The sequence below is a fragment of the Astatotilapia calliptera genome, chromosome 17 (assembly GCF_964374335.1).
Source record: "Astatotilapia calliptera chromosome 17, fAstCal68.1, whole genome shotgun sequence".
Classification (NCBI taxonomy): Eukaryota; Metazoa; Chordata; class Actinopteri; order Cichliformes; family Cichlidae; genus Astatotilapia; species Astatotilapia calliptera.
Window position 1 is genome coordinate 3,817,266 of NC_137438.1, and position 68,679 is coordinate 3,885,944.

A 68,679-nucleotide genomic window follows, 5' to 3' on the forward strand; every position below is an offset into this window, starting at 1 on the left:
CAGCCGAGAGATATAATCTCTCCAGCGTGTCCTGGGTCTGCCCCGGGGCCTCCTCCCGGTGGGACATGCCTGGAACACCTCACCCAGGAGGCGCCCAGGGGGCATCCTTGTCAGATGCCCGAACCACCTCAGCTGGCTCCTTTCGATGTGGAGCAGCAGCTGCCCTACTCTGAGCCCCTCCCGGATGGCCGAACTTCTCACCCTATCTCTAAGGGAGAGGCCAGCCACCCTTCGGAGGAAGCTCATTTCTGCCGCTTGTATCCGCGATCTCATTCTTTCGGTCACTACCCACAGCTCGTGGCCATAGGTGAGGGTAGGGACGTAGATCGACCGGTAAATTGAGAGCTTCGCTTTTACAGTCAGCTCCCTCTTCACCACGACAGACCGGTGCAGCGTCTGCATTACTGCAGCTGCAGCTCCAATCCGTCTGTCGATCTCCGGCTCCCTTCTCCCATCACTCGCGAACAAGACCTCGAGATACTTGAACTCCTCCACTTGGGGCAGGAACTCATCCCCGACCCGGAGTGGGCACTCCACCCTTTTCCGGCTGAGAACCATGGCCTCAGATTTGGAGGTGCTGATCCTCATTCCCGCTGCTTCACACTCGGCTGCGAACCGTTCCAGTGCGAGCTGGAGGCTCTCACCCGATGAAGCCAACAGAACCACATCATCCACAAAAATCAGAGATGAGATTCTGAGGCCACCAAAGCGAAAGCCCTCCGCCTCTTGGCTGCGCCTAGAAATCCTGTCCATAAAAATTATGAACAGAACCGGAGACAAAGGGCAGCCCTGGCGGAGCCCATCACTCACCGGGAACGAGTCCGACTTATTGTCGGCAATGCGAACCAAGCTCTTGCAACGGTTGTATAGGGATCGAATGGCCCGTAGCAATGGGCCAGACACCCCATACTCCCGCAACACCTCCCACAGGACACCCCGAGGGACACGGTCGAATGCCTTCTCCAAGTCCACAAAACACATGTAGACTTGTTGGGCAAACTCCCATGCACCCTCAAGTATCCTCGAGAGGATAAAGAGCTGGTCCAGTGTTCCGCGACCAGGACGAAAACCGCATTGTTCCTCCTGTATCCGAGGTTCGACTAGCGGACGAACTCTCCTTTCCAGCACCCTGGCATAGACTTTCCCAGGGAGGCTGAGGAGTGTGATCCCCTGTAGTTGGAACACACCCTTCGGTCCCCCTTCTTAACTCATTCACTGCCATTGACGTCTATAGCCGTCAATGGCAGTGAATGAGTCAATGGGTTTAACTCATTCACTGCCAATGGCTGGCAGACCGGGACCACCACCCCGGTCTGCCAGTCCACAGGTACTGCCCCTGATCTCCACGCAACATTGCAGAGGCGTGTCAACCAGGACAGCCCTACAACGTCCAGAGCCTTCAGGAACTCGGGGCGGACCTCATCAACACCAGGGGCTCTGCCACCAAGGAGTTGTTTAACATCCTCAGTGACCTCGCCCCCGGAAATTGGCGGGTCATTCCCCTCATCCCCAGACTCTGCTTCCTCCTCGGAAGACATGTCAGTGGGATTAAGGAGGTCCTCGAAGTATTCCTTCCACCACCTGACAATTTTCTCAGTCGACGTAAGCAGCGCTCCGCCAGCACTATACACAGTGCAGGTAGAGCACCGCTTTCCCCTCCTGAGACGCCTGACGGTTTGCCAGAATCTCTTCGAGGCAGTCCAAAAGTCTTTTTCCATGGCCTCTCCGAACTCCTCCCACACCCGAGTTTTTGCTTCAGCCACTGCCCGAGCCGCATTCCGCTTGGCCTGTCGATACCTGTCGGCTGCCTCCGGAGTCCCACAGGCTAACCAAGCCCGATAGGACTCCTTCTTCAGCCTGGTGGCTCCCTTCACCTCCGGTGTCCACCATTTGGTTCGGGGATTACCACCACGGCAGGCACCAACCACCTTGCGGCCGCAGCTCAATGCAGCAGCTTCGGCAATGGAGACGCTGAACATGGTCCATTTGGACTCAATGTCCCCAGTCTCCCTCGGAATGCTGTTGAAGCTCTGCCAGAGGTGTGCGTTGAAGATCTCGCGGACTGGGGCCTCTACTAGACGTTCCCAGCACACCCTCACTACGCGTTTAGGTGCACCAGGTCTGTCCAGCGTCCTCCCCCGCCACCTGATCCAACTCACCACCAGGTGGTGATCAGTTGACAGCTCAGCCCCTCTCTTTAGGTTCCCCGACCCTAAGGCGCAGGGAACAAACCCTCTCGTCCACCGGGAAAAACCCCAACATACTGGCAGCAAGCCGAGGGGATATTAGAATACCCACCCCAGCCCGCCGGCTCTCACCAGGGGCAACTCCAGACTGAGACAGAGTCCAGCCCCTCTCCAGGAGACTGGTTCCAGAGCCCAAGCCATGCGTAGAGGTGAGCCCGACTATATCTAGCCGGTACCTCTCAACCTCACGCACTAACTCAGGCTCCTTCCCCACCAGAGAGGTGACATTCCATGTCCCTATTGCCAGTCTTGGCAGCCGGGGGTCAGTCCGCCAGGGCCTCCGCTCCTGGCCGCCACCCAACATACAATGCACCCGACCCCTATGGCGCCTCCTGCGGGTGGTGGGCCTGCGGGAGGATGGGCCCATGTCTCCTCTTCGGGCTGTGCCTTGCCGGGCCCCATGGACTAAGGCCCGGCCACCAGACGCTCGCCCTCGGGCACCCTCCCCGGGCCTGGCTCCAGGGCGGGGCCCCGGTAACCCTATCCCGGGCAGGGTAAACTGTTCCCTCGATATCCTTTTCATAAGGGTCTTCTGAATCGCTCTTTGTCTGGTCCCTCACCCAGGACCAATTTGCCATGGGAGACCCTACCAGGGGGCAAAAGCCCCCAGACAACATAGCCCCTGGGATCCCTGGGACACACAAACCCAGGGATGTGCAGTAGGTATTAAATACCAGTTTCAAGTCATTGTCGGGATATCATTGACGAGACATGACAAAGACATGTGCAAAATGCAAAATGTGCAGATATATAATATAATTTAGATGTGTTCAGAACTATGTGACTGAGTGTGCAAATAAGCATGCTGAGCCCAGGTCCAGTTTGTAGTGGATTTGTGGAAGTTTTTGTTGTTTTTGTGTCTTTTGATGAGTATTGTAATGTGTAGTGTATGTGTCCGAAAGTCTCCTTATATTTCAATCGCATCACTATAAGTGCAGTGTTAATTTCTGCCGATAAGTTCCACTTTGTTCTTACTGTTTGCTGCGGTGGTGACGTCACATGCTTTTACGACGCTCCTGCCGTATCACGAGTCCGAGGAGCACTAGCCATGTTTTTTCTCCATGAGTGTGGGGGAATAGCGATCTCCAGCCGTGTGCGTTCCTGTGCAAATGTGAGTCAAAATCCCTCCAGTTCTACGAGTCTATTTCCACTTATAGCACGGGTTGTACTTTGACATTGATTACAGGGGGTTTATGCTAGGAGATTTATCGAGAGTGGTAGAGGCATGTGACTTACCACCGTAGCATTTGTTGCGGGTTGGATCTGTGTACCGCGGTTGTGTTATTTAGCCACAAGAGGGCACTGAAGACCATGTAATTGCTGACCTTTCCTAATTTGGGGGCATTAGGTCTTTTCTGTTGTCTGAGATATATAGATATTCTTGTTTCCTGCCTGTTTAAATGGGATTGTGGGACTTTCTTATGTCAGAGCATTCAGCTGATTATTTGGGTTACAGATCATTATATTGGCATGATGTTGGGAAGTGACGAGTGTTATATTTATATGTGAAAATTGTTTCTCCTTGTTTCTTGTTATTCAGAACCACACGTCTGTCCACCCCTCCCACATTCGTTAAGTATGCCTACTGCTGTACTGTTGAGCTGCTATTAACTTCCATTAAAGTATATCCGGACATCACTCTCTGTGCCCCACTCTCTGACCGGAGTTTAAGTCCTGAGGGAGCTATCATCCCAGCATCCCAGAGATAACTCTCTAACAGTATGTTTATATCAGTCCTTTTGTGGTAGTGAGTTGAGGACTCTGACTGCTTGGGGGAAGAAGCTCTTCCAGTGTCTGGTCGTCACGGTTTTGATGGTGTGAAACCGTCTGCCAGATGGAAGGAGGGAGAACGGTGCATGTGAGGGGTGGAGAGTGTCCTTCACTATGCTGTTCGCACGTCGGATGATGTGTCTGTCATAGAGTTGGGAGGTGGATGTGAGAGGGCCTCCAATGATCCTCTCTGCTTTCCTCACTATCCGCTGCAGACACTTCTTTTCAGCGAGGGTGCAGTTCCCGTACCACACAGTGATGAAGCAGCAGAGGACGCTCTCTCTGTCAGGTTTCGTAGATCGGACTCACGCGCAGACTAGTGTCTTCATAAGGTGCATTTATTTACAGTGTTCCTCTACAGTGGAATTCATATATACACATAATGGTGTCAAGGGAAAAAGGGCCGGGATTCCAGGGTCCAGGGGTGAAAGAGACAGGAGTCCAGGAAGGGAAGGTTTCCATTCAGCCCTCGCACATCTCCTCTCCTTTCCTCTATCTCTCTTGCTTCCGTTCAGTCGCCATGCACAGGGAAAGAACAGGTTCAGAGGCAATCTATACACAGGCAGAAAAAAACCATTAGTTTCCTGGTTCAGACAGGCTCACAAACTGACTTTACAAAATACAGGACGACTGATGCTGATGGCTCAACGATCCAGCGACGAGTAGAGCAGACTCGCCCTCTTAAGAAGGGTTCCAATCTCTCATGATCAGCGACAGATGTGCTGATCACCTCCAGGTGCGTAGGCCAGGGACAGGAGCCCATACTGAGCTCCGCCCCGGCAGGAGAAAGAGAGAATGGAAGAGGGCGAGAGAGAAAGGGAAATAAAAACAAAGCACCTGACGGCTGTCAGCTGACGAGGAGCGGAGACCATGACAGTACCCCCCCCTCAACGGGAGCCTCCCGGCGACCCACCAGGCTTGTCCGGATGCAGGCGGTGAAACTCCCGGAGCATGGGCACGTCCAGAACGGCCGCCCGAGGGACCCAGGAGCGCTCCTCCACGCCATAGCCCTCCCAGTCAACCAGGTACTGACAGCCACGCCCCCGGCGCCGAGAGTCCATTATGTGAGTGACGGAGTAAGCCGGCAACCCATCCACGAGCCGGGCGGGAGGAGGGGGCCTGGAAGGAGGGCACAGAGGACTGGACCGGACAGGTTTGAGTTGTGAAACATGGAAAACATCATGGATCCTCATATTGCGAGGGAGTTTTAACTTCACAGAGACGGGGTTGACCAAGGCGGAGATTTCAAAAGGGCCAATGAAGGTGGGTGTAAGTTTCTTGGCTTCAGTCCTGACCGGAACAAAGCGGGTAGAGAGCCATACCTTCTATCCGACAGAGTATTCGGGTGCTGGAGTCCGGTGCCGGTCTGCGATGCGTTTGTTGTTCTCCTTCGTGCATAGTAGGGCCGCTTGAGTAGCCCGCCAAACTCTGCGGCACCTGCGCAGATGAGCCTGGACGGAGGGTACAGAGTGCTCACCTTCCACAGCAGGAAAAAGAGGAGGCTGAACACACAGTCTACCGCCGCGTGTCTTACCCGATGATAGGGGATCTCTGTTGGCATGGTAGCTGGGAGGAATATAGAAGCAGGACTTTCTGTTTTAGAGCCTGTTATGTCAGCCTACATGATTCTTGAAGTGAATGAGCTGGTCTTTGCCTCAGGACATCTGACACCTGTTTGCTTCTGGACTGTTAACTGTAAGATGTCAGGTGAACCCGTTCAGCCTCCCGTCTCCGCTGGAGGGTCCAAGGGGCCCGTTCAGCCTCCCGTCTCCGCTGGAGGGTCCGAGGGGCCCGTTCAGCCTCCCGTCTCCGCTGGAGGGTCCGAGGGGCCCGTTCAGCCACCCGTCTCCGCTGGAGGGTCCGAGGGGCCCGTTCAGCCACCAGCTGCTCCACCGGCAGCCTCGTCCACGTTTGCAGTGGCCGTGTCTTCATCCACGCTAGCTGCGGCCTCCGTGTCTCCGTCCACGTCGCCGTCTGGTCCAGCCTCCGCCTCTGCCACGCCTGGTCCAGCTCCAGCCTGTGCTTCGCCTGGTCCGGCCTCAGTCTCAGCTTCAGCCTCATCTTCGCCTGGCCCAGCCTCAGAGTCTTCGTCCTCGTCTGGCCCAGCCTCAGAGTCTTCGTCCTCGTCTGGCCCAGCCTCAGGGTCTTCGTCCTCGTCTGGCCCAGCCTCAGGGTTTTCGTCCTCGTCTGGCCCAGCCTCAGAGTCTTCGTCCTCGTCTGGCCCTGCCTCAGAGTCTTCGTCCTCATCTGGCCCTGCCTCGCCTGGCCCTGCCTCGCCTGGTACTGCCTCGCCTGGTCCTGCCTCGCCTGGTCCTGCCTCGCCTGGTCCTGCCTCGTCTGGTCCTGTGGCCACCGGGCCATGGCCAGCACGCCTAACACTGGAGAGCCGCCGCTGCCTTCCGCGCGGCCGGCCTCCTGAACTGCTCCGTCAACTCCTTCGCCGCCGCCGCCGCTGCCTTCCGCGCGGCCGGCCTCCTGAACTGCTCCGTCTCCTTCGCCGACGCCGCCGCTGCCTTCCGCGCGGCCGGCCTCCTGAACTGCTCCGTCTCCTTCGCCGACGCCGCCTTCCGCGCGGCCGGCCTCCTGAACTGCTCCGTCGTCTCCTTCGTCGCCGCCGTTGCCTTGAGCACGGCCGGCCCCCTGAACTGTTTCCACGTCGTCGCCGTTGCCTTGTGCACGGCCGGCCCCCTGAACTGAGCTGTGCTTTCCTTTTTGTTTTCTGTTCCGAGCCCTCCGTCCTGGGCCCCCGCCGCCCGCCCTTGGTCGTTTTCTGTTTGGGTTTTGTTTTCCTGTGTTTGGGCTGTCTGGAGCCAGCCCTTGAGGGGGGGGTGATGTCATGGTCCTGGGCCATGTGGGCCCAGTATTCTTAGTTTCTTATATTTTTGTATTTCGTTCCTTATTTAGGCCATGTTTCCTAAGTTGTCCTGTTGTGTTGTTCCTTATTTGACTTCCCCTTGTGACTTTTATCCCCTGTGTGCCCCTCTATGTATCTGTGAGCCCTCATCTCCCCTCCTTGTTTCATTCCATGTTTCCCCAGCCCACTATGCCCGCGCTCTCTCTCTCCTCCTGTTTGCACCTGTGTACTTCCTGTTTTACTTTGACAGTCTCCCGTCAGTGTTGTTTACTCCTGCCATGTCTTGTTATGTTTATCTGTGTCAGCTGTGTTCCCATGTGTGGCCACTTCCCCTGATCATCCCTCTTGTGTATTTAGTCTCTGTGTTTCATGTAGTCTGTGTCGCGTCGTCTGTGTTACCACCCCCTGTGTTCCGGATCTCCAGCCATAGCTTTTCCTTAGTTTATGTCCAGTTTAGGTTTCTGTTTGAACTATTACTCTTATGCTGCCCTCACTCTGTTTTGTTCCTTTCATCAGCCAGAATAAAAGGCTCGCTTTTGTTTAACTCCACTCCTGCATCCTCGCTTGTGTTCGCTCCTGGGTCCACCACACACATTTCCGCACGGTCTGCGGAGGCAGACCGTGACAGTATTCGTCTTCCTCCAAACACGACGAGTTGAGTTTATACCAAAAAGTTCTACTTTGGTTTCATCTGACCACATGACATTCTCCCAATCCTCTGCTGTATCATCCATGTGCTCTCTGGCAAACTTCAGACTTCAGACTTCAGCCTGGACATGCACTGGCTTCAGCAGCGGAACACGTCTGGCACTGCGGGATTTGATTCCCTGCCGTTGTAGTGTGTTACTGATGGTGACCTTTGTTACTTTGGTCCCAGCTCTCTGCAGGTCATTCACCAGGTCCCCCCGTGTGGTTCTGGGATCTTTGCTCACCGTTCTCATGATCATTTTGACCCCACGGGATGAGATCTTGTGTGGAGCCCCAGATCGAGGGAGATTATCAGTGGTCTTGTATGTCTTCCATTTTCTGATGATTGCTCCCACAGTTGATTTTTTCACACCAAGCTGCTTGCCTATTGTAGATTCACTCTTCCCAGTCTGGTGCAGGTCTACAATACTTTTCCTGGTGTCCTTCGAAAGCTCTTTGGTCTTGGCCATGGCGGAGTTTGGAGTCTGACTGTTTGAGGCTGTGGACAGGTGTCTTTTATACAGATGATGAGTTCAAACAGGTGCCATTCATACAGGTAACGAGTGGGGGACAGAAAAGCTTCTCACAGAAGACGTTACAGGTCTGTGAGAGCCAGAGATTTTCCATGTTTGAGGTGACCAAATACTTATTTTCCACCCTAATTTACGAATAAATTCTTTACAAATCCTACCATGTGGATTCATGGATTTTTTTTTCACATTCTGTCTCTCACAGTTGAAGTGTACCTCTGGTGCAAATTACTGACCTCTGTCATCATTTTAAGTGGGGGAACTTGCACAATCGGTGGCTGACTAAATACTTTTTTGCCCCACTGTACATACATCTACCATAAAAGAGAAATGTTTAGGTCTGGCAGTGCCAGCAGAGATGTGTAGATGGAAAAGGAGGAGGATGAGGAGGAGGTGAAGGACTGCGGTCTCTCTAGTAAGCCAGCAAGAGCCCAAATTAAAAATTAAAAAGCCAAAGCAAGTCCAGGACACCTGCACCGACTCACACACTTCTGTCAAACTCCAAAACAAAGTTCTGCCGTCCCCAGGGTTGGCATGTGGAGCTCAGTGACCGTGGACTCAATACTTCTGTATAAATGGAGGACAATATGACAAAACTTAGTGTTCACTTGATGAATTTGTTGTTTTGTTTTCTATGTAAATGTGTGCCTGCTTTTCCATGCTTTCTTTCTGTGTCTGTACTATGATGATAAATGTGTGCTGGCAGTACAGAGGCACTGTACTGTATTGCATTAAATAAATATACCACTTTTGTAAAGTGTGATTACTTTCAAGTTACTTTCCTTTCAATGCATTTTTTAAAATGGGCTTGTCTCAGTCCATTACTTCGACATTTAGCGTTGCTGTGAGGACATATGCTTTACAGATGGGGAAACTGCTCATTTACCACAAACATGACTCTATTTCTTTAATATTTTAAATCTTTTAACAAGCCTCCTCTCAGCCTAATGCCAAGATTGTCTTTTGCCTGCTGCATTTATGCTGCAATTATAGACCAATGCTGCTGATTTTCAACAATTTACCATTTTATTATATATGAGTCAAGTGAGTCAAAATCAAACATAATTTTAGAGTTTTCTCATATATGATGGCATAATTTGCTTGATATAAATCATATCATTATATGTATTGAGATGCACATTGGAAAAGATATTCCAAAATGAGATCACGACCAAGCATCAGATGACTGTGTCTGTAAAAATAATGTGTTTTTCTGTAGAGCTGGTTGTAGAACAGAGACAAGCTGGTATCACATAGTTCCTGCAGATTTTTCAGCTGCACATCCAGGATAAAATCCTTTCAAAAACAATATAATTCAACATTCAGTATTCATTTCCAAGGGATCAGCTTATAGATATATTACACAGATTACGGTGAGTGTACATGTTTTCAATATACAAACATTAAAAATGTTTCAGTCCTTTACAAAAATGCAGACAAACTACTCACTCGTCAGAACTTCATCTTTTAGGTCATGCACTCAGCAGGTCATTGCCATCACTGCTCAAATCTAAAGCCCTGGTTGATCTCTCATCCTGCTCTCTTTCCCCCATTCTTTCTTTGACCACCACTTTTTACTTTGGCTTCCTAAACATAATTTATATTGCCACTCCATCACTGCATTAATTTACAAGACACTTGCCAACAAACAAATTGTTGCACAGCTGAGGCTCAGACACTTTTTCCACAAGACGTAAAGTAAAAGTAATCTACTTCCTAGCAATCATAACTTTTTTCCAAATGCCCTTATTTTTAATCGATTGAGTGTCAACTGATTGAATGAATATTTGCAACTTAAATTCACTTTATACGGAAAATGTGTACTGTATAAATAAAGTTTGGCTTTGGATCAAAAGGTAGACCCAGTTAACCTGGAATCTGTCCAACTTTAACAACAGTAGTGTATGCATGCTTTATAACAGAGGGGCTAATTAAACTGTGATGTTAACTATTGTTATTCCTGCCCCAAGTGGAGGAGTTCAAGTATCTCGGGGTCTTGTTCGCGAGTGATGGGAGAAGGGAGCCGGAGATTGACAGACGGATTGGGGCTGCAGCTGCTGTAATGCGGACGCTGCACCGGTCCGTCGTGGTGAAGAGGGAGCTGAGTGTAAAAGCGAAGCTCTCAATTTACCGGTCGATCTACGTCCCTACCCTCACCTATGGCCACGAGCTGTGGGTAGTGACCGAAAGAACGAGATCGCGGATACAAGCGGCGGAAATGAGCTTCCTCCGAAGGGTGGCTGGCCTCTCCCTTAGAGATAGGGTGAGAAGTTCGGCCATCCGGGAGGGGCTCAGAGTAGAGCCGCTGCTGCTCCACATCGAAAGGAGTCAGCTGAGGTGGTTCGGGCATCCTGGGTGAGGTGTTCCAGGCATGTCCCACCGGGAGGAGGCCCCGGGGAAGACACAGGACACGCTGGAGAGATTCTATCTCTCGGCTGGCCTGGGAACGCCTTGGTATTCCCCTGGATAAGCTGGAGGAGGTGGCTGGGGAGAGGGAGGTCTGGGCCTCTTTGCTTAGGCTGCTGCCCCCGCGACCCGGCCTCGGATAAGCGGTTGAAGATGGATGGATGGATGGATGTTAACTATTGTTAGGAGATGGTTGATAAATGCATGAAGTTTAGTTTTCAGGTAGGCTGTTGCATTTAAATGATTCACAGCTCTTAGTAAGTGGCCCAACGTGTGCCAAGAAAATATTCCCTCCATCACTCTGCCACCAGCCTCAACTGTTGATACATGGCAGGATGGATGAGGAGGAACTCCTGAGGAGAATTTAAGCCACACCTCTACCCTCTTTTTCCCTCTAACCTTTTAGATGTGTTTTAATGTCAACTTCGCAATGAACAGACTCCCACACACTGTGAACCTTAATTACATTTCATTACTAAACATCCTTTGTGCAAAATAGGTATTTAAGTGAATAATTGCCTCATAATTGTCTAGTATCAAAACATATACAAAAGAGATTTGCTAAACAGATGCTGTGCTGTGAGTCTGTTTCCATTGCTGGGCCTGTTTATTCCTCTGCTATGCATCTGTTTTCTGTAATAGATGTAAAAGGCATCTCCAGCACCACATTTTGTCGTTCAAACTGGGAAGACTGTACTTGTGAACTGGGGCTATATAAATTGAAATGAAATGAACTGAAAGCACACAATTTCGGCATGTTGGGTCTAAATTAATACATGGATTAATAACTTGATTTTATTGTCCAGCAGCTTACAATAAAATGGTAAAGGGCCTGTATTTGTATAGCGCTTTACTTAGTCCCTAAGGACCCCAAAGCGCTTTACACTACATTCAGTCATTCACACACTTCCCCAGGGCGGCTGTGGCTATAATAACGCACTGACAGAGGCAAGGCTGCCAGACACTGGCGCTACCAGGCCCTCTGACCACCACCAGTAGGCAACGGGTGAAGTGTGAAGTGGCTTGCCCAAGGACACAACGACTGAGACTGCCGGAGCCGGGGCTCAAACCGGCAACCTTCTGATTACAAGACGCCCCATCGCCCCAGTGGACTTATACTATACTAAAATGGAGTTATGGATTAAGCTGTTTCAATAGGAATAAAAAAGAGCTCAGATTTTAAGGGAATTCTTACTGATTCAGAGGTTTTTGTGTCAGTCTCACATTGTAATCAGCTGTAAATGACTGGTGACATTTTTATATTGACATAAACAATGATGTTGGTGTTTCAAACCTGTCAGTGTTAGCAGACATATTACAAGACTTCATAAAATATGATACAAAAGCATGATTACAAATACAATAAATGCTTCTGGATGGCAAATGCTCTGTTCAGTACACACGTTTTACTTTGAACACATAGGTATGCAGCATGCACACAACATGCATTCATCCTTTTTGGTTGAGTCCATGGTGATGGCCTGTGTCTTTCCGAGTTCTCCTCAAACACTTTGGCTTCCCTCTACAATGTTAGGCCTCTTATTAACCTTTGTCATGTCATGCACACATTGCTCAAGAGCTGTTGCCATATTGGATGTGATAACCTGTAGCGATCACATCCAATAACTCATGTGTTGTTTACATACAAATGATCACTGCTTTTTTTTCACTGCTGTGCTGCTGGTTGCAGCAATCACCAGGGATAGAGAATCTTTTTTGTTGCCTTTCAGGTGATTTGGATAGAAGAGGAGCATCACATAAATGGTAGTATCAGTTCTAAATTATTTGAAATCCAAGTATCTGTTTCAAACAATATTTGACTGTGAGGCTTGGTTACCGGTTGTTGCTGGTTCTCACTGGTTGTCACTAGTTGTTACCGCTTGCTGCTGGTGCAGCAGCACTGACAGCTAACATGGCGGTTAAATCGACACATTTTGCTGCACCCATTTTTAGTTTTAATTGTTTTATGTCAGCTTTTCAGCTCCACCTTCTCCACTTCTTCCACACTAAACTTTTTCCACAAGCTGCGTGAGTGCACACCAAAGGTAGGGGAGGTGCTCAGGTTCACTGTCATTGATCATAATCGATCGATAGTGAAAAGTCCCCGCTCAATGCTCAGCTCAAATGCACAAATATATACAATTATGAGATATTCATGAAGTATTTTTATTTTATTTTGCCATTTATATATGTTGGCACTAACAGTGCTCAAGACAATACTTATATACTGTCAATATGTGACATATTGAAATCGCGTTTGAATTTGCGCTTGTTTTTTGCTTTCACTTTGCAATCGCACGAACTGTGTATAGAGAGCGACAGCACTGATTGGTGAGTGATGATAATTTGTGCACCAATTCCTCTGACATCGTCTTATCAATCGTTAGCTTACTATGCAAACATGACAAGTGAAATCTCCCGCAGCCTAAACATGTGAGAGGTTGATCGCGCAGAGAATCGCTGAGCGTTATGTGAGTGCGTGTGTAAAAGCAGCAGGATATATATTTTAGTTCTGCTGAGCCAAATAAGACAGGTCAGGGTGAAGAAGTGACAGCCAAAGAAAAGCTTACCACAAAACGGAGAAGTTATGACAAATCAGACTATAAGGCAAAAAGAAAGTGCAGCTTTATGGTTTCATGGACAAAAGAATTTCTGTGGCTGCGATATGATGAGCTAAATAACCAGGGCTGCACATAAGTGGTCCGCAGGTGCGCATTCGCTGTCAAAATAAAAAACACGCACAAGGGTTAGGGTTAAATTTAAAAACTGTACTTTTGAGTTAAAATATATATTTATAATTTTAATAAATGACAAATTAAAAAGGCATGAACATTTCTTTTGTATTGAAAAAATTTCGAACCGTGACACCAAAGTATCGAACCGAACCGTGAATTTTGTGTATTGTTGCACCCCTAATATATATATATATGTGTGTATTTTTAACAAGAACTTTATTGAACAATCAGTGAGTATACAACATACAAACAGATGAGGTATACAAGTGGAACATAAATATGAACAACCAGCGATTAAAGAAAAAAAGAAAAAAAAAACCACACCGATAGAGTTGGGAAGCAGGTACCATGCTTGTTACATCAGCTAACAATACTAACTTCCACAACACTCACCAAGACAGTCGGAGGTTAGGTAAAACAGAGCAAATAAATTATTGAGAAATTATAAGAAAATACATTAGGCAGGAAAGGAAAAAGAATAACTGTGGAAGTTCAAATTCACTGGGCTACACGTGCTTTCTTTCTATAGCCTTTGAACCTTGAAAAATATAACCTCATCACAGTAACGCATAATTTTATCATGCATTACATCCAATACTGCTCATACATTTAGTGAGTAACTAGTCATAATAATGCTCACAGATACGATTTATAGATCAGTCAACACATTCCAGCACCTTTAGGCAACTGTTTTTGTGATTTGGTGCTGTAAATAAAACTGAAATCCAGTGAATTTTGACTTAACCTGTGCTGTTAGCTTTTAGCCTGCAAAGCTATCCATTAGCCTTCACTACTGCCTTACAAGTAAATGCTGCCCAAAGAGAGTCCTTCTTGTTGGTATAATAGCTACAATATTATCTATAATATCCATTGCTTGTTCCTAACTAGTTTTATGGCCTTTGTTGTAGAAGCACAGTTCCCACCTTGAAGCAGCCCTCTATAAACATGCATTTATGCAGCTGCGCTACAGTTTTTGCAATATTGCACCCCTAAATAAATCTTTACAGAACTTTGCCTTCACCAGAAACTACTGCCTAGCCCAGGCTGATGTTCTGTAGCTATGGAAACCAAGAATTCCAAAATCTTGTGATGTCATCACCTCGTTGTTATAAGACATTGTTATAAGACACTAAAGATCATAGTTCTCACACACAGCTCATTGCATCTTTGCAGAGTGAAGAGTGAAATCCTGAAACTAAATTAACCTAAATGTATCACACAATGTCAAAGTCTTGGCCAACTTATACTGCACCACGTCCTGTGGATCTGAATAACCCTCTAGGTAAGTCAAATGGGATTCATATGGTAATTATGCATGCTTCTGGGTTTTTATTTGAGGCAACTGAATTTGATTTAAACAAAATCATCTTTTGTTGATTTCAGGACACCAAACAGAGCCTTGCATCTCCACACTGGTGAAGATGACTCCAGATGGAAGAATAGAGGGAAGAAAGAGAAGGGACTTACCTGAAAGACTGGACAAATCCCCCAAAAAAAGCAAAAGCAGTGGAGGTCCAAAACCGGGTCCCAGCCACTTTGTTTCTGGGGAATCCAGTTTGAAATGTAAGTGATAAGACCTGTTTTAGCTGTGACATTATCTTGGCTATGTAGTTTATTTTGTGACTTTAACTGTGTACTTAACGGTCTTTAACTTTGTAGTTGGTTCATTTAGCCTTCTTTGTGTTGATTTTCAGTGTGCAGTTATTGCTTTAATGCACGATTGCCAGACCTTAGAAAGTCAGTAGAAAGCAGTTGACACAGAGTTGGACTGAAAATGCTTAAAGTCAAACTACTTTTTCCATTTTAGTTGGCCTTCTCATAGTGCCTTCAAGCGACTCTAGTATAATTAAGAGGAGCAACAAACGGAAGAGCACTAGTGACGAATCTGAGGGACCATCCAGCAAAAAAAGCAGGACAACAAGCCCAGAGGAGAGTCCCACCCAGGAACCCTCTGAAACATGTGACTCACCGAGGATATCCGGCACTGACAGAAAAGGTAAGATAATGGCAATATTTCTGAGCTGGATCACAAGATCCTTTAGAATTTGTCCTGGGGTTTGAGATTGGGTTTGATTCCTGTGGGACCAATCGACAATAAGAGACACTCTGGGCAGTAATGACGTTACCTACCTACTAATCTGCTAAAATGTAGCTGCTATTTACCAATTAATAGAGATGTTATAGCAAAGCTCTATAGGACTGTGCCAGCTGTTTTCTGTGTAACAAGTCATAACCTGTATGTTTTTCCTGTGTGTCTGCAGAAGACTTCCTGGAAAAATATCAAGAGCTGGAGGTGCTGGGTCATGGAGGCTTTGCCACCGTGTTTTCTGGAATACGCATAAAAGACAGTTTTCCAGTATGGCTTCTTACATTTGCATTTCACAGATCTTCAGTTTATTCCTGTTTGTACTTCTCTAACCCAGAAAATGTCTTTAATGCAGGTGGCAATCAAACATGTTCAACAGCGCAGACTTGCGCGCACAACAATGGTAAGCGTCTTTTCTTATTCCAGCAGGTATTTATATTATTTCAGGCCTTCTCAGGCATCAAGCATAAGGCACGTATTTCCTCTGTGCATGAACCAGACTGGTCTCACAGTTGTGTGTGAAATCGTCAGGAAATATGGTCGAATTCTATGAACAGTGGGTCACCTTATTGTTTAAACTGACATGTTTCAGTGGAAAGAATGCTTTTTAAAGATCAGGTCATTTTGTGACTATTTCAAAACTGTCTGTACGCTGATAGCTACTTTTGTTGAAATTCTGAATACTGACCTGAAGTAACTTTCCTTCTGAAGGATTGGAATGGGAAAAGTACTGATGTTCCCCTGGAGGTGGCGCTACTGATACAAGTTGGGGCTGGACCACACGATACGGAAAGCAGTATAACCCCACTTCTACTTGACTGGTTTGATCTGGAAGATGAGCTTATTATGGTTTTTGAGAAACCAGAAAATTGCATGGACTTAGACAATTACCTCAAAACTACAGATAAACCTCTGTCAGAGACACATGTTAAGGTAAGTGACGAGCATTTGGAGCTTACAGCAGTTTTTCATAGAGAATGTCCTGTGCTCCAAATATGGCTTCCTTTCTTTTAGGTCATAATGAAGCAACTAGTTGACGCAGCCATTACGATGGATAACAAGGGGGTTTTCCACCGAGATATTAAACCACACAACATTCTAATTGAAACATCTTCGGAGGAACCCCGAGTGCGATACATCGATTTTGGCTGTGGAGTCACGTTTACTCCGGGACAAAGGTTCAGGAGGAACGCAGGTATGTTTTCAGCCACAGCGTTGTGCTGTCATGAACTGTCTCCACATCATGTTCCCTCCCCATTAATTCTTCTTATCTTTGTGTTTTAGGAACCAGGATCTACAATAGTCCAGAGTGGTTCATGTACGGCTTCTGCTCTGCAGAATATACTACAGCCTGGCAGCTGGGTGTTGTGATGTACCAGCTGTTACACAACAAGTTACCATTTGACTGCGACTACAAGATCATCAACCAAAACCCACCGATTTTAGCTGACATTTCAAACAGTAAGATTTCTGCCAAAAGGGCTGTTGATATAAGAAAGGTGAAATAACTTTGTGGATAACTTTAACAAGAGTATTTCATTTCTGTAAAGAATGCAGGGATTTTTTGACGGGGTGTCTGAGGAAGCACTACAAGGACCGCTTCACCCTGGAGGATCTTCGGAATCACATGTGGCTCAAATGATTTCTGCGCACCATGAACTAAAAGGTTATGGAGCAAAAGCTCCAACACATCACAAGTCATCAACAAGTCACTTTTCAAATTTAGTAGCAATGTTGCAGTTGCTGTCACGTGGCTCTTTTTTGGTGTTTTCTTTTCCAATCCAGCAGCAAGCAGTCTGAGACCTCCATCTGACCTTCATCTAAATATAGTGTCAAGCGGCAGCTGTGTGAAGGCAAGAGAGGACCCAAATGCACAGCTCTAGACACACGGGGATGAACTCAAAGGCAGGTCTTTATTAACAGGAACATAAGAAGCCATACAATAACTAACCTGGGAGCAACTAAAGCTGAGGCGCTGGGAAGACACGGTAAATGCACACAACCTAGAGGGACGACGCAACACAGAACAAAGGGACACTCTGACATAAATACACAGAAGGTAATGAGGGAAGTGGGAACACACGGGGAACACAGCTGAAGACAATTAGCGAGCAGGGAGGACACGAAACTGAAAATACTGACACCAAGATGTGGACCTTAAACACAACACAGTACACAGAGATGAGCACAGAGAGAGAGAGGCAGAGAAGAAGGATGAATATGGGGGGATGAGGAGAAACAGAACACAAAGGATGGGAACACGGTACCAGAACAAACACCACAATAAAAACATGGACACAGGGGGAATCCAAATACCAAACCAACCAATCCAATGGACATAAGGAACAAAATACAAAACTACAGGAAAACTAAGAACACTGGGTCAAAATGACCCAGGACCATGACATATAGGCTTTTGTAGGCTTGCTTTATGAAAAATGTCATTGATGAAAATGTAGTGTATATCTGTTATTAACCTCTGTCTCTCTTCCACAGCATGTCTTTATCCTGTCTTCCTTCTCTCACCCCAACCGGTCGCAGCAGATGGCCGCCCCTCCCTGAGCCTGGTTCTGCCGGAGGTTTCTTCCTGTTAAAAGGGAGTTTTTCCTTCCCACTGTCGCCAAAGTGCTTGCTCAAAGGGGGTCATATGATTGTTGGGTTTTTCTCTGTATCTATGAAGTGCCTTGAGGCGACTTTTGTTTTGATTTAGATTAGATTAGATTAGATAGAACTTTATTAATCCCTCGGGTGGGTTCCTCTGGGAAATTCGATTTCCAAAAAAGCACAGCACCGACAGAAGTTACAGAGTTACAGAATATTATATATATATATATATATATATATATATATATACACACACACACACACACATATATATAAATACAGAGACAATATAAATAAAATATACGAAGGGGATAAATAGAATAAATAGGAATAAAAAATAAAAATACAAGTGAATTGCACATTTCAAGTATTGAGGTCTGATTTGGCGCTATATAAATAAAATTGAATTGAATTGAATTGAATTGAATTGAATTGAGGCCATGATACATTTTATTGTAGCTCATCATCATCCGACCCTGCCCTGAAAATAGCTGAAGAAATGTTGGCATACCGAAAGGTTTGCTTTGGGGGTACTATTTGGTGCCATTTTAAGTTAACAACTATTAAAAAAAAAAAAGAGTCATATTTTGTGTGATTTTTTTATTACTGTTGTTGTCCCAAGAAGCAAGATGGCGCCTGTGTTTGGCTGTGCCGCTGCCTCCGTCCGTGTGTTTGTTTACTTTATATGTTATGCAAGTGTTCTTGCTACAGTTTTGTCCGATGTCATCTCCCTTCGGATTTATGATCGCCATGCGTTACTGGCGATCAAATCTGCTATGGATAACTTTCAGAGTCAACGATACGACGTTGTTTTCCCACCACCGCTTGAGCGCGACGCAGCACCCGGTTCACCTCCACTCTTGCCGGTTAGCTCAATTTTGCTTCAGAGGCCTCGTCGGAGGAAGCGGGGGAAGAGAGCCGGCTTTGTTGTCCTGCTCCGTCGTCTTCGGAAAGAGGCAGATCTTCGGGGGCTTTATTCCTGGGCTGCTAGTGGTAAGATCCGCCTGAGACTTGTCAGAGCTGGATTAATCCCCACAACCCACTGTGTTTACCACCCAAGTTTCCACCTAAAAGTATGGAAAGCAATGCCTCATCGCGGCAGGAACCCTGTTTTGCTGCACAGCTTACCGCATAGTACGAACTCTGTTCCTGGAAACTCTACCCCTGTCCCGGTGGGTCGCAGCGTTAAATGGATGTTAATTAATGCGCGCTCAATTGCCAACAAGTCTTATATCTTAAATGACTTGCTCTGTGCGGAGAAGCTTGATTTTATGTTTATCTCTGAGACGTGGCAGCGTGAGAATGAAGTTTCACATCTTTTAGAGCTGTGTCCCACTGACTGTTCATTTCTCTGTGTGCCTTGGATATCTGGACGAGGGGGTGGAACAGCGGTAATTTTCAAAAAGACATTCTTATGCCAGATGATCTCCTCAAGCTGTTACAACTCTTTTGAGATGATTATGATAAAAATTGGACGAGAACAGCCCATATACGGCATTTTAATTTATCGTTCACCTGGGTCTGCTGCAGCTTTTCTGTCAGACCTACAAGAATTTTTCATGTCTGTCCCGTCTGTAACATCTGAAAATAAAATATAATAAATAATAAAAACAAAGATCGACCAAATGGACCAATACGGCAATGCCACGATGACCCATTTGGCAAAGTAAATCCATTGGGTATCCTTGTTGGTCTTCAGACAACAATTCTGATGGCTAAAGAACCAAATGGGACAGGCAGAAAAAAAAAAAAAAAGACCTACAAGAATTTTTAACTTCCACGATTAAACTGGGCGAGGTCATCATTGTTGGTGACTTCAACATTCATGCAGAGGACTCATCAAATAGTACCACTAAGGAGTTCCTGAGCATTATGGACTCTTTTAATTTTGTTCAACATGTATCAGGTCCTACTCACACAGCTGGGCATACTCTGGACTTTGTCTACACCTGTGGTGTTTCCCTTGACCACATGAACTTAAATGATGTTTCTTTTAGCGATCATAAGTCAGTCTTTTTTAATGTATTGTTCAATTCAGAGTCTCTTCCCCAAAGTTTTATTAGGCGCAGGCGCTTTATTGATGACTCTGTCATTTTAAAGTTTTCTTCTCTTTTTAATTTTAAACCTTCTTCTGACGAGGTTGACATCCTTATTAATTCTTTTAATGAACACTGTCTTGCCATTCTTAATCAGGTTGCTCCTTTCAAAACTAGTCATTGCACTGTTAGTTCCTGCACACCATGGTTAAATAATCAAACAGGGTTCAGTTTTGGGTCCATTATTATTTTCTTTTTATATGCTTCCTTTAGCTGGCATTATTCAGTCTTTTAGTGACCTGTCTTATCATTTCTATGCCGATGACATTCAGCTGTATATGTCCTTTAAGCCTCATCAGCTGGATAGGCTGTCCACCCTAGTCCAGTGCTTAACTCAGGTTTCTGACTGGCTTTCTAAAATTACCTTGTTTTAAACATGAACAAGACAGAGACCATGATCATCGCTCCTCCTGATCTATATTCTAAAATCAGTCCGGTTCTTGCCCCTTTCTGTTCTTCTGCTAAGCCAAATATTTGAAATGTTGGAGTAATATTTGACTCTTCTCTGGGCCTTGACTCACACGTAAAATATCTTTCTCGTTCCTGTTTCTTTCATTTAAGGAATATTTCTAAATTGCGACATATGGTCTCCTTAGCTGAACTGGAAAAAATTGTCCATGCATTTGTGTCATCGCGTTTAGATTATTGTAATTCCCTGTTTACCAGCTTGGATAAATCATCTCTTTCTCGACTCCAAGCTATACAAAACGCAGCAGCCAGACTACTAACTCGCTCTAGCAAGCGAGCTCACATCACTCCTATTTTATGTTCTTTACATTGGCTCCCAATAGATTTTAGAATTTGTTTTAAAATTTTTGTTTTAACGTACAGAGCACTAAATGGCCAAGCCCCAGATTATTTATCCAAGCTTCTCACAAAATACACTACTGTTCGCCGTCTCCGCTCACAGACTCAGAGTTTGTTGGTTGCTCCCAGAACACGTCTGAAGACGAAAGGGGACAGAGCCTTTCAGTCTGTGGCACCAAGGCTGTGGAACAGTCTACCTCTACAACTACGTTTGGTTTGGCTTTTTACATTTTTATATTTTTAATCTACATTTAAACTCTTGTTAGATTATAATATTATTTTATGACATGTTATACCCCTAACTAAAGATTGTGAATTATTATGTAGTTTTAGTTTGCATTATTTTCCTGAATTAGAAGAAGCTGATAACTATTGCATTCGTTAAACTGATTTGCATTACATTAGACTGCTGATTTATTGTGGATGAATGATATTGTTTTATGATGTTATAAGAAATATTGTTTGCAGAAAGTCATCGCCTTATTTGTCTGATTAGAAGAGAACGGAACATGCTGGAGTTTTCTGCCCCAACTCAGCAGGAGCAGATAAACGGGGAGCCAAGGTCGTAGCTTAGGCGCCGTGTGAGAGAAAAGCATGTGAATGTTTAGGCTTTTATGATAAGGTGGGGGCACCAGAGGCTATAAGAGTTTGAGTAATCCTCCACCATTTTGAGATCTGAGGCTGTCTGCATACAGTGTCCATCTCCCACGTGTGTGATCATTAAAATCATCGTTTGACTCGACCCGACCGGACCAGTGTTGTTATTGTGGTTTTTCTCTTGTCTCCATCCCCAATATTTTGAACCATAACACTCTATGTTGTGTATATTGTGCATTTTGCTATTTATCGTACTGTTTATTTTAATCTGTATGCAGCGCTTTGTGACTACCTGTCTATCAAAAGCGCTTAATAAATAAACTTTACTTACTTACTTTACTTCATCTGAAAAAGGGTTGTTCAACTGAAATCCCCCTCAAACTGAATACTAAACACAAAACATGAGTCTTAAGTTCTCAAGTGTTCAATCAAACTGTCAGTTGCACAAATATATACCACTGTGGAATTTTATAGATGTCGGCACCCAGGCAATATTTATACGTTTTATCAAGATTTGTTTGACCGTCTTGAGGAATATATGGAACATTTAAACATATGCTACAGTCATTGTACGGTCATAGCTAGAGGTCACTTAAAATCCATCACTAAGATCCATTCATCCTTTATCACTTTCACACTTGTGAGTTTTGTGCTTCTCCCATTATTATTAACATTGTGATTCTTTTTACGTGGATATTCACTGCTCGTCCAAAGCACACAGCATGCAAGTGAGCTGTCTGAGCTATGACCCTCAGACTGATGTCTCAAATCCAATGAGTCATCGAAGACTTAATATTTGTGAAAGTAGCCTAATGAAGTGGTGTCTTCATTTGTATATAGATTTACATTTACAGATCACCCCGTCCTTTGATTTTTCAGTGCTCAAAATCAGACATGTTTTATGTGGGTTTAACACTGGGGCAACCATTTATTTCCCATAATGTTTTTTTTTCTGCTACGTATTTTGCCAGCAGAGAAAATTAAGTCTTCAACACATCACTGACTTTTACAGTAGATTAATTGCGACATTCTTGTAAATGATTCAGGAATGATTAAGACACTCATTCATCAGAAACACAGCAAGCAGCTACGTTGGTAAGAGAACGTGTAAATAAAAAATGTTAAAGGAGTAGTGAGAAATGGGTAAGCTTTTGGAGATTTCTCCACATACAGTAGTGAATAGATGTGTGGCATGCTGTAGCAAGAGCGATACATGGAAGATGGTCTTGCTCAGTTCACACAAACAGTTCTTGTCAGTTTGCAGATTTTACAAAACACCTTTTAACAGAGGGTAAAACTGAAAGTTAAAAAAACGCAGCAGTCTCTCTAAAAATGTATGAAGTTCTCTAATACTTCTGGTAAATGGACTGGTTCTTATATAGCGCTTTTCTACTCTGTCTGAGCACTCAAAGTGCTTTATACATCTAATTCATTCACCCAAGCTTAAGTGCTCTTTCTAACATTCATACTCCGATGGATGCATCGGAGAGCAACATGGGGTTAGTATCTTGCCCAAGGATATTTGGCCTGGGATCGAACCACCAACCTTCTGGTTCGTGGCTGCCCTGCTCTGCCACCCCCTTCTGCTCTCGCCTCCTAAAATGTGGACTTTGTTGCTCTATAAACGAGGATTCTTAACGGCCGGTGTCCAGTATTGCCGCAGCAAGGCTCCACCACCGGTGCATGGATGACTTGGCAAGAAGACAGCATCTTCCATGGAAACAATGGGTTGCCAGGCCAACTGGTCTCTAGGTCTGTGCAACTGAGGCCTTAACTGGGAAGCATTTTTTGTGTGAGCCTTCAACAGACCAATATCATTAGACAAAAGCTTTGGTTTTGAATCAAAGTTGTTGTTTTTTTTTTACCAGAATGAACTGAGCCCTTAGCCCTGTGTGCCTTTAAATGAGCACATTGCCCCAGAAACCTTTGTTTCTCCAAGTACTTGTGTATAAAAAAACTATATATTAATGTTTGACCACATTTGGGAATCAGAGCAGAGAGAAGATGACAACAGGTGGCGCCATAGAGCCAACTGACTAGTCTTCTTTTTCTGCTGATGTCGCCCAGCTTCTGTAGGCTGCCACTGCCACTGGAGTGGAAAACTGCTGCCTACCTCCACTGTCTGTGCCACTATCAAAGCCCTACCCACCATGGCCACCTACTTTTGACTTCCATTGTTATATAAATTTAGCTGTTTGCTTCTTTGCTCCTTTGTTCATTCGCTTCTCTGGGATATTTCCCCTCTTTTGAAGGAAACAGATCAAGCAGGCATAACTGATTGTGTTAGTGACAGGAAGTAAAGCTAAACTAAAGACATATAAGACAAAAGACAAACAAAGCCAACTATTGACACTATCAACAGACGAACGTCTTATCAAACTGGGATTCTGGATGGTAAATTGAAATCACAAACAAAGCTGTTCTGTGAGTCTACATGGGTCTCTCTCTGTTTCTTTGGGGAAAACCAGAAATCACTGGTAAAATATTTATTCAATAATAGCAATTGCATAATTGTTTCAAATATGGAATTGGAGATAGTAATTCACAGGGTTGGATAGTAGATTACATAAAAATCAGAAATTCAAATGATAGAAAATATCTTACTTTAGTAATGTATTTTGTATTTGTGTAAGCACATGTGCACCTTAATCCAGCTCAAAAAATATTTCAATTGATCATATTTTAGCTAGAAGCCAGGTCAGGTTTGCTCTCATCAAAACTTAAATGCAAGTGTTTTCTCTCCAGAAGAAATGCCGAGATTTTTTGGAAAGTTTGTGCCCAAAAATAAAAAGCAGTTCTGCCAAAATGTTCATACTAAATTTACTAAATAAGATATTACTTTATATTCTGACAGTCCTTTCTCTCTTTACTTTCCCTTAACTAGTCACAGCAGATGCCTGCCCTCGCTGAGCCTGGTGCTGCTGGAGGTTTCTTTCTGTTAAAAGGGAACTTGTTTTTTCGCCTCTGTCACCAAGGACGTATAAGAATGATTTTGTTTTTCTCTCTGTAATAATGAATGTGGAATCCCTTGTTAATACAGTTTGCTAAGCCTCTGAAACTGAAAAGACTTATTCACTAAATCCATTACTAAGTGACTCAAAATTTGGCAGTTAATTATCCCAATATTGTTCTTAGCAATAAACCTACCCTTCCTCTAAACTGAAAACAAGGCATTTGGAATTTTCTTTAACATATCCACTCTTTTTAAAATCTTTGAATGTAAAAAAGTCACTGTATGCTGCTCATAAGCAGTATGTCATTATCAATTTACCATAATATCAGAAACTTGGATCAATATGGAAAAAGGAACAGACTTTGAACTGGAGGGTTATGAATTCACATTTATAACTAGGCGAAACAAAGGAGGAGGAGGAGTGGCCTTGTATGTGGACAAATCCTTGAAATTTAATGTGGTGGAAAAGATGACGATGGTGATTGATAATGTACTAGAATGTATTACAGTTGAAATTTGTAAAGAAAAAAGTAAAAATGTAATCATTAGCTGTATATACAGAGCTCCAGGTAGTAGTATTGAGACATTTAAAGACTGGATAGAAGAAACATTTATTGAAATAGCTCGCAAAGAAGTTTTCATTTGTGGAGACTTCAATATTGATTTGCTAAACCCAAATAAACATAAAACCACTGAGGAATTTATAAACACAATGCACTGTATGAATCTATTCCCTAAAATTACTAGACCTACCAGGATTACATCACACTGTGCAACTCTCATAGACAACATTTTTGCAAATGACATTGAAAATAAGACTGTAAGTGGACTCCTGATTAACGACATAAGTGACCATCTTCCAATTTTTACAATCTATGATAGGAATTACAAGATCAATAAAATGGACAGTAAAAAAGAGTACAGACGAGTAAGAAAAGAAGAAAGAATGAATGCATTTAAAAAAGATTTATTGAAGGAAAACTGGGGTGAAGTATATCAGGAACAGGACGTTAATAGTGCTTATAATAAATTCCTTAGAATATTTACATTACTGTACAATACCAACTGTCCAATAAAGCAATATAGTAGGAAACAGAAATATATGGACTGTCCATGGATAACAAAAGGTCTGCAAAATGCATGTATAAAGAAAAATGCTCTATACAGAGAGTTCTTAAGAACGAGAACTAAAGATGCTGAAATCAGATACAAAAGATATAAAAATAGGTTAACTAATATACTTAGATTTAGTAAAAAGGAATACTATAAGAAGCAATTAGATATAAATAGAAATAATAATAAAAGATTATGGGAAATCCTGAACAGTGTTATAAAATGTGGGACTGGACAAAAGAACTATCCCAAGTATTTCATTTGTAATGACCATGAAGAATACAATATGGATGTTGTGGCAAATAGTCTCAATGAATTCTTTGTAACTGCTGGACCAAATTTAGCAAGAACAATCACTCATCCTGGGAAAGCACAGGAAAAACCCGATACACTGATTGACAGAAATCCATATTCTATGTTTCTCACAGCCGTTGATGAAAATGAAGTTCTTGAAATTGTCAAAAAATGTAAAAATCACAAATCTTTGGATTGTAATGATATTGATATGATAGTGGTTAAAAGAGTCATTGAGGCTATTATAAAACCATTTACATACATCTGTAATTTATCATTTCAAACTGGTCGATTTCCAGACAGAATGAAAATAGCAAAAGTTATACCTCTATACAAATCTGGAAACAAACACCATTTCACAAACTACAGGCCTGTCTCTTTACTACCTCAATTCTCAAAAGTTCTTGAAAAACTGTTTAAAAACAGACTGGAAAAATTTATAGATAAACATAAACTACTCACTGAGAGTCAGTACGGATTCAAATCAAGCAGATCAACATCATCGGCACTATTAGATTCAATAGAATACATCACAAATTCCATAGACAAAAAGCAATATGTGGCTGGGTTATTCATAGACTTGACAAAGGCATTTGACACTATAGATCATGATATATTAATAAGAAAACTGGAACGTTATGGTGTCAGAGGGGTAGTTTTAGATTGGGTCCGGAGTTATTTAAGTGACAGAAAGCAGTTTGTGAAAATAAATGGTGGTTGCTCCTTATGTATGGACATTGCTTGTGGTGTACCCCAAGGGTCAGTTTTGGGTCCAAAATTCTTCAACTTGTACATTAACGACATCTGTAAAGTGTCCAAAGTATTAAAAATGGTTCTCTTTGCTGACGATACAAACATTTTTTGCTCTGGTGATGATCTGCAGAATTTATTGGAGGATATGACTAATGAAATAAGTAAAGTGAAGTTCTGGCTTGATAAAAACAAATTATCATTAAATTTGAATAAATCTAAACTTATGTTATTTGGAAATAGTAGTTTAAATACAAATGCAAAGATTCAAATAAATGGTGTTGATATTGAAAGAGTCAGTGAAAATAAATTTCTGGGGGTAATAATAGATGAAAAACTTAACTGGAGAGCTCACGTAAGATATATTCATTCCAAAGTATCACGAAGCATTGCAGTACTAAACAAGGCAAAACAGGTATTCGACAGAACATCACTTCATATTCTCTACTGTTCACTGGTTTCACCATACTTAAGCTATTGTGCAGAGGTCTGGGGCAATAACTATAAAACCACATTACATTCACTTTTTACTCTTCAAAAGAAAGCAATTCGAATCATCCACAATGCAGGTTATAGGGAACATACAAACTCACTATTTTTGCAGTCTGAAATATTGAAAATTGACGATACAGTGAAATTCCAAACAGCACAAATTCTATTCAAAGCAAAAAATAAAGAACTGCCAGGTAATATTCAGAGTATGTTTTTTTTGAAAGAAGGAAGTTATAATTTAAGGGGTTTTTGTAACTTCAAAACAATGAAGGTACGTACTACAAGAAAAGGCTTTTGTGTTTCTGTTCAAGGAGTGAAACTATGGAACAAACTGAATATGGAATTAAAGCAATGTCCAAACATAAAACTGTTCAAAAAGAGTTATAAAAATATGATCTTCTCGATCTATAAAGAAAAGGAAAGTATTTAAATTAAGTGAATGTCTCTATTTAAAAACAAACAAACAAAAAATTCATGATGTGATATTATAGTATATAGTATATCAGAAATCTGTTCACTATTTTTATTACAAATTATATCAGTAAGGAAGCTGACTAAATATTCACTGATAATTTATGGGACAGGGGTGGGATTAAATAAGTGTATACTTCTTCCCACTCCCTTTCAACATGTAAATTAATCAGAATGTTTTTTTGTATGTAATTTGTATAGTATATTTTTTTCTCTCATTTCTTTTCTAAATGTACTTGTATATTGTTCACATGTTGAAATAAATTACCAATCAATCAATCAATCAGGTCAGTCTTTTTTGGTGGACTCTAAAGGAGGGTCGAGAACACAGCCTGCACTGCCTTAAAGGTTTATTGTGTAGAAAAACTGGTTAATGAAGAGGTATCTGCAGTGGGAAGAATCAGCTCACTGAGCAGGAATCTTCTTCTGCCAAAGAGGAGAAGCACATTTTGGTGGATGTCATTGTTGCAGTGAAGAAATGTGTGTTATGATCTTAACTCTGATTGAGTTTCTTTCTGTACCAGATTTCATGGGGCAGTGGGTGACAGGCGAGAGTTTTCCCAAGATGTATGAAAGGCAGGTGAATTTTCGATAAGTGAAAACACAATTCTGCTTTCCATGGGAACAGATCAGCTGGGGTTTGGTTGTGAGCTCAGTTGGAGAGTTGCTGAGAAGCTGAGAGAGATTGACTGGGGTTATCAATAAGCATCAGAGAACCTCAATAACACATGCATTACAAAAACGATCTGACAATGAGTGAGAGCTCGAGCTGGTGCTTGCATACAGGAGGGCAATAAACTGGTGATGAAGAGGCATGTTGTAGAGCGGGAACCTGTCAGTGGACGGAGTCAAAGGTATGAACTGCCCAACTCCACTTGAGAGCAGAAGAGATAGGAGAGAAAAAGCCTGACCAGTCCTGGACCGTGACACCAACATTATTACAGAAATCATAAATGTTTAAAAATGAAGAACTTCTTAAATAGTCTTTCAAACCACGGTTTGCTTATTTTTAGCTTCTATGGGAGACTATAAATTATAAGTTAATAATTCCTTAAAAGCCTTACATTCCACTCTGCTTCTACTGCTGTAACTTTAATCATTGCATAATTCACAACCTCCTGTAAACATATACCTGCAAATATTACTCGCCCAAGTCTTTCTGCTTCCCTCCCTCCATGCACTTTAATCTACAAATCCGCCACTGTTCAGCAGTTCCCTCCTCTAAGACTAATCTGGGAATTCAAGTCACCACACACAATAACATTTTGTGTTGCAGTATGCGTTCTGCTGCTATGTTTTAGTATCTCTCCCCCTGGGGTGTGTAATGTGTCTTTTTCCCTCAGTGTTTTTCAGTTGTCTCATCACCCTCCTGTTCCTGAGGAACACCTGGGACACTTGTACAATGAACCAAGTTCAGCAAATCCAGGTTATCTTTACAATACCTGGATTCATTCATCTTATCTCCCGCCTAATCCTAACCACATGAAGCTGGTTATCGGCTCCATTAGCCAACCCAGTGTTTCCCAGTCAAACCATGACCAAGTTCACGTACAAGGGAGAGCTAAATAGCACCAAGAGCAATCATAGACACAGAAAGGTCTGCAGCAGCAAAGCAGTGTTTTGAGTGTGTATTACAAGATAGAAACAAATATTTATTTATTTATTTATTTAAATATTTGTCTGTGGCTTACAATGTAAACAGCCAATGCCACTGTATGAAATCTTTCACAATGTGAATGTGTGACGAGTGGCGATCAAGAATTAGAGGGTATGAATGAAGGAGGCTCTGTGTGCTGTGGACACATCAGAAAGGAAGTGACCATTATCCAGTTCTGAGTAATGAAAGCTGCAAACAAGCAGTAAACAAAGTAGAGATAAATGTTTTAAATGAGTTGAAGGAACCCTTCATTTACAGCAGGTACAGCAGTACAAGAAATCCTAAACAGTGGTTAGGAAAACTATGCAGCACGTAAAAGGTCATACTGGAGAGAGTTCTGTGGGACAGACTGGGGGAATGTTAAAACCAATGGAAAGAGGACAAGACCAAATGTTTCCAGTAGTCTGGATAAGTGGCTGACTAACAAGGAAAATGCATTATTAAAAGGATACTGTGTTTCTACTGAAAGATATGGTGGCTTACGATGAAGTGGGTAGCTTGGTGCCTATCAAACGGACTCTGCAAGTGACAGACTGCCAGAACCAGGCCAACAAGGAGTTAGAGGTGAGATGGCTGAAACTTTACTCTGTAAATGTTTGACCAGAGCTGCTGGAAATGAAGTCATAGTGTTATGATAGAATAACTGCACGACTAACCTCCCCTTCTGTTTTTGCCTCCTTCTGCAGGAACCCAGCAACAAGCACGTCCGTTCTCTCGGCAGGGTGACGTCGCTAGCCAACCTCATTTCTCCGGTAAAGAATGGGGTCTTCCGGCGCTTCGCCCAAACCATCAAGGTAAGCGCTCACAGCATCCAATGGAAACACAGCGCATTGGGGGGACAGGGACATCCCTTTCAACATGTCTGACATGTGGTGTTCTTTCTTTCTGAAGGCCTCTTTCTGGGGCGATGGCAAGTTGCCAGGCATGCCCCAGAAGCCTTGCAGCAAGGCAGCGGCCCCCACACCACCTAAAAGGAGGAACAGCACCTTATGGTCCGAGACATTAGACATCCACCAGAAAGGAACTTTCTCCACCAAAGAGATCAAGCGGCAAGAGGTGAGTCCAGGAGTCCAGGCAGGGATGAATTCTACATGCTTGCTAGACTAGTTCACATGTCTTTGTGTCAAATGGTTTAAATTGGACTAGAAGCCATTCAGCCATCTTGGCTAAGCTCACTATGGTTTAGGCTACGATATAATGACAACCTGATTTACATGTTTACTAAAAAAACATCTGTCTGTGCCTTCTCCCATTCCTCAGGCCATATTTGAGCTGTTTCGTGGAGAACAGCATCTGATTGAGGACCTGCAGCTTGCATGCAAGGTTTGTCATTTTAAAAGCTCTGAGGCAGCGGGAGTACATATAAAGCAAACAGATTAAATCAGTCTGGCAGGCTTTGAATGCAGCGCAGCCAGGAGCTATAAAAAGACAGGGATTGTTCCTCTGTCTTTTTTTTTTTGTACCCCTAAAACTGTTGACCAAGATATTTTTAGTAGCCGCTCCCAAAGCTCTGCCCAGATATTACTGATCACTTTGCTCCATCCACAGGCGTACCACGACCCGATGCTGAAGCTGTCCATCATGTCGGAGGAGGAGCTTACTCACATTTTCGGCAACTTGGATGCCTACATCCCACTGCACGAGGACCTTCTGGCGCAGCTCTCCAAAGCCACGGGGCCAGACAGGACCGTGGGCCAGATTGGGCAAATTGTTATTAGCTGGGTAAGTGTCTTTGACTTTTTGAGCCATCAAAAGCTTTTACGCTAGTAAAACCGTATTTTGAATTAGCAGTTAGATAAAGAGTCCCTCCTTCCTTTGCAGCTGCCCAGGCTCAATGCCTACAAAGACTACTGCAGTAACCAGCTGGCAGCCAAGGCGCTGCTGGACCAGAAGAAGCAAGACCCACGTGTGCAGGACTTCCTGCAGCGGTGCCTCGAGTCACCTTTTAGTCGGAAACTGGACCTGTGGAGCTTCCTGGACATTCCCAGATCCCGCCTGGTCAAGTACCCCCTACTGCTCAAGGAAATCCTGAGACACACTCCAGCAGAACACCCCGATGCTGCCAGCCTGCAGGAAGCTGTAAGTCCAGGAGACAAACTGGTTCAACACACTGATCCATCATAGTGCCTCTCCCATGTAATAATTAGGCTGCTTGTGTGTTCAGATCACTGTCATCCAGGGAGTTTTGTCTGACATCAACAAGAAGAAAGGGGAGTCCGAGTGCCAGTACTACATCGACAAGCTGGAGTATCTGGACGACAGGCAGAGGGACGCTCGCATCGAACGGTGCAAGAGTCTTCTGTGTCACGGGGAGCTGCGCAACAAGAGCGGCACGGTGAGCACAGCGCACACTTCCAAGTCGTCCTTCGGTGCTTCTCTTTGCATGTTAACACGAGGCTGCCGTCCCACATGAGGCGGGCTATGTGCTCAGATGATGCTCTGGTTTGAAAGTTTCTGTTTTTCCTGGAAATTCTTTCAGAAGCTGCACGTGTTCCTGTTCACCGACCTGCTGATCCTGACCCGCCTCGTCACCAGGAACGAGCGCCAGTGCTTCCAGGTGTACCGGCAGCCAATCGCAGTGCAGGATCTGGTGCTGGAGGACCTGCAAGATGGCGATGTCAGAATGGGCGGCTCTTTCAGAGGAGCCTTCAGCAATGCAGACAAAGGTAAGGCTCGTCCCAGAAAGTGTCCGCTAGTAGCCTGAGCAGCACTTTGCCCCCATTCCTAATGACGCTCTCTGCTTTCTCTGCAGCCAAGAACATTTTCCGGGTACGTTCCCAAGACCCGAGCCAGGCACAGTCACACACTCTGCAGGTCAACGACGTCTTCCACAAGCAGCAGTGGCTCAACTGCCTCCGTAGTGCCATTGCCGTCCACCGGCCTCTGAGCGAGCCCTCCAGCCCCAGCCCGCCTACAGGCAGCGTCCGTTCCAAGCGCCGCCCTTCCTCCGTTTCTGCCATCATCCACATGGAGGAAGCAGACGAGAACTACCCGCAGCCAGGCTCTCAGTCGGCCCCCGCCTCACTGTGCAACAGCCCCACCACTGCGTCCCCTTCGCCTCGCTCCCCGCCATCGTCCACGACGTCCGTGTCATCGACGTCATCCTCACCCACGACACATAAAACCAAAAAGGACAAGAAGGCTCTGTGTTCTTTAGGGAAGAGAAAAGAGGCGATGGTGTGAGGTGGAGCGTTGGTAGAGAACGTGGATGGACCTCTTTGTTTTTCCTGTACATAAAACAGCACAGCACATTTATGAGTGTCTGCGTGTTATTACAGCAGTGTTCTGTTACTGTCCTCCTTGGCAGCTATTTACCTTACTCCTCCATCCAAGTGCATCCCATAGAGACACAGTATTCTGGAGGGGGGTGCACGTGGTTCAGCTCTAAAAGGGAAGCATGACAAGAAGTAAACCCACGGTTCACACTCGGTGTGGCCAGTTTGCTGAGTTCTTGAAGAAAGAGTTGGTGCATCAGATCCTGTTTACTATAAAGTTCATATTTAAACATTCTTTTAGACCTTTCTTTGGGGGATAATACACTTTATATTTTCAGATCTATCCTAGTATTGTTTTAGGTATTGTAAAGCAGCAGAGTTTTAGCTGTTAGGGCAGGTTTTTGAACATTTGCCGATGTCAAGGTGAAAGACAAAAAGCCGACCCCTAAAAAGGTGAGGTGTACCACACAAACAGATTTCTGTCATAGTTGGGTTTTTAGACTGAGCAGAAGATGTCTTATTTTTATACATTCCTTAAATAACAGATGCTAGAAGCCAGATATTATTTTATTTTATTTACTACAGAGGCATTAATTTCATTCCAGAACAGATGATATGTCAGCAAAAAACCGTGATGAACTCATATCGCAGACGAGATGATGAGTTTTGTTTAAGACAAAATTTTGAACTGAGCCACGTTGGTTTCTTAAAAAGCTGATTCCTGAGAATGAGGCGGATCACTTTTCAGTGTAGGATCTTGCATGGAGCTTTAGTTGTGGACGCCGCTTGCACCTGAAGAGGCGGCATGATGTATGCAACTGTCCCGAGGGATGGGACTGAGCGACGATGAAAGTTGTTGAAGGCAGAAGAGAACGAAGACGAGAACGTTTAGGAAGTGAAACGCTCAGTGTGACATGTGTAACTCCCATCAACAGTATTTCCTGCTTCCCATTTGAAACCTTCCTGGGTAAACTGAAAAAGATTGTGCGGAGGCCTCATAAACCTGTGGAACAAATTGTCAAGCGCGTCTATGAGACGCAAAGTATTCAGAAGAAAAGAGAGGATGTCTGTTCCCGCTCCTCTTAAACGGCTTCATAAGTCTGGACCAATAACAAGTGATCTTGGAACTTTTAAGCAGTACAGAAAATACACTGATGGACAGACATGTGTTTCTTGCTCCATGGGAGATAACTGTTTCAATGTAGGGGGAACAATTCTTATTGTGGCAAACATTTTACAGGATTGCCAAGTTGTCAAAGCACTGTGTCAGGTCTTTGAAAACTGTAATGCCTTTTTCAGCTATCCATTGGACTCAACATGCCTTGGAATTTACTTTGTTTCAAATCTGTCTAAACAAATGAATCTTGTATTACTTGATGAATTAAAACAGAAAATGGTGCTTTTGCCACTGAAGTCTGGATATGTGGCATTGCCACTGCTGTACTAGTTGGCTTCTTTTTGCTTTCTCACCAGCATGCTACCATTTGCAGTTGTTGATTTTCTGGATGGTGGAGGTGCATCCATAATTCCTTGCAAGTGGTTTACAGGACCAGCGGAAGATTCTTGTTTCTGGCCACCAGGGAGAGTCAATATCAATAAGGATGGAGTTACTCCAGATGCAAACTGGTCACAGTACAGAGTTCGCATCTTGGGGAAAGCTGGTAAGAAGCATTTTTGTTTATTGCTACCAAATATTCTGTCATTAAAGACAGAACAAAAAATTTCCCTGTAATTTCACTAACAACATTTTGTTGATGTATGTCAAAAATTTACAGAAAACTATGAAAATCCCAGGGTGAAACTGCAGAGGTCTGAAGCAACCTCTGATCTGCAGACTGAGTCAGATTCTGGAAGCAGATTGGGAAAAGGGAAGCGGAAAAGGAGGTAATTATGTGTCTTAAAAACGCCTTAAAAGCAACAATTTATTGTGGTGATTATAAGAAAAACAAAAACAAGCTGACAGTATCTTTAGCAGACCATTGCTGCTCACCAGATTTAGATATGATCTTAAAATAGCACTTTGTAACTTTTTGACTTTTAAAAATCAGTTTTAGACTCCTTTTGATGCCGGACTGTACATTAATGTTTTTAGTTTGTAGGACTAACCAGTAACTAAATTGTTTGTGGGGTTTTTTAATATTTGTTTTCATTTTAAGGCCAGTGATCCAGGGCAGCACGGTGGCACGGTGGTTAGCACTGTTGCCGCACAGCAAGAAGGTCCTGAGTTCAATTCCACCATCAGGCCGGGGTCTTTCTGTGTGGAGTTTGCATGTTCTCCCCGTGTCTGCGTGGGTTCCCTCCGGGTACTCTGGCTTCCTCCCACTGTCCAAAGACATGCAGCTTGTGGGGATAGGTTAATTGGATAATCCAAATTGCCACTAGGTGTGAGTGTGAATGGTTGTCTGTCCTTGTGTGTTAGCCCTGCGACAGACTGGCGACCTGTCCAGGGTGTACCCCGCCTCTCGCCCTATGACAGCTGGGATTGGCTCCAGCACCACCACCCTCAACTCCTTCACCTGTGGTTTCACAACCAGTTCCAAGACAACTTGTACAAGCCACCAATACCAGCATGTTTGTACGTGTTCTAACCCTCCTGGAAGACATTAAGGAGACTCAGAGGATCCACAGTCGAATGCTACAGTCTCTCCTCAGTGCAATGAAGTAGTGGAAGGTGAGCTCCACAAAAGTTGCTGTTTTTGAAAATAAAATAGATAAAATAAAAGAAGTGATGTCATTTTCGCGGAAATGTAGTTTTTGTTTTTTTTTACCATCAGGGCCTCATGAGCTTATACTGGTGTTTTTAAAAGTTATCTTTGACTTTATGACTTTCGGTGTCGTTTCTGGGATGCTTAGGACTCATACTGCACTGCTGGAAATAGTTTATTTTGATGCATATGCTGCTTTTTTGCAAACTTTCAGTATAGTATTTATTTTCGTTTTTCCTGCAGTATATAAAAATTGGTGTATTTCAAAAATAAAACTATGAAGACACTCAAAATAAATTTCCTGTGGTGGGAAACTATTTTGTGCAACTTTTTTGTATTTACAGTTTTGAGGGATAAGCCTCTTAAATTTCTCTAACTAGAAATATATGTTAAAAAAGCAAAAACGATTTTCAAATTTTTGGGAGTTTATTGCACTTTTTTGCAATTTATGTAATTATTATTCACTTAATGCAGACATATTATTAAAATCTGGGCTATAATGGTTGTTTTGATGTATAGCAACTTGAAATGCTCCCAAAAATGGCTCCACAGCATGTAAAAATAGAATATAAGCTCTGGCAGACTTGGTTCTATGGTAAGTCTTAAAGGGTTAATGTTTCCATTAGCACTGAGAACTGTGTTGGTTGTCATGGTTTCTGTCAGTTAGGAGCAATGGTTGATATTTAAAATAACATGGATACCAATGTTTTATCTTTTTACTGTCATTCTCTCTCTGTGCAGTAGAATCATAAATCTTTATCATAGTAAGTTACTGTTTTAGTCTTTCAGCCCTTCACCAAACTGTCTTCACATGATAAGAGCCTCTGTCCTGTAGACGACTGAAGGTAAGGAGCTCAAGACTGATGGGACAAGATGAAAAAATCAACCTGTTTCCTGCCTCTGGCCCTTATCCTGATGAATTTGGTAAAAAGAAACAATGCCTCAGAGTATCCATCAGTTATTCAGCTAATGTATGTGCAGAACAGTGTAATTAATGAGCCCTGCTGCACAGATCGTGTCTCTCTTGGACATATTTTCTACTATTCAGTTAACTTTGGATTTAAAAGTAAAATCAGAAATCTGAACTAAATGTAGACGAATGTAACAAATGGTTTGTCAGTGTGAGGCAGAGTGATGAGGGAGCCCCATGCCAGAAAAAGCCAAACAGGGGGAAGGTGTATCTGTTCCGTCTTTTTACGTGCTTATAACTCTTGATTTTCTGCCACCTTTTTTCTCTCTGGTGTGGATTACTTGAAGCCAACTCGTGAGGATTAAAAGGATACTGTGTTTCTACTGAAAGATATGGTGGCTTACGATGAAGTGGGTAGCTTGGTGCCTATCAAACGGACTCTGCAAGTGACAGACTGCCAGAACCAGGCCAACAAGGAGTTAGAGGTGAGATGGCTGAAACTTTACTCTGTAAATGTTTGACCAGAGCTGCTGGAAATGAAGTCATAGTGTTATGATAGAATAACTGCACGACTAACCTCCCCTTCTGTTTTTGCCTCCTTCTGCAGGAACCCAGCAACAAGCACGTCCGTTCTCTCGGCAGGGTGACGTCGCTAGCCAACCTCATTTCTCCGGTAAAGAATGGGGTCTTCCGGCGCTTCGCCCAAACCATCAAGGTAAGCGCTCACGGCATCCAATGGAAACACAGCGCATTGGGGGGACAGGGACATCCCTTTCAACATGTCTGACATGTGGTGTTCTTTCTTTCTGAAGGCCTCTTTCTGGGGCGATGGCAAGTTGCCAGGCATGCCCCAGAAGCCTTGCAGCAAGGCAGCGGCCCCCACACCACCTAAAAGGAGGAACAGCACCTTATGGTCCGAGACATTAGACATCCACCAGAAAGGAACTTTCTCCACCAAAGAGATCAAGCGGCAAGAGGTGAGTCCAGGAGTCCAGGCAGGGATGAATTCTACATGCTTGCTAGACTAGTTCACATGTCTTTGTGTCAAATGGTTTAAATTGGACTAGAAGCCATTCAGCCATCTTGGCTAAGCTCACTATGGTTTAGGCTACGATGTAATGACAACCTGATTTACATGTTTACTAAAAAAACATCTGTCTGTGCCTTCTCCCATTCCTCAGGCCATATTTGAGCTGTTTCGTGGAGAACAGCATCTGATTGAGGACCTGCAGCTTGCATGCAAGGTTTGTCATTTTAAAAGCTCTGAGGCAGCGGGAGTACATATAAAGCAAACAGATTAAATCAGTCTGGCAGGCTTTGAATGCAGCACAGCCAGGAGCTATAAAAAGACAGGGATTGTTCCTCTGTCTTTTTTTTTTTTGTACCCCTAAAACTGTTGACCAAGATATTTTTAGTAGCCGCTCCCAAAGCTCTGCCCAGATATTACTGATCACTTTGCTCCATCCACAGGCGTACCACGACCCGATGCTGAAGCTGTCCATCATGTCAGAGGAGGAGCTTACTCACATTTTCGGCAACTTGGATGCCTACATCCCACTGCACGAGGACCTTCTGGCGCAGCTCTCCAAAGCCGCGGGGCCAGACAGGACCGTGGGCCAGATTGGGCAAATTGTTATTAGCTGGGTAAGTGTCTTTGACTTTTTGAGCCATCAAAAGCTTTTACGCTAGTAAAACCGTATTTTGAATTAGCAGTTAGATAAAGAGTCCCTCCTTCCTTTGCAGCTGCCCAGGCTCAATGCCTACAAAGACTACTGCAGTAACCAGCTGGCAGCCAAGGCGCTGCTGGACCAGAAGAAGCAAGACCCACGTGTGCAGGACTTCCTGCAGCGGTGCCTCGAGTCACCTTTTAGTCGGAAACTGGACCTGTGGAGCTTCCTGGACATTCCCAGATCCCGCCTGGTCAAGTACCCCCTACTGCTCAAGGAAATCCTGAGACACACTCCAGCAGAACACCCCGATGCTGCCAGCCTGCAGGAAGCTGTAAGTCCAGGAGACAAACTGGTTCAACACACTGATCCATCATAGTGCCTCTCCCATGTAATAATTAGGCTGCTTGTGTGTTCAGATCACTGTCATCCAGGGAGTTTTGTCTGACATCAACAAGAAGAAAGGGGAGTCCGAGTGCCAGTACTACATCGACAAGCTGGAGTATCTGGACGACAGGCAGAGGGACGCTCGCATCAAACGGTGCAAGAGTCTTCTGTGTCACGGGGAGCTGCGCAACAAGAGCGGCACGGTGAGCACAGCGCACACTTCCAAGTCGTCCTTCGGTGCTTCTCTTTGCATGTTAACACGAGGCTGCCGTCCCACATGAGGCGGGCTATGTGCTCAGATGATGCTCTGGTTTGAAAGTTTCTGTTTTTCCTGGAAATTCTTTCAGAAGCTGCACGTGTTCCTGTTCACCGACCTGCTGATCCTGACCCGCCCCGTCACCAGGAACGAGCGCCAGTGCTTCCAGGTGTACCGGCAGCCAATCGCAGTGCAGGATCTGGTGCTGGAGGACCTGCAAGATGGCGATGTCAGAATGGGCGGCTTTTTCAGAGGAGCCTTCAGCAATGCAGACAAAGGTAAGGCTCGTCCCAGAAAGTGTCCGCTAGTAGCCTGAGCAGCACTTTGCCCCCGTTCCTAATGACGCTCTCTGCTTTCTCTGCAGCCAAGAACATTTTCCGGGTACGTTCCCAAGACCCGAGCCAGGCACAGTCACACACTCTGCAGGTCAACGACGTCTTCCACAAGCAGCAGTGGCTCAACTGCCTCCGTAGTGCCATTGCCGTCCACCGGCCTCTGAGCGAGCCCTCCAGCCCCAGCCCGCCTACAGGCAGCGTCCGTTCCAAGCGCCGCCCTTCCTCCGTTTCTGCCATCATCCACATGGAGGAAGCAGACGAGAACTACCCGCAGCCAGGCTCTCAGTCGGCCCCCGCCTCACTGTGCAACAGCCCCACCACTGCGTCCCCTTCGCCTCGCTCCCCGCCATCGTCCACGACGTCCGTGTCATCGACGTCATCCTCACCCACGACACATAAAACCAAAAAGGACAAGAAGGCTCTGTGTTCTTTAGGGAAGAGAAAAGAGGCGATGGTGTGAGGTGGAGCGTTGGTAGAGAACGTGGATGGACCTCTTTGTTTTTCCTGTACATAAAACAGCACAGCACATTTATGAGTGTCTGCGTGTTATTACAGCAGTGTTCTGTTACTGTCCTCCTTGGCAGCTATTTACCTTACTCCTCCATCCAAGTGCATCCCATAGAGACACAGTATTCTGGAGGGGGGTGCACGTGGTTCAGCTCTAAAAGGGAAGCATGACAAGAAGTAAACCCACGGTTCACACTCGGTGTGGCCAGTTTGCTGAGTTCTTGAAGAAAGAGTTGGTGCATCAGATCCTGTTTACTATAAAGTTCATATTTAAACATTCTTTTAGACCTTTCTTTGGGGGATAATACACTTTATATTTTCAGATCTATCCTAGTATTGTTTTAGGTATTGTAAAGCAGCAGAGTTTTAGCTGTTAGGGCAGGTTTTTGAACATTTGCCGATGTCAAGGTGAAAGACAAAAAGCCGACCCCTAAAAAGGTGAGGTGTACCACACAAACAGATTTCTGTCATAGTTGGGTTTTTAGACTGAGCAGAAGATGTCTTATTTTTATACATTCCTTAAATAACAGATGCTAGAAGCCAGACATTATTTTATTTTATTTACTACAGAGGCATTAATTTCATTCCAGAACAGATGATATGTCAGCAAAAAACCGTGATGAACTCATATCGCAGACGAGATGATGAGTTTTGTTTAAGACAAAATTTTGAACTGAGCCACGTTGGTTTCTTAAAAAGCTGATTCCTGAGAATGAGGCGGATCACTTTTCAGTGTAGGATCTTGCATGGAGCTTTAGTTGTGGACGCCGCTTGCACCTGAAGAGGCGGCATGATGTATGCAACTGTCCCGAGGGATGGGACTGAGCGACGATGAAAGTTGTTGAAGGCAGAAGAGAACGAAGACGAGAACGTTTAGGAAGTGAAACGCTCAGTGTGACATGTGTAACTCCCATCAACAGTATTTCCTGTTTCCCATTTGAAACCTTCCTGGGTAAACTGAAAAAGATTGTGCGGAGGCCTCATAAACCTGTGGAACAAATTGTCAAGCGCGTCTATGAGACGCAAAGTATTCAGAAGAAAAGAGAGGATGTCTGTTCCCGCTCCTCTTAAACGGCTTCATAAGTCTGGACCAATAACAAGTGATCTTGGAACTTTTAAGCAGTACAGAAAATACACTGATGGACAGACATGTGTTTCTTGCTCCATGGGAGATAACTGTTTCAATGTAGGGGGAACAATTCTTATTGTGGCAAACATTTTACAGGATTGCCAAGTTGTCAAAGCACTGTGTCAGGTCTTTGAAAACTGTAATGCCTTTTTCAGCTATCCATTGGACTCAACATGCCTTGGAATTTACTTTGTTTCAAATCTGTCTAAACAAATGAATCTTGTATTACTTGATGAATTAAAACAGAAAATGGTGCTTTTGCCACTGAAGTCTGGATATGTGGCATTGCCACTGCTGTACTAGTTGGCTTCTTTTTGCTTTCTCACCAGCATGCTACCATTTGCAGTTGTTGATTTTCTGGATGGTGGAGGTGCATCCATAATTCCTTGCAAGTGGTTTACAGGACCAGCGGAAGATTCTTGTTTCTGGCCACCAGGGAGAGTCAATATCAATAAGGATGGAGTTACTCCAGATGCAAACTGGTCACAGTACAGAGTTCGCATCTTGGGGAAAGCTGGTAAGAAGCATTTTTGTTTATTGCTACCAAATATTCTGTCATTAAAGACAGAACAAAAAATTTCCCTGTAATTTCACTAACAACATTTTGTTGATGTATGTCAAAAATTTACAGAAAACTATGAAAATCCCAGGGTGAAACTGCGGAGGTCTGAAGCAACCTCTGATCTGCAGACTGAGTCAGATTCTGGAAGCAGATTGGGAAAAGGGAAGCGGAAAAGGAGGTAATTATGTGTCTTAAAAACGCCTTAAAAGCAACAATTTATTGTGGTGATTATAAGAAAAACAAAAACAAGCTGACAGTATCTTTAGCAGACCATTGCTGCTCACCAGATTTAGATATGATCTTAAAATAGCACTTTGTAACTTTTTGACTTTTAAAAATCAGTTTTAGACTCCTTTTGATGCCGGACTGTACATTAATGTTTTTAGTTTGTAGGACTAACCAGTAACTAAATTGTTTGTGGGGTTTTTTAATATTTTTTTTCATTTTAAGGCCAGTGATCCAGGGCAGCACGGTGGCACGGTGGTTAGCACTGTTGCCGCACAGCAAGAAGGTCCTGAGTTCAATTCCACCATCAGGCCGGGGTCTTTCTGTGTGGAGTTTGCATGTTCTCCCCGTGTCTGCGTGGGTTCCCTCCGGGTACTCTGGCTTCCTCCCACTGTCCAAAGACATGCAGCTTGTGGGGATAGGTTAATTGGATAATCCAAATTGCCACTAGGTGTGAATGTGAGTGTGAATGGTTGTCTGTCCTTGTGTGTTAGCCCTGCGACAGACTGGCGACCTGTCCAGGGTGTACCCCGCCTCTCGCCCTATGACAGCTGGGATTGGCTCCAGCACCACCACCCTCAACTCCTTCACCTGTGGTTTCACAACCAGTTCCAAGACAACTTGTACAAGCCACCAATACCAGCATGTTTGTACGTGTTCTAACCCTCCTGGAAGACATTAAGGAGACTCAGAGGATCCACAGTCGAATGCTACAGTCTCTCCTCAGTGCAATGAAGTAGTGGAAGGTGAGCTCCACAAAAGTTGCTGTTTTTGAAAATAAAATAGATAAAATAAAAGAAGTGATGTCATTTTCGCGGAAATGTAGTTTTTGTTTTTTTTTACCATCAGGGCCTCATGAGCTTATACTGGTGTTTTTAAAAGTTATCTTTGACTTTATGACTTTCGGTGTCGTTTCTGGGATGCTTAGGACTCATACTGCACTGCTGGAAATAGTTTATTTTGATGCATATGCTGCTTTTTTGCAAACTTTCAGTATAGTATTTATTTTCGTTTTTCCTGCAGTATATAAAAATTGGTGTATTTCAAAAATAAAACTATGAAGACACTCAAAATAAATTTCCTGTGGTGGGAAACTATTTTGTGCAACTTTTTTGTATTTACAGTTTTGAGGGATAAGCCTCTTAAATTTCTCTAACTAGAAATATATGTTAAAAAAGCAAAAACGATTTTCAAATTTTTGGGAGTTTATTGCACTTTTTTGCAATTTATGTAATTATTATTCACTTAATGCAGACATATTATTAAAATCTGGGCTATAATGGTTGTTTTGATGTATAGCAACTTGAAATGCTCCCAAAAATGGCTCCACAGCATGTAAAAATAGAATATAAGCTCTGGCAGACTTGGTTCTATGGTAAGTCTTAAAGGGTTAATGTTTCCATTAGCACTGAGAACTGTGTTGGTTGTCATGGTTTCTGTCAGTTAGGAGCAATGGTTGATATTTAAAATAACATGGATACCAATGTTTTATCTTTTTACTGTCATTCTCTCTCTGTGCAGTAGAATCATAAATCTTTATCATAGTAAGTTACTGTTTTAGTCTTTCAGCCCTTCACCAAACTGTCTTCACATGATAAGAGCCTCTGTCCTGTAGACGACTGAAGGTAAGGAGCTCAAGACTGATGGGACAAGATGAAAAAATCAACCTGTTTCCTGCCTCTGGCCCTTATCCTGATGAATTTGGTAAAAAGAAACAATGCCTCAGAGTATCCATCAGTTATTCAGCTAATGTATGTGCAGAACAGTGTAATTAATGAGCCCTGCTGCACAGATCGTGTCTCTCTTGGACATATTTTCTACTATTCAGTTAACTTTGGATTTAAAAGTAAAATCAGAAATCTGAACTAAATGTAGAAGAATGTAACAAATGGTTTGTCAGTGTGAGGCAGAGTGATGAGGGAGCCCCATGCCAGAAAAAGCCAAACAGGGGGAAGGTGTATCTGTTCCGTCTTTTTACGTGCTTATAACTCTTGATTTTCTGCCACCTTTTTTCTCTCTGGTGTGGATTACTTGAAGCCAACTCGTGAGGATTAAAAGGATACTGTGTTTCTACTGAAAGATATGGTGGCTTACGATGAAGTGGGTAGCTTGGTGCCTATCAAACGGACTCTGCAAGTGACAGACTGCCAGAACCAGGCCAACAAGGAGTTAGAGGTGAGATGGCTGAAACTTTACTCTGTAAATGTTTGACCAGAGCTGCTGGAAATGAAGTCATAGTGTTATGATAGAATAACTGCACGACTAACCTCCCCTTCTGTTTTTGCCTCCTTCTGCAGGAACCCAGCAACAAGCACGTCCGTTCTCTCGGCAGGGTGACGTCGCTAGCCAACCTCATTTCTCCGGTAAAGAATGGGGTCTTCCGGCGCTTCGCCCAAACCATCAAGGTAAGCGCTCACGGCATCCAATGGAAACACAGCGCATTGGGGGGACAGGGACATCCCTTTCAACATGTCTGACATGTGGTGTTCTTTCTTTCTGAAGGCCTCTTTCTGGGGCGATGGCAAGTTGCCAGGCATGCCCCAGAAGCCTTGCAGCAAGGCAGCGGCCCCCACACCACCTAAAAGGAGGAACAGCACCTTATGGTCCGAGACATTAGACATCCACCAGAAAGGAACTTTCTCCACCAAAGAGATCAAGCGGCAAGAGGTGAGTCCAGGAGTCCAGACAGGGATGAATTCTACATGCTTGCTAGACTAGTTCACATGTCTTTGTGTCAAATGGTTTAAATTGGACTAGAAGCCATTCAGCCGTCTTGGCTAAGCTCACTATGGTTTAGGCTACGATGTAATGACAACCTGATTTACATGTTTACTAAAAAAACATCTGTCTGTGCCTTCTCCCATTCCTCAGGCCATATTTGAGCTGTTTCGTGGAGAACAGCATCTGATTGAGGACCTGCAGCTTGCATGCAAGGTTTGTCATTTTAAAAGCTCTGAGGCAGCGGGAGTATATATAAAGCAAACAGATTAAATCAGTCTGGCAGGCTTTGAATGCAGCGCAGCCAGGAGCTATAAAAAGACAGGGATTGTTCCTCTGTCTTTTTTTTTTTGTACCCCTAAAACTGTTGACCAAGATATTTTTAGTAGCCGCTCCCAAAGCTCTGCCCAGATATTACTGATCACTTTGCTCCATCCACAGGCGTACCACGACCCGATGCTGAAGCTGTCCATCATGTCAGAGGAGGAGCTTACTCACATTTTCGGCAACTTGGATGCCTACATCCCACTGCACGAGGACCTTCTGGCGCAGCTCTCCAAAGCCACGGGGCCAGACAGGACCGTGGGCCAGATTGGGCAAATTGTTATTAGCTGGGTAAGTGTCTTTGACTTTTTGAGCCATCAAAAGCTTTTACGCTAGTAAAACCGTATTTTGAATTAGCAGTTAGATAAAGAGTCCCTCCTTCCTTTGCAGCTGCCCAGGCTCAATGCCTACAAAGACTACTGCAGTAACCAGCTGGCAGCCAAGGCGCTGCTGGACCAGAAGAAGCAAGACCCACGTGTGCAGGACTTCCTGCAGCGGTGCCTCGAGTCACCTTTTAGTCGGAAACTGGACCTGTGGAGCTTCCTGGACATTCCCAGATCCCGCCTGGTCAAGTACCCCCTACTGCTCAAGGAAATCCTGAGACACACTCCAGCAGAACACCCCGATGCTGCCAGCCTGCAGGAAGCTGTAAGTCCAGGAGACAAACTGGTTCAACACACTGATCCATCATAGTGCCTCTCCCATGTAATAATTAGGCTGCTTGTGTGTTCAGATCACTGTCATCCAGGGAGTTTTGTCTGACATCAACAAGAAGAAAGGGGAGTCCGAGTGCCAGTACTACATCGACAAGCTGGAGTATCTGGACGACAGGCAGAGGGACGCTCGCATCGAACGGTGCAAGAGTCTTCTGTGTCACGGGGAGCTGCGCAACAAGAGCGGCACGGTGAGCACAGCGCACACTTCCAAGTCGTCCTTCGGTGCTTCTCTTTGCATGTTAACACGAGGCTGCCGTCCCACATGAGGCGGGCTATGTGCTCAGATGATGCTCTGGTTTGAAAGTTTCTGTTTTTCCTGGAAATTCTTTCAGAAGCTGCACGTGTTCCTGTTCACCGACCTGCTGATCCTGACCCGCCCCGTCACCAGGAACGAGCGCCAGTGCTTCCAGGTGTACCGGCAGCCAATCGCAGTGCAGGATCTGGTGCTGGAGGACCTGCAAGATGGCGATGTCGGAATGGGCGGCTTTTTCAGAGGAGCCTTCAGCAATGCAGACAAAGGTAAGGCTCGTCCCAGAAAGTGTCCGCTAGTAGCCTGAGCAGCACTTTGCCCCCGTTCCTAATGACGCTCTCTGCTTTCTCTGCAGCCAAGAACATTTTCCGGGTACGTTCCCAAGACCCGAGCCAGGCACAGTCACACACTCTGCAGGTCAACGACGTCTTCCACAAGCAGCAGTGGCTCAACTGCCTCCGTAGTGCCATTGCCGTCCACCAGCCTCTGAGCGAGCCCTCCAGCCCCAGCCCGCCTACAGGCAGCGTCCGTTCCAAGCGCCGCCCTTCCTCCGTTTCTGCCATCATCCACATGGAGGAAGCAGACGAGAACTACCCGCAGCCAGGCTCTCAGTCGGCCCCCGCCTCACTGTGCAACAGCCCCACCACTGCGTCCCCTTCGCCTCGCTCCCCGCCATCGTCCACGACGTCCGTGTCATCGACGTCATCCTCACCCACGACACATAAAACCAAAAAGGACAAGAAGGCTCTGTGTTCTTTAGGGAAGAGAAAAGAGGCGATGGTGTGAGGTGGAGCGTTGGTAGAGAACGTGGATGGACCTCTTTGTTTTTCCTGTACATAAAACAGCACAGCACATTTATGAGTGTCTGCGTGTTATTACAGCAGTGTTCTGTTACTGTCCTCCTTGGCAGCTATTTACCTTACTCCTCCATCCAAGTGCATCCCATAGAGACACAGTATTCTGGAGGGGGGTGCACGTGGTTCAGCTCTAAAAGGGAAGCATGACAAGAAGTAAACCCACGGTTCACACTCGGTGTGGCCAGTTTGCTGAGTTCTTGAAGAAAGAGTTGGTGCATCAGATCCTGTTTACTATAAAGTTCATATTTAAACATTCTTTTAGACCTTTCTTTGGGGGATAATACACTTTATATTTTCAGATCTATCCTAGTATTGTTTTAGGTATTGTAAAGCAGCAGAGTTTTAGCTGTTAGGGCAGGTTTTTGAACATTTGCCGATGTCAAGGTGAAAGACAAAAAGCCGACCCCTAAAAAGGTGAGGTGTACCACACAAACAGATTTCTGTCATAGTTGGGTTTTTAGACTGAGCAGAAGATGTCTTATTTTTATACATTCCTTAAATAACAGATGCTAGAAGCCAGATATTATTTTATTTTATTTACTACAGAGGCATTAATTTCATTCCAGAACAGATGATATGTCAGCAAAAAACCGTGATGAACTCATATCGCAGACGAGATGATGAGTTTTGTTTAAGACAAAATTTTGAACTGAGCCACGTTGGTTTCTTAAAAAGCTGATTCCTGAGAATGAGGCGGATCACTTTTCAGTGTAGGATCTTGCATGGAGCTTTAGTTGTGGACGCCGCTTGCACCTGAAGAGGCGGCATGATGTATGCAACTGTCCCGAGGGATGGGACTGAGCGACGATGAAAGTTGTTGAAGGCAGAAGAGAACGAAGACGAGAACGTTTAGGAAGTGAAACGCTCAGTGTGACATGTGTAACTCCCATCAACAGTATTTCCTGCTTCCCATTTGAAACCTTCCTGGGTAAACTGAAAAAGATTGTGCGGAGGCCTCATAAACCTGTGGAACAAATTGTCAAGCGCGTCTATGAGACGCAAAGTATTCAGAAGAAAAGAGAGGATGTCTGTTCCCGCTCCTCTTAAACGGCTTCATAAGTCTGGACCAATAACAAGTGATCTTGGAACTTTTAAGCAGTACAGAAAATACACTGATGGACAGACATGTGTTTCTTGCTCCATGGGAGATAACTGTTTCAATGTAGGGGGAACAATTCTTATTGTGGCAAACATTTTACAGGATTGCCAAGTTGTCAAAGCACTGTGTCAGGTCTTTGAAAACTGTAATGCCTTTTTCAGCTATCCATTGGACTCAACATGCCTTGGAATTTACTTTGTTTCAAATCTGTCTAAACAAATGAATCTTGTATTACTTGATGAATTAAAACAGAAAATGGTGCTTTTGCCACTGAAGTCTGGATATGTGGCATTGCCACTGCTGTACTAGTTGGCTTCTTTTTGCTTTCTCACCAGCATGCTACCATTTGCAGTTGTTGATTTTCTGGATGGTGGAGGTGCATCCATAATTCCTTGCAAGTGGTTTACAGGACCAGCGGAAGATTCTTGTTTCTGGCCACCAGGGAGAGTCAATATCAATAAGGATGGAGTTAAGAAGCATTTTTGTTTATTGCTACCAAATATTCTGTCATTAAAGACAGAACAAAAAATTTCCCTGTAATTTCACTAACAACATTTTGTTGATGTATGTCAAAAATTTACAGAAAACTATGAAAATCCCAGGGTGAAACTGCGGAGGTCTGAAGCAACCTCTGATCTGCAGACTGAGTCAGATTCTGGAAGCAGATTGGGAAAAGGGAAGCGGAAAAGGAGGTAATTATGTGTCTTAAAAACGCCTTAAAAGCAACAATTTATTGTGGTGATTATAAGAAAAACAAAAACAAGCTGACAGTATCTTTAGCAGACCATTGCTGCTCACCAGATTTAGATATGATCTTAAAATAGCACTTTGTAACTTTTTGACTTTTAAAAATCAGTTTTAGACTCCTTTTGATGCCGGACTGTACATTAATGTTTTTAGTTTGTAGGACTAACCAGTAACTAAATTGTTTGTGGGGTTTTTTAATATTTGTTTTCATTTTAAGGCCAGTGATCCAGGGCAGCACGGTGGCACGGTGGTTAGCACTGTTGCCGCACAGCAAGAAGGTCCTGAGTTCAATTCCACCATCAGGCCGGGGTCTTTCTGTGTGGAGTTTGCATGTTCTCCCCGTGTCTGCGTGGGTTCCCTCCGGGTACTCTGGCTTCCTCCCACTGTCCAAAGACATGCAGCTTGTGGGGATAGGTTAATTGGATAATCCAAATTGCCACTAGGTGTGAATGTGAGTATGAATGGTTGTCTGTCCTTGTGTGTTAGCCCTGCGACAGACTGGCGACCTGTCCAGGGTGTACCCCGCCTCTCGCCCTATGACAGCTGGGATTGGCTCCAGCACCACCACCCTCAACTCCTTCACCTGTGGTTTCACAACCAGTTCCAAGACAACTTGTACAAGCCACCAATACCAGCATGTTTGTACGTGTTCTAACCCTCCTGGAAGACATTAAGGAGACTCAGAGGATCCACAGTCGAATGCTACAGTCTCTCCTCAGTGCAATGAAGTAGTGGAAGGTGAGCTCCACAAAAGTTGCTGTTTTTGAAAATAAAATAGATAAAATAAAAGAAGTGATGTCATTTTCGCGGAAATGTAGTTTTTGTTTTTTTTTTTACCATCAGGGCCTCATGAGCTTATACTGGTGTTTTTAAAAGTTATCTTTGACTTTATGACTTTCGGTGTCGTTTCTGGGATGCTTAGGACTCATACTGCACTGCTGGAAATAGTTTATTTTGATGCATATGCTGCTTTTTTGCAAACTTTCAGTATAGTATTTATTTTCGTTTTTCCTGCAGTATATAAAAATTGGTGTATTTCAAAAATAAAACTATGAAGACACTCAAAATAAATTTCCTGTGGTGGGAAACTATTTTGTGCAACTTTTTTGTATTTACAGTTTTGAGGGATAAGCCTCTTAAATTTCTCTAACTAGAAATATATGTTAAAAAAGCAAAAACGATTTTCAAATTTTTGGGAGTTTATTGCACTTTTTTGCAATTTATGTAATTATTATTCACTTAATGCAGACATATTATTAAAATCTGGGCTATAATGGTTGTTTTGATGTATAGCAACTTGAAATGCTCCCAAAAATGGCTCCACAGCATGTAAAAATAGAATATAAGCTCTGGCAGACTTGGTTCTATGGTAAGTCTTAAAGGGTTAATGTTTCCATTAGCACTGAGAACTGTGTTGGTTGTCATGGTTTCTGTCAGTTAGGAGCAATGGTTGATATTTAAAATAACATGGATACCAATGTTTTATCTTTTTACTGTCATTCTCTCTCTGTGCAGTAGAATCATAAATCTTTATCATAGTAAGTTACTGTTTTAGTCTTTCAGCCCTTCACCAAACTGTCTTCACATGATAAGAGCCTCTGTCCTGTAGACGACTGAAGGTAAGGAGCTCAAGACTGATGGGACAAGATGAAAAAATCAACCTGTTTCCTGCCTCTGGCCCTTATCCTGATGAATTTGGTAAAAAGAAACAATGCCTCAGAGTATCCATCAGTTATTCAGCTAATGTATGTGCAGAACAGTGTAATTAATGAGCCCTGCTGCACAGATCGTGTCTCTCTTGGACATATTTTCTACTATTCAGTTAACTTTGGATTTAAAAGTAAAATCAGAAATCTGAACTAAATGTAGAAGAATGTAACAAATGGTTTGTCAGTGTGAGGCAGAGTGATGAGGGAGCCCCATGCCAGAAAAAGCCAAACAGGGGGAAGGTGTATCTGTTCCGTCTTTTTACGTGCTTATAACTCTTGATTTTCTGCCACCTTTTTTCTCTCTGGTGTGGATTACTTGAAGCCAACTCGTGAGGATTAAAAGGATACTGTGTTTCTACTGAAAGATATGGTGGCTTACGATGAAGTGGGTAGCTTGGTGCCTATCAAACGGACTCTGCAAGTGACAGACTGCCAGAACCAGGCCAACAAGGAGTTAGAGGTGAGATGGCTGAAACTTTACTCTGTAAATGTTTGACCAGAGCTGCTGGAAATGAAGTCATAGTGTTATGATAGAATAACTGCATGACTAACCTCCCCTTCTGTTTTTGCCTCCTTCTGCAGGAACCCAGCAACAAGCACGTCCGTTCTCTCGGCAGGGTGACGTCGCTAGCCAACCTCATTTCTCCGGTAAAGAATGGGGTCTTCCGGCGCTTCGCCCAAACCATCAAGGTAAGCGCTCACGGCATCCAATGGAAACACAGCGCATTGGGGGGACAGGGACATCCCTTTCAACATGTCTGACATGTGGTGTTCTTTCTTTCTGAAGGCCTCTTTCTGGGGCGATGGCAAGTTGCCAGGCATGCCCCAGAAGCCTTGCAGCAAGGCAGCGGCCCCCACACCACCTAAAAGGAGGAACAGCACCTTATGGTCCGAGACATTAGACATCCACCAGAAAGGAACTTTCTCCACCAAAGAGATCAAGCGGCAAGAGGTGAGTCCAGGAGTCCAGACAGGGATGAATTCTACATGCTTGCTAGACTAGTTCACATGTCTTTGTGTCAAATGGTTTAAATTGGACTAGAAGCCATTCAGCCATCTTGGCTAAGCTCACTATGGTTTAGGCTACGATGTAATGACAACCTGATTTACATGTTTACTAAAAAAACATCTGTCTGTGCCTTCTCCCATTCCTCAGGCCATATTTGAGCTGTTTCGTGGAGAACAGCATCTGATTGAGGACCTGCAGCTTGCATGCAAGGTTTGTCATTTTAAAAGCTCTGAGGCAGCGGGAGTACATATAAAGCAAACAGATTAAATCAGTCTGGCAGGCTTTGAATGCAGCACAGCCAGGAGCTATAAAAAGACAGGGATTGTTCCTCTGTCTTTTTTTTTTTTGTACCCCTAAAACTGTTGACCAAGATATTTTTAGTAGCCGCTCCCAAAGCTCTGCCCAGATATTACTGATCACTTTGCTCCATCCACAGGCGTACCACGACCCGATGCTGAAGCTGTCCATCATGTCAGAGGAGGAGCTTACTCACATTTTCGGCAACTTGGATGCCTACATCCCACTGCACGAGGACCTTCTGGCGCAGCTCTCCAAAGCCACGGGGCCAGACAGGACCGTGGGCCAGATTGGGCAAATTGTTATTAGCTGGGTAAGTGTCTTTGACTTTTTGAGCCATCAAAAGCTTTTACGCTAGTAAAACCGTATTTTGAATTAGCAGTTAGATAAAGAGTCCCTCCTTCCTTTGCAGCTGCCCAGGCTCAATGCCTACAAAGACTACTGCAGTAACCAGCTGGCAGCCAAGGCGCTGCTGGACCAGAAGAAGCAAGACCCACGTGTGCAGGACTTCCTGCAGCGGTGCCTCGAGTCACCTTTTAGTCGGAAACTGGACCTGTGGAGCTTCCTGGACATTCCCAGATCCCGCCTGGTCAAGTACCCCCTACTGCTCAAGGAAATCCTGAGACACACTCCAGCAGAACACCCCGATGCTGCCAGCCTGCAGGAAGCTGTAAGTCCAGGAGACAAACTGGTTCAACACACTGATCCATCATAGTGCCTCTCCCATGTAATAATTAGGCTGCTTGTGTGTTCAGATCACTGTCATCCAGGGAGTTTTGTCTGACATCAACAAGAAGAAAGGGGAGTCCGAGTGCCAGTACTACATCGACAAGCTGGAGTATCTGGACGACAGGCAGAGGGACGCTCGCATCGAACGGTGCAAGAGTCTTCTGTGTCACGGGGAGCTGCGCAACAAGAGCGGCACGGTGAGCACAGCGCACACTTCCAAGTCGTCCTTCGGTGCTTCTCTTTGCATGTTAACACGAGGCTGCCGTCCCACATGAGGCGGGCTATGTGCTCAGATGATGCTCTGGTTTGAAAGTTTCTGTTTTTCCTGGAAATTCTTTCAGAAGCTGCACGTGTTCCTGTTCACCGACCTGCTGATCCTGACCCGCCCCGTCACCAGGAACGAGCGCCAGTGCTTCCAGGTGTACCGGCAGCCAATCGCAGTGCAGGATCTGGTGCTGGAGGACCTGCAAGATGGCGATGTCAGAATGGGCGGCTTTTTCAGAGGAGCCTTCAGCAATGCAGACAAAGGTAAGGCTCGTCCCAGAAAGTGTCCGCTAGTAGCCTGAGCAGCACTTTGCCCCCGTTCCTAATGACGCTCTCTGCTTTCTCTGCAGCCAAGAACATTTTCCGGGTACGTTCCCAAGACCCGAGCCAGGCACAGTCACACACTCTGCAGGTCAACGACGTCTTCCACAAGCAGCAGTGGCTCAACTGCCTCCGTAGTGCCATTGCCGTCCACCGGCCTCTGAGCGAGCCCTCCAGCCCCAGCCCGCCTACAGGCAGCGTCCGTTCCAAGCGCCGCCCTTCCTCCGTTTCTGCCATCATCCACATGGAGGAAGCAGACGAGAACTACCCGCAGCCAGGCTCTCAGTCGGCCCCCGCCTCACTGTGCAACAGCCCCACCACTGCGTCCCCTTCGCCTCGCTCCCCGCCATCGTCCACGACGTCCGTGTCATCGACGTCATCCTCACCCACGACACATAAAACCAAAAAGGACAAGAAGGCTCTGTGTTCTTTAGGGAAGAGAAAAGAGGCGATGGTGTGAGGTGGAGCGTTGGTAGAGAACGTGGATGGACCTCTTTGTTTTTCCTGTACATAAAACAGCACAGCACATTTATGAGTGTCTGCGTGTTATTACAGCAGTGTTCTGTTACTGTCCTCCTTGGCAGCTATTTACCTTACTCCTCCATCCAAGTGCATCCCATAGAGACACAGTATTCTGGAGGGGGGTGCACGTGGTTCAGCTCTAAAAGGGAAGCATGACAAGAAGTAAACCCACGGTTCACACTCGGTGTGGCCAGTTTGCTGAGTTCTTGAAGAAAGAGTTGGTGCATCAGATCCTGTTTACTATAAAGTTCATATTTAAACATTCTTTTAGACCTTTCTTTGGGGGATAATACACTTTATATTTTCAGATCTATCCTAGTATTGTTTTAGGTATTGTAAAGCAGCAGAGTTTTAGCTGTTAGGGCAGGTTTTTGAACATTTGCCGATGTCAAGGTGAAAGACAAAAAGCCGACCCCTAAAAAGGTGAGGTGTACCACACAAACAGATTTCTGTCATAGTTGGGTTTTTAGACTGAGCAGAAGATGTCTTATTTTTATACATTCCTTAAATAACAGATGCTAGAAGCCAGATATTATTTTATTTTATTTACTACAGAGGCATTAATTTCATTCCAGAACAGATGATATGTCAGCAAAAAACCGTGATGAACTCATATCGCAGACGAGATGATGAGTTTTGTTTAAGACAAAATTTTGAACTGGGCCACGTTGGTTTCTTAAAAAGCTGATTCCTGAGAATGAGGCGGATCACTTTTCAGTGTAGGATCTTGCATGGAGCTTTAGTTGTGGACGCCGCTTGCACCTGAAGAGGCGGCATGATGTATGCAACTGTCCCGAGGGACGGGACTGAGCGACGATGAAAGTTGTTGAAGGCAGAAGAGAACGAAGACGAGAACGATTAGGAAGTGAAACGCTCAGTGTGACATGTGTAACTCCCATCAACAGTATTTCCTGCTTCCCATTTGAAACCTTCCTGGGTAAACTGAAAAAGATTGTGCGGAGGCCTCATAAACCTGTGGAACAAATTGTCAAGCGCGTCTATGAGACGCAAAGTATTCAGAAGAAAAGAGAGGATGTCTGTTCCCGCTCCTCTTAAACGGCTTCATAAGTCTGGACCAATAACAAGTGATCTTGGAACTTTTAAGCAGTACAGAAAATACACTGATGGACAGACATGTGTTTCTTGCTCCATGGGTGTAGGTTTTGCTTATAATAACCAGTCCGCTGTAACTGTATGCCAGGCGTTTATTAGCAGCCAACATGAACGTCCGTACACTCGTAACCGGAAGTACACATCACATCTAGAGAGAACCACAGCGACACCTGCTGGAACTCTCCGTAACGGCAGCAACAGGAGACAGTATGGACAAACATAACATTGCTGTTATCTACATCCCCCTTTTCAGTTTTTTTTTTCTTCTTCTTAATTTTGCACTTTTCAGGCAAACCCAAATCAAACAACACCACAGTGATGGAAGAACTTATCAGGTTATGGATTACACAAAATGAGGCTTCAAATATCAAATGAAATTCACAGTAATCATTGTCATAACTGCGACAAGTATGCAACAACATAACACGAGATAAAACACATTTCAAAACAGAAAATACAGCACAAGTGTGCTTTTAATCCACGTATTTACTATTCGGTTTAGACACTCTACCAGAATTGGTTCGGTACAAGTTGTCATCAGAGCGTACTTGGCATTTTGTGGGTGTTATCACCTGTTCTGACTGTTGTGTGCCATGTTGTGGTGGGTCGAGTTGAACTTGAACTGTTTCATGTTTGTTGGTTTGTGTTTTATTAGGTTCAGTTTCATCCGCTCGTCGAGATGAGTCCAGTTCATCTTGTGTTGTAGCGAGCTTTTCGGGTTGAGGCTCGCTCACAGGCAGAAGATGTTGTCTGTTGCGCCTGTATTCTTTTCCACCCGACTCAACGACATATGAGCGAGGTTCAGCACACACTCTACTTACAACTCCAATCTTGTCATGTCCTCTCTGTGTTTGTAGTCTCACCACCTCGTTTGGTGTTAATGGACTGAGCAGCTTGCTGGACTTGTCGTAGTGCTGTTTTTGAGTTTTACGCTTTTTTGTGAGTTGAGTTTTGATAGTGGTTGTCACTTTTGCTGTTGGTGTTAGCAGTTTTTTGCACACGGGAAGGGTTGACCACGTTCGTCTTGATAGCAGCCTCTGTGCTGGTGAGCCAAGAATGTTGTCTCGTGGCGTGTTGCGTAGATGTAACAGGTTCAAATAGAAATCAGTTCCATCTCTTTTTGATGTTTCAAGGAGTCTTTTAGCACTCCGGACAGCTCTTTCACTGAGTCCATTTGACTGAGGGAACTCAGGGCTGCTTGTGACGTGTATGAACTCCCAGTGTGTGGCAAACTCCCGAAAGGTCTGGCTGGTAAACTGGGTGCCATTGTCTGAGTACAGTTTCTGTGGTATCCCATGTACTGAGAAGTGGTGTTTGAGTTTGTTAATGACTGAGGCAGATGTTAGGTTTTCAAGTTTATCTATTTCAAACCATTGCGACCATGTTAGATACCCATTCCGTGGGCTCCTCCACTGGTTCAATTACTCCCAGGGCCTGCATTCTTTGAAGTTCCTCTTTAACTCTTTTCTCCATAGGAACAGGAACGCGTCTTGGAGGGTTGACGACAGGTGACACGTTTGGAGTGAGTTTCATTGAGTAAGTTATAGGTAAGTTACTGACTTCATCTTTAAACAGGTCTGTGTATTCATGAAACACTTTCTGCGCCAGTGTCTCATCCTGATCTGTGTCAACCTGGTAGACTTCCTTGCTGAAACTAACCAGTTTCATTCGCACGCTGTCCTTTAATCCGATGATGGGTTGCACATCGTGTTTTACAACTTGGAATTGCAGGTCATATAACTGTCCAGCTAGCTTACACTTGAGAGTAACTGTGCCTGTGGTCTTGATCTTCGTGCCTCCGAAAGCAACAAGATTTACCTGTTTTTGTGACTTGAGTAGGGTTTCGTTGTTGCCGATCTTTCTGTAAGTGTCTAGTGAGATTACGTTACATTTTGCCCCAGTGTCTACTTTTAGTTTGAGAGCCTTATCAAAAACTTTGACTGTGCAGTATCCTTCTTTGTTGTGATTGTTCTCACCCTCCATTGTTAGGTGCTCAATGCAAAATGTCCCATCACTGTCTGGGTCAGCATCCTCTGAAATTTGGTTCACTTGCTTGCCTCTGTGATGTGGTTTTGCTGATCTGCATTGTTTTTTGTAATGATTATATTTTTTGCAGACGTGACACTGTTGTCCGAAAGCAGGACATTGCTCCCTTTTGGCTGGATGCGAACCGCCACAGTTTCTGCAATTTTGAATGTTCGTTAGAGGTTTATTTATTTTCCTTTTGAACTTGCCATGTTTAATCTGTACAGTGTCCACACTAGCAGATGTAATATGCTTTGGTGTAGAGAGGGCTTTGCTATGTTGATCTGTGAGCTCGCTTATTTGGCATATACGCACCGCCTTGGCAAGAGTGAGTTCCGTCTCTTTAAGAAGGGAACGTCTGACGCTGTCACTGGTTATACCACATACTAATCTGTCTCTGATTAACTCGTCTTGTAGTGCACCAAAGCTGCAGGTTCTGGCCATGTTCTTTAACGTGCTCACGTATGCTTCAATGGTTTCATCGGGTTTCTGTTGTCTTTTGTTAAAGTTATGCCTCTCCATTATGACATTGGTCTCTGGGTTGCAGATCTCCCTGAACTTTCCCTTTAGACATGCGGGGTCTTCCCTCGATTCCGCGGCGACTTCTACTATGCCTTCAGCTGATATGACTGCGGGGGCATACGTGAATGATCGCTCCCTTTCAATGGCCTCTGGTCCCGCCAGATTGAGGAGTATATAGGGCTTAGTCTTAGCATTTTTGTCACTGTGGGCAGCGGCGATAAAGATGTCATATTCGCGCTCGAACTTACGCCAGTTTTCAGCGACGTTGCCGTCAAAGATGAGAGGATCTGGGCGCCGGAATCCGTCCGCCATGTTGTGCGGTGATTGCTTTTTTCGTCGTCCTTACCGGCTCCGCTTTTCTTCTTCGACTGTGCAGGATTTCTAAGATATCCCACTTCTGACACCATGTAGGTTTTGCTTATAATAACCAGTCCGCTGTAACTGTATGCCAGGCGTTTATTAGCAGCCAACATGAACGTCCGTACACTCGTAACCGGAAGTACACATCACATCTAGAGAGAACCACAGCGACACCTGCTGGAACTCTCCGTAACGGCAGCAACAGGAGGCAGTATGGAGAAACATAACATTGCTGTTATCTACAATGGGAGATAACTGTTTCAATGTAGGGGGAACAATTCTTATTGTGGCAAACATTTTACAGGATTGCCAAGTTGTCAAAGCACTGTGTCAGGTCTTTGAAAACTGTAATGCCTTTTTCAGCTATCCATTGGACTCAACATGCCTTGGAATTTACTTTGTTTCAAATCTGTCTAAACAAATGAATCTTGTATTACTTGATGAATTAAAACAGAAAATGGTGCTTTTGCCACTGAAGTCTGGATATGTGGCATTGCCACTGCTGTACTAGTTGGCTTCTTTTTGCTTTCTCACCAGCATGCTACCATTTGCAGTTGTTGATTTTCTGGATGGTGGAGGTGCATCCATAATTCCTTGCAAGTGGTTTACAGGACCAGCGGAAGATTCTTGTTTCTGGCCACCAGGGAGAGTCAATATCAATAAGGATGGAGTTACTCCAGATGCAAACTGGTCACAGTACAGAGTTCGCATCTTGGGGAAAGCTGGTAAGAAGCATTTTTGTTTATTGCTACCAAATATTCTGTCATTAAAGACAGAACAAAAAATTTCCCTGTAACTTCACTAACAACATTTTGTTGATGTATGTCAAAAATTTACAGAAAACTATGAAAATCCCAGGGTGAAACTGCGGAGGTCTGAAGCAACCTCTGATCTGCAGACTGAGTCAGATTCTGGAAGCAGATTGGGAAAAGGGAAGCGGAAAAGGAGGTAATTATGTGTCTTAAAAACGCCTTAAAAGCAACAATTTATTGTGGTGATTATAAGAAAAACAAAAACAAGCTGACAGTATCTTTAGCAGACCATTGCTGCTCACCAGATTTAGATATGATCTTAAAATAGCACTTTGTAACTTTTTGACTTTTAAAAATCAGTTTTAGACTCCTTTTGATGCCGGACTGTACATTAATGTTTTTAGTTTGTAGGACTAACCAGTAACTAAATTGTTTGTGGGGTTTTTTAATATTTGTTTTCATTTTAAGGCCAGTGATCCAGGGCAGCACGGTGGCACGGTGGTTAGCACTGTTGCCGCACAGCAAGAAGGTCCTGAGTTCAATTCCACCATCAGGCCGGGGTCTTTCTGTGTGGAGTTTGCATGTTCTCCCCGTGTCTGCGTGGGTTCCCTCCGGGTACTCCGGCTTCCTCCCACTGTCCAAAGACATGCAGCTTGTGGGGATAGGTTAATTGGATAATCCAAATTGCCACTAGGTGTGAATGTGAGTATGAATGGTTGTCTGTCCTTGTGTGTTAGCCCTGCGACAGACTGGCGACCTGTCCAGGGTGTACCCCGCCTCTCGCCCTATGACAGCTGGGATTGGCTCCAGCACCACCACCCTCAACTCCTTCACCTGTGGTTTCACAACCAGTTCCAAGACAACTTGTACAAGCCACCAATACCAGCATGTTTGTACGTGTTCTAACCCTCCTGGAAGACATTAAGGAGACTCAGAGGATCCACAGTTGAATGCTACAGTCTCTCCTCAGTGCAATGAAGTAGTGGAAGGTGAGCTCCACAAAAGTTGCTGTTTTTGAAAATAAAATAGATAAAATAAAAGAAGTAATGTCATTTTCGCGGAAATGTAGTTTTTTTTTTTTTTTTTACCATCAGGGCCTCATGAGCTTATACTGGTGTTTTTAAAAGTTATCTTTGACTTTATGACTTTCGGTGTCGTTTCTGGGATGCTTAGGACTCATATTGCACTGCTGGAAATAGTTTATTTTGATGCATATGCTGCTTTTTTGCAAACTTTCAGTATAGTATTTATTTTCGTTTTTCCTGCAGTATATAAAAATTGGTGTATTTCAAAAATAAAACTATGAAGACACTCAAAATAAATTTCCTGTGGTGGGAAACTATTTTGTGCAACTTTTTTGTATTTACAGTTTTGAGGGATAAGCCTCTTAAATTTCTCTAACTAGAAAGACATGCAGCTTGTGGGGATAGGTTAATTGATTAATCCAAATTGTCACTAGGTGTGAATGTGAGTGTGAATGGTTGTCTGTCCTTGTGTGTTAGCCCTGCGACAGACTGGCGACCTGTCCAGGGTGTACCCCGCCTTTCGCCCTATGACAGCTGGGATAGGCTCCAGCGCCCCCCGCGACCCTGAAAAGGATAAGCGGAAGCGAATGAATGGATGGATGGATGGATGATCCAGTTAAGCTCGGATGAGGACTGGGACAACGCTGCAGAACAGCCAGAGACCTCATCACCATCAGCAATGGAGAATAGACATTCAAGTGAAACTCCCCACCAGAACGTCACTCATCCATTTGTTCAGCTACCACCACCCTCAACTCCTTCACCTGTGGTTTCACAACCAGTTCCAAGACAACTTGTACAAGCCACCAATACCAGCATGTTTGTACGTGTTCTAACCCTCCTGGAAGACATTAATGATAAATATATGTGTTGGTGTAAAAAGCAACAACAATTTCATTGAGGAAGGAAAGTAAGGTAGGGATGGTAAATGGCCTGTATTTGTATAGCGCTTTACTAGTCCCTAAGGACCTCAAAGCGCTTTACATATCCAGTCATCCACCCATTCACACACACGTGATGGCAGCTACATTGTAGCCACAGCCACCCTGGGGCGCACTGACAGAGGCGAGGCTGCCGGACACTGGCGCCACCGGGCCCTCTGACCACCACCAGTAGGCAACGGGTGAAGTGTCTTGCCCAAGGACACAACGACCGAGACTGTCCAAGCCGGGGCTCGAACCGGCAACCTTCCGATTACAAGGCAAACTCCCAACTCTTGAGCCACGATCGCCCGGCTCTAAGGAGAAATAATAACAGTGACAGTGAGCTATCAACTCAATGATTTGTTGACAAGAATATCACCACAAATACCTTTTGTGTGGCTGTGATTATAGCCATGGTTACCTGTATCAACATTTGAACCTTACCTACAACTCACACACAACTCTGTCTAAAAATGGAATTTTAGTTAACGCCTTCTCTCAAACTGAAGAAAATGAAGGTTTAAGAAATAATGATGGTAAAATAAAATACTGTACTCTCAGAGACATTTGTAACACAAACATCTCCCTCCTTAGGTCTTTTGTGATCACAATAGAAAGTAAAACACAAATTTAATAAGGTTAGTTGTGCTTGAGATTTGCATCACTTCATATAAGCAACATGCAACCTGTTGATTCTGCAATAAAAGTCCTTTTTGCATGGCAGACTACATTTCATATCCCTTGTTGCTGGTTCACAGATGCCACAGTAGGTTGCAGAAAGAGCCACCTCCACAGGCGACTACAGACTGCCATTTGGGGTGCAACACCGCCACCTCGTGTCCCTCTTAGCAGCTACACCCACCCATTGAGCGCTTAAACGGGCTTGGCGCTCAGAGGTGTGCAGCCTGCTGCCTTCTCTCAGTCTGAACAGAGCATTTTTTCTCCCGCAGACACCCGAGCTGGGAACCGATCTGTCCTCTCCAGAAACATCCTCTAGGAGATCCAAATCAGCAGTTTCCTCTTCTTAAAAGCCGTCTTGGTTTTCTCGTGTGATTGAAGAGCTGCGATTAAAAAAAAAGGAAACCTCCGTTCTTTAGTAGCTGCATCAGGTAAGACAATTTGCAATCAGTTTGAAAGAGAAACGCCTCATTTTACGACTTGGTGATGTGTTGCTGGGTTGTTGGGCGTGGGAATGTGTGGCTTGTGGGAATGAACAAAAGATGATGCACAGTGTGGATCGTTCCTGACTGCACCTGCTTCTAAATGAGTGTGTCTGCCATGGGTGTAAATACATGAAACACTTTTGCAAGGTGCTGGAAGATCAACAAGGCGAGGTTGATGTAGCAGTTCGGGGAGTAATGATCAAGCAGCGATGGTTGAAAGCATCATGACAGACGGAGCAGATGTTGCTCAAACTGCGTGCATTTGGCGATGATCATGAGGCAAGCATGGATAGCCTATTTTCCTTTGGTTAGCTTAATATAACTTTCGATTTGAACAGTATTCCTCGGATTCATGCCATCCGCTGGCATTCAAATCAGTTTCATCACCATCAAAGAGCTGCTGAAGAGCTGGTGCCAGCTGAGCCACGGGATCTTTACCTTCCACAAGGAATCATTCAGGGGTTTTTTCGCGGGGGGGGGGGGGGGGGGGGGGGGGGGCAGTGACAAACTTTATGTGAAGCAGCTGCAGACATGCGCTCTTGGACTTTTGTCCTTTTCCTTTTATGATGTCTGCAAGATGTCTGTCAGCTCAAGATGCTCTAGGTTTTGTCGTTCACGTTATCGAAACCTCACTTTAGGAGGAGCCATGATGTTTGCTTTCATGAGACGCAGACGGGAATTTGGACTCATCCTAATCTGTTTAGTATCCCTCACAGCCTGGACTCATGAATTCCTGGAACATTTTTAATAATAGATTGCTGAACAGATTCACTAGGTTGCAGCATTGATTTTTGTCTGTGCAAGGCTGTAAAGAGTCGCCTGATAAGAAACCAATTGGGGCATTTTTTTCTCTTATGAAGAAAATCTATAGCAATCATAGTAAATCCTAAAGTGGATAGTATATAAATATAGAAAATCCAAGATACTTGTATAGCAGCAGAATGATGACACAGACACTAAAGTGTTCACAAAGTGACAGTAAACTAAAACTGATTTATTATCATTGTTTAAGCTTTGTTAAGTCCAGTTTTTCCTAAAAGCTGTCCATGGATGAACTCCCTAATCATCTACATTTCATGTGTTACCATAAACCGCACCTCTTGCCATGCGAGACTCTGTGTTTGTTCCAGCGAATAATAACAGCTTCTTTATTGCCCTAATTGAATTACACACCCAAGTCAGACGCACCAATTATTTCCTTGATTGTGTAACAAGTGAGATGCTGCGGCATCTGGTATCCGCATCCCACAGGAGCGCTGTGAGGCCTGAACTGGCTGTGAGCCCGCTGATGGCCTTTAAACCCCCCCCCCCCCTCGTTCAACCAGAAGCTGCAGAATTGAGAGGGGTAAGGATTTCTTCCCTTGGGAATACTAATAACCTTAGCAGACAGATTTGTCTGCGTCTTGTTCACTATCAACTCAGTAGGCAGGCGTGAGGTCGTGTCAGGACGCTGCAGTCATGTTGGGGCTAGATAGAGTCTGGTAGGGTGAATGGGGCTGCATAAGTAAGCGTTTTTATTAGCTCAAGAGAAATCCTTAACTCTGGTGAATCCTGCTCTAAAGAAGAGCCCACAGACTCTGGTTGCCAAAGGCCAGTGGTGTTTGGGAATATCTGTCCTTTTGGTTATTTGGAATGGTCACTACAAGCAATAATTGTTATCCATTTAGACAATGGACAGCACCCCTCCCCTATAATACAGGATGGGGGCTGGTCCCTATACCAGATGCCATAGGGCAAGATGCAGGGTACACCCTGGACGGGTCACCAGTCTGTCAAGAAGTACCCAGAGAGAATCCTCACCGTCACAACATCATAACTCTACACTGGGTTCAAATATAATAATTTTATATTTGAACCCAGGCACTTGCTTGCTGTGAGGCAGCAGTACTAACCACTGTACCACTCTTTTTTAGCCTTTTTGCTTTGTATGAGAAAGAAAAGCAGCATATAGTTAGTGGTCTACACATTTGCCTGACATGTAAAAGATCTCTGGTTTGATGCCAGGAGGAGCCACCAATCCATTTGGGGTTGTATCAAGAAGGGCATCTGGTGTAAGAGATCTGCCAAATCAAACATGCAGGGGTACCTCCTGTGGTGATCTCTGTGAATAAGGGAGCAGCTGAAAACAGCTTCTTCTTTTTGACAAAGAGAAGGGAGGAAGTTGAAACCAGCAAATAAATAACTGGAACACAGCTTGTTTAATGAGGTAATCAGATAACTGCTGAAACTCAGTATATGCGCTCATCGCTATCTGTCGTGTGCTGTCATGCAGTGGAAGCTTAAACCTAGAAGTATCATTTCCTTTTGAATGATTCTGAAAACCGCTGATGGGCATTACTCCATTCATTCACGCTGGATCCAAACTTTTATCCAAGTAACTAACATGACTCCATTTGATTATTTAACCATGTTTGGTAAATTTCTCCTTGTTGGAACACAATAACACAACACAGCAATACCATGTTTTTACATTTGGAAAGACACAAACTCTTTTTAGTGGCTTTGTTGGTTTTGTATCAGATTTTATTTGCTCTGGTTTCTGTCTTTGTCTCAACCCCATTTAGATGTGGTCTTGGCTATAAACATCACTGGAGCTGCTCGTTGAACTGAGTTGTGTTTGCCTCTTGCGCTGCCTTTTGTCTTTTCGTCTCTGACATTTTTGGTTAGTTTTCTGCTTTCTGTTTGCAATGAATCCACTCTCTAACCAAACCACTTCCAGGTGTTTCTGTCCAAGTAATAAGGATGGATATTGAACCTCAAGACCATTTTTTGATGACTGAAATGTTTCCATCCAGTTGGTCAGAGTACTGAAAACCAAGTTTAGATATCTGGCCAGATTCAGAATCTGGAAATTTAGTGTACATCATTCCTGTTTAGAGAACTTTTAATATTTGGAAAAATGGTTTCTGTAAAATGAGTTAAAAGAGACAAAGGTTTGAAGCTCACATGGTGCTGGGACCACAAAAAAAGTAATAATAATTTTATATGTTCTCCGGTGGAATGAAGCCATGCGTTTTACATCTGTGTCTGCATTTTAAGTGCATGTTTAAAATGAGAAGGAGATGAGCACCAGGGTGGTTTGAGGTGCTGAGATGTGGAACAGGAACATGTCGGGCTGGTTTGGTTCATTGATGCTGTGTGTTAGGGGCAGCAGTGAACCCTGGGGACTCAACCCCTGTCTCCTGCTTTGGTCCTTCTGTTCAGCTCTCCATTATGACTGTCACTCTTATCATCAGCTAATTCCAGCTTCCTGCACGACTTTCATCATATTTTAATCTTTTCTTCTTCACTCTTTTTTAGCTTTCTTTCTCTAAGTATGCTTCCTGCCGCATAGAAGTAATAGCTTTCCTTCCCTTCTCCCGTCTCCTTCGATCTTTCCTCATTTCCCTTCCCTCATCTCTTCCTTCTCTTTCATGTCAAAGCTTTCATTTTACAACTTCTTTTTTGTGCCCTTGGGTTGTGTCTGTGTGGGATCACGAGGGTAGCGTTTCACCAAGATCAATGACGGCTTAAGATATTTCATTTAAAGTGTCAGATTAAATTAGGTCTAACCGCGGCAGATGGGGGTTTAAAGGCCCCTGATAGAGAGCAGGGACATGCTCTCCCATCAGCATCGATTAGCTCCATTGTCATTTTTGGACGGAGACTCATGTGATTAATTGGACCTTAAGAAGTACCTGAAGGTATGTCATCAGATTTTACTTTGGGATTGAGATTTTTTTCTTCTTGAAAACTGACTAATCAGTTTCCGAGTTTCCTTCTTCCCTGTCATGCAGTTGTCATCTGAGTTACAGTGAATCTGGGTTAACTCATGAGTCTTTTCTGTGTAGAAACTACTTGCGGATGCTCAAAGTAAATCCACTGCAAAGCACATTTGACAATAGCAAAGACTCAAGAATTAAAGACTGTTGAAAAGAGGAGGAGAAAAGACTAAAGTGGCGTGTAATCAAAACACAGAGATGAGAAAGAGCAAAAAACAAACTGCTGCTTTTACTGTTTTGTAGAGAGGAGGAAGGCATGGGGAATAGGGAATAATAAGAGACAAAAAGCAGAGGTAGGGTAGGAGAGAGATTATTTGTCACCACTGACTGTTCAAGGCAGAGAGCCTCGTGGCACTGACGGCCTGTGGAGCTGCTCTTTGAGGATACTGGATGAACTTCTCGTGAGAGATGTAGGTTTGTGTCTCTGCAGCTATGAGCTGTGGATAAATTCTCCAGTGAAGGATTGGAAGGTTGTTGTGTGTATATGTCCACAGTAATGGTCATCAATATTATACTTTTATATATAAAGGAATCAAGGAACCGAAGGCCTTATCTAGAATCCAATGGTTTGTCTTTAGCCCGTGGGCTAATTTTATGGGAGCCCTGGTGTGACAAAAGGAGATCCAAATTTTTGAAAAGCCTGGAGATCAGCTGAACAAAAAAAAGAAGCAAATCATCTTTATCTGATACCTTCTTATTCCTTCCCGATTGATGCCGATTGATTGCCTACACAGGGTTGTCTGATTTTTTTGCCCTAAAACTCTTCAGACTTTACCTTACAATATAAACGCCTTGAGTTAACTGTGGCTGTGAGTTGACACTATAGAAATAAAACTGAATTGAATTGAACGTCAGGTCTTGACTGAAAAAAACTTTGACTTCTGAGGTTGTAGCTGTAACGTGACTGTCAGCTGGACATCCTTCTTTGACTTTTTGGTGCAGTGGTCAGAACACAGGTTAGAAATTTAGATTGGGGGGCGGGGACTAATCTGTGTGAAAAATGGTGTTAGTATTGTAGAAGTAAGGGCAATTTGCAGACATTTCGGCTTATAATAGACGTGAAATTGCAGAACTGTGTGTGTGGGACATCAACTGAAGGTTCAATCTGTGATGTTTGTGGGTGCTGAAGTGTGGAAAAAATGTTCTGTTTTATAGGAGCTTATTTAACATACATTATATTGTGCAACATTTTTGCATCAAGAAGAGCTTTAAATGCTCCTACAATTGGCATTGTAAGAAGATAAAAAAAAGAAAGGACATTGCCAGCCCTTCTAACTGGATTAAAACTAGTGGAATTTTTGGGGAGCTGATTCCTAATTTAAAGTTTCTGGCCAGTTAGAACATGTAATATGAATGCTTAAGGTGAAGTAGAGCGCAGACATGGTTCTTATATGAAAATGATCAAGAAGCCAATTTTTCATCAGTCCTATTATGAAAGTATAATGAATAAAATGACAGGATTGGCTGAATTTACCCTGAAGTGACCTTGGATTCACACAGTAAGACATTTTGAAGAATGGATTGCCTAATAGATAGAGCCTCTAGTCGAGTGTCTAGTCTGTTCGATAATACCAACCTGTCTCACAGCTGATCCAGTAACCCACATTTGTACAAGTACACAGGTACCTTGTTGGCACTTGACAGATCTTTTATTGCCTCATTCAGTATGTCTCCATTTTGACTTTTGGAGGTTCAGAGAAAGTTAGCACAGTGTGCGTTTCCATTTGAGTCTCTCACAATGCTACACATTGTCAACATGGAGCAGTTGAGTACAAACATGTTGTTTGACTTTAGGCCGACACTAGTGTACCTCACTCCTTTGTGAGTCAGCTGCTGCCACTGTAGAGGTTTTGCTTGTGACGTCATGTGCTCGTTGCTCTCCGCCATATTGGACGTGATAAGCGGTAGTGATCATGTTCAATCACTTATATGTAATATACATACAAATTATCACTACTTTTTTCACAATGCCTACATTGTGCTGTGTGATTGGATGCAGCAATCAATACTTTCCCGTTGAACACACAAGAATATAGAAAAAGTGGAAGAGAATGTAATTTTTCTGCCCGTTTCTCATGCCGACCACTTAGAATACTAATCAAGTGGAACCAGATAATCTTCCACGGCACACCTGATTATTTCTCACGGCACACCTGAGCAGCGGCACAGTGGTTTTAGTGTCCTAAAACTTGTAAACTACTGGTCCTTGCTATATGATGTACTTTTTGCTGCTATTAAAAGCTGTCTCCATCATTTTTCTGGCAAATATCCAGAAAATGAAACCAGCTGAGCTGAGACTGAGTTAGATGTTAATACAGTCTCGATCAAAAGTTTCAGTTTCAACCTGTTCCAGTTTAAGTGTTGTTTTCAATAAACTGCATGCTCAAAAAATGTTTTGTCTGACTCCCATTTCTTCTTGTTGAAGCTTTACTTGGAAACTAGCAAACTATGATTTTTTTTTGCTATTTTTCAAGTGGTCTTAAACTTTTAATCGGGACTGTATATTACTTCTGTTAAAGAGTCCTGACAACAGGCGTGACTGTTGCCTTACATTTCTTCTGATTGGCAGGGCTGAAAGCACGCTCTTAACGTTGATGCCTAAAACAGCAGCAATGTGGCAAAAACAGGCTGCAGTTCAATGATTGCAATGAAAGAAAAAAATGAAAATGGGGCTTGAAGATTGAAGCTGGAAAGGGTGAGATAACAGAGTCCACATCTACTTCTCCTCTTGATATAAGTGTAACAGTGGGCCAAATGGGCCTTTTTCAGCCCTGACTCATGCTAATGCGTTAATATGAAACGCCGCCACTGCACACCACACAAATGGTGTGAATCTACATTTTTATGTCATTTGCTATAAGATTGATAACCCATTAGTCTGAGCATGGCAGGCTGAGCACAAGGTAAGGAGAAATATCCACACTTGGTTCTTATTTACATCAGGCCCATTCATCTCCCATCTCATTTTAAGCTGAGCTTGACATTGAAATGGGTGCGTATTAAGCACAGAGAGGGGAGACTTTGGTATGTATCATACCATTTTTTTTTTTTTGCTCCACCCAAGGAGTGAATCAGAAATGATGAATGGCATGGCAGTTTAATGATCTTGTAGTGGCAAGGCAAGTGCTGAAGCAGGCGCATTACACGCTAACTGCAGTGAGATGAAGATAGACTTTTGCCAGAAGTGTGTAGCAGTCACATAAAAAGCCTCTTCGTCAATTAAAGGAATGATCTGTGGAGTAAAAGGCAATGGTAAAGGTCATACTTATTGGACTCTTTCTACATCCACATACAAAACATCTTTCCTCTCTTTTTCTTATTATGAATATGCACCAGTTCCAGAATTCACCACATTCACTGCGATGCCCTCAGGATTTATCACACCAAGCATGCTCTCGAGCGCACATATAGATCTGTAGACTTTCGAGGAAATTAAGGGGGTAATTTGCATTTTACAGGGCTCCTTTTGTTTCTGCGAGGCCCATATCTTCAAAATAAGCCACAATGATGTTCTCTCTAGGCACAGCTACCCCACATCACAGGCTCTTATCACGTGTCAGCTGGGAGGTTCAGTACCAATTACAATTACATCTCCATTTCGATCTTGCACTTGCCACTCTCTTTGCCATTTTTTACCCTAGCTGCATTGTTGTGCCATCTCTCTTTTTTTGTATGTAAAGGTATCAGAGCTTGGTCAAACACTAATCTGCCCTCGGTGCATTAGTCTGTTGCACGATACAACATGCCACTATGAGAGAATTAAATCCACTACATGCACCTTAGGAGTCTGCAGAGCACAGGCATCACTTTCAGTATTGTTTCTTGCAAGTTGTTTTTTTTTTTTGTCGGATAAGTAATTGGATTCACTTCTGGTCATCTCAACGTGTGTGTGTGATCCTACTTGCTTAACTAGAAGTGGCATACGTGTGCATGCGTGTCTTGGATGGTTTAGCCACAGCTACAGCCAGGGAATGTTGCTGACACGAATGGGAAGACCACCACTTTTGTATTCCTGTATAATAAATCAGCATTGCATCAATCATACCATCAAAGCGGTGGTGGGTTAGCGCTAGGGCTTATCTGCGGGTAAACTGAAGAAGGCTCGCATGAATCGTGAGTTTTTTGCAAGGTTATGTGAGTTCATCACATCTTATGCCACATGTCAGTGTCTCAGTGCACATTTCAAAGCGTGAGCTGCTCTGTATTTGCCAAAAGATGCAAACCACTCAGTCTCCATGAATACATTAGTAGCTGCAGGCTACATAGAAAATTACTGATCCCACTGCATGTAACAGGATCTTACTGCTGAATGTGAATACACATCAAGTCTGTAATATTGTATTTTATGCAATTGTAGTAAAGGCTAAAGGAAATGCATTCTGTCACTCATTGGAAAAGACTGATGGGAAAGTGATGTGCCCCGTGAA

The 68,679-nt window shown here is 44.0% G+C and overlaps 5 protein-coding genes and 2 long non-coding RNA genes across 12 annotated transcripts; all 7 read left to right on the forward strand.

The window, feature by feature from the left end:
• Nucleotides 1-3,236: 3,236 nt before the first annotated feature.
• LOC145421329 (uncharacterized) lies at nt 3,237-3,884 on the forward strand. Its single transcript, XR_013902668.1, has 2 exons — nt 3,237-3,357; nt 3,787-3,884. It is a non-coding gene; the product is annotated as an uncharacterized LOC145421329 (long non-coding RNA).
• Nucleotides 3,885-14,253: 10,369 nt separating this feature from the next.
• Nucleotides 14,254-17,949, forward strand: LOC113009462 (serine/threonine-protein kinase pim-2-like). The gene is made up of 10 exons (XM_080291844.1): nt 14,254-14,510; nt 14,612-14,791; nt 15,036-15,224; nt 15,490-15,584; nt 15,670-15,717; nt 16,026-16,247; nt 16,329-16,509; nt 16,599-16,775; nt 16,865-17,302; nt 17,811-17,949. The coding sequence occupies exons 1-9, from the start codon at nt 14,438-14,440 to the stop codon at nt 16,954-16,956; spliced, it is 1,257 nt and encodes a 418-aa protein (XP_080147970.1). The 5' UTR covers nt 14,254-14,437; the 3' UTR covers nt 16,957-17,302; nt 17,811-17,949.
• An 11,644-nt stretch (nt 17,950-29,593) lies between these two features.
• Nucleotides 29,594-33,762, forward strand: LOC113009724 (neuroepithelial cell-transforming gene 1 protein-like). Its single transcript, XM_026148202.2, has 9 exons — nt 29,594-29,712; nt 29,835-29,942; nt 30,040-30,204; nt 30,409-30,471; nt 30,697-30,870; nt 30,970-31,227; nt 31,313-31,483; nt 31,628-31,814; nt 31,901-33,762. The coding sequence occupies exons 1-9, from the start codon at nt 29,620-29,622 to the stop codon at nt 32,329-32,331; spliced, it is 1,650 nt and encodes a 549-aa protein (XP_026003987.2). The 5' UTR covers nt 29,594-29,619; the 3' UTR covers nt 32,332-33,762.
• A 1,992-nt stretch (nt 33,763-35,754) lies between these two features.
• LOC145421266 (neuroepithelial cell-transforming gene 1 protein-like) lies at nt 35,755-40,036 on the forward strand. Of its 3 annotated transcripts, none has more exons than XM_080291328.1 (10): nt 35,755-35,913; nt 36,326-36,463; nt 36,586-36,693; nt 36,791-36,955; nt 37,160-37,222; nt 37,449-37,622; nt 37,722-37,979; nt 38,065-38,235; nt 38,380-38,566; nt 38,653-40,036. In XM_080291328.1, the coding sequence occupies exons 2-10, from the start codon at nt 36,371-36,373 to the stop codon at nt 39,081-39,083; spliced, it is 1,650 nt and encodes a 549-aa protein (XP_080147454.1). In that variant the 5' UTR covers nt 35,755-35,913; nt 36,326-36,370; the 3' UTR covers nt 39,084-40,036. The 3 variants fall into 3 exon arrangements, with proteins under 3 accessions (XP_080147454.1, XP_080147455.1, XP_080147453.1); XM_080291329.1 differs by having other exon boundaries at nt 35,845-35,992; XM_080291327.1 differs by lacking the exon at nt 35,755-35,913 and having other exon boundaries at nt 36,193-36,463.
• A 2,477-nt stretch (nt 40,037-42,513) lies between these two features.
• LOC113009331 (neuroepithelial cell-transforming gene 1 protein-like) lies at nt 42,514-47,271 on the forward strand. 3 transcript variants are annotated; one of them, XM_026147559.2, is made up of 10 exons: nt 42,514-42,671; nt 43,084-43,221; nt 43,344-43,451; nt 43,549-43,713; nt 43,918-43,980; nt 44,206-44,379; nt 44,479-44,736; nt 44,822-44,992; nt 45,137-45,323; nt 45,410-47,271. In XM_026147559.2, exons 2-10 carry the CDS (start codon nt 43,129-43,131, stop codon nt 45,838-45,840), a joined length of 1,650 nt encoding a protein of 549 aa, XP_026003344.2. In that variant the 5' UTR covers nt 42,514-42,671; nt 43,084-43,128; the 3' UTR covers nt 45,841-47,271. The 3 variants fall into 3 exon arrangements, with proteins under 3 accessions (XP_026003344.2, XP_026003345.2, XP_080147687.1); XM_026147560.2 differs by having other exon boundaries at nt 42,616-42,750; XM_080291561.1 differs by lacking the exon at nt 42,514-42,671 and having other exon boundaries at nt 42,931-43,221.
• Nucleotides 47,272-49,219: 1,948 nt separating this feature from the next.
• LOC113009332 (neuroepithelial cell-transforming gene 1 protein-like) lies at nt 49,220-52,614 on the forward strand. Of its 2 annotated transcripts, none has more exons than XM_026147561.2 (10): nt 49,220-49,376; nt 49,789-49,926; nt 50,049-50,156; nt 50,254-50,418; nt 50,623-50,685; nt 50,912-51,085; nt 51,185-51,442; nt 51,528-51,698; nt 51,843-52,029; nt 52,116-52,614. In XM_026147561.2, the coding sequence occupies exons 2-10, from the start codon at nt 49,834-49,836 to the stop codon at nt 52,544-52,546; spliced, it is 1,650 nt and encodes a 549-aa protein (XP_026003346.2). In that variant the 5' UTR covers nt 49,220-49,376; nt 49,789-49,833; the 3' UTR covers nt 52,547-52,614. The 2 variants fall into 2 exon arrangements, with proteins under 2 accessions (XP_026003346.2, XP_026003349.2); XM_026147564.2 differs by lacking the exon at nt 49,220-49,376 and adding an exon at nt 49,437-49,455.
• Nucleotides 52,615-56,236: 3,622 nt separating this feature from the next.
• LOC145421267 (uncharacterized) lies at nt 56,237-58,189 on the forward strand. Its single transcript, XR_013902599.1, has 2 exons — nt 56,237-57,353; nt 57,468-58,189. It is a non-coding gene; the product is annotated as an uncharacterized LOC145421267 (long non-coding RNA).
• Nucleotides 58,190-68,679: the final 10,490 nt, after the last annotated feature.

Excerpts from the sequence above, each read along its gene's own strand:
- LOC113009462 (XM_080291844.1), top strand. The coding sequence starts at position 14,438 with ATGTATCACACAATGTCAAAGTCTTGGCCAACTTATACTGCACCACGT. Across the intron at positions 15,585-15,669 it reads GCATAAAAGACAGTTTTCCA|GTGGCAATCAAACATGTTCA; the intron begins GTATGGCTTCTT and ends TCTTTAATGCAG. Across the intron at positions 16,248-16,328 it reads TGTCAGAGACACATGTTAAG|GTCATAATGAAGCAACTAGT; the intron begins GTAAGTGACGAG and ends CCTTTCTTTTAG.
- LOC113009724 (XM_026148202.2), top strand. The coding sequence starts at position 29,620 with ATGGTGGCTTACGATGAAGTGGGTAGCTTGGTGCCTATCAAACGGACT. Across the intron at positions 31,484-31,627 it reads TGCGCAACAAGAGCGGCACG|AAGCTGCACGTGTTCCTGTT; the intron begins GTGAGCACAGCG and ends AAATTCTTTCAG. Across the intron at positions 31,815-31,900 it reads CTTCAGCAATGCAGACAAAG|CCAAGAACATTTTCCGGGTA; the intron begins GTAAGGCTCGTC and ends CTTTCTCTGCAG.
- LOC145421266 (XM_080291328.1), top strand. The coding sequence starts at position 36,371 with ATGGTGGCTTACGATGAAGTGGGTAGCTTGGTGCCTATCAAACGGACT. Across the intron at positions 36,464-36,585 it reads AGGCCAACAAGGAGTTAGAG|GAACCCAGCAACAAGCACGT; the intron begins GTGAGATGGCTG and ends CTCCTTCTGCAG. Across the intron at positions 38,236-38,379 it reads TGCGCAACAAGAGCGGCACG|AAGCTGCACGTGTTCCTGTT; the intron begins GTGAGCACAGCG and ends AAATTCTTTCAG.
- LOC113009331 (XM_026147559.2), top strand. The coding sequence starts at position 43,129 with ATGGTGGCTTACGATGAAGTGGGTAGCTTGGTGCCTATCAAACGGACT. Across the intron at positions 43,714-43,917 it reads AAGAGATCAAGCGGCAAGAG|GCCATATTTGAGCTGTTTCG; the intron begins GTGAGTCCAGGA and ends CCCATTCCTCAG. Across the intron at positions 45,324-45,409 it reads CTTCAGCAATGCAGACAAAG|CCAAGAACATTTTCCGGGTA; the intron begins GTAAGGCTCGTC and ends CTTTCTCTGCAG.
- LOC113009332 (XM_026147561.2), top strand. The coding sequence starts at position 49,834 with ATGGTGGCTTACGATGAAGTGGGTAGCTTGGTGCCTATCAAACGGACT. Across the intron at positions 51,699-51,842 it reads TGCGCAACAAGAGCGGCACG|AAGCTGCACGTGTTCCTGTT; the intron begins GTGAGCACAGCG and ends AAATTCTTTCAG. Across the intron at positions 52,030-52,115 it reads CTTCAGCAATGCAGACAAAG|CCAAGAACATTTTCCGGGTA; the intron begins GTAAGGCTCGTC and ends CTTTCTCTGCAG.